We start from the raw sequence: 71830 nt of genomic DNA on the forward strand, positions 1-71830 counted from the left end.
GAGGTTTAGCACTGCCTTAGCTTGATTTTGCAGACAGTGTTTGATCGCTTGCAGTGTTGCGTAAAGTACGTCTAAAAACTACTCGGAAATACAAAGCAAATGAGAGGTTATGTACTTCAAGTAAAGCAGTAAGTACACAGGGTGCAATGTACTTGAAGTAAAGTACAATAAAAACAATGTACTTCTAAAGTAAAGTAGAACTACTTTTTAACACACTATTTAAAAATACCTTTTCATTCCCTATACAGCTTTTTTTTAACTTGTCGGTTTCGGTATGCATTGCTTCAGAAGAAATCGGAGATGCATCAGTTTCTTTCAAAAAGGGCGGCAAAATCGGAGGTGCATCAGTTTTCTTTTTTTGTAATGGCGGCAACTAGTACGCCTTAGAGTTATTGGTTTATTCTCGCAGACGAACCATCTAACACAATAAACTTATAAGGCACTTACTTGTATCGGTCTTATAGCGGTCCTGATTCTGAAGGTTTCCAGCTGAACGTAGAACGTATTTTCACCTCGTTGAGTCGCAAGGACTTTGTCATCTCATTGCAACCAACATCTGCCGGGCAAGGCTGCTCGCCCGCAGCATCAGAAAGAAGTTACTTTTTGACGAGGTACGGTATTTCTTCGGCTTCATTGAACCATCACAGGACCATGCCCAACGAGTTTAGAAGATGCTGAAATCGGAGGCATGGCGCCAAGTTCGCATTGTCACTGATTTTCTCAGGGTGAAATCTTTCAGCCCCAAGGCTTTTTCAGACCACATGACAGTGACAAGATACACCACGGAGTACCTTTGGAAAATGTTTCCTCCCAAAATGGAAACAACATCTAGCACGAAGAGTTACGACGGCATCCAAGAGCTCGCCGCTCCAGATCATCGGTGACGTGTCTCTTTCGGGACCAGCCCGACGCGTGCTCTAACAAGGACCGAAGTTCTGCCTCCCACCAAAGCAAGACGCCATCGATAAGGTCCTAATGGTACGGGAAATCGCGTCCAAAGCACCTCAAGAAGCATCATCCCAAATCACCAATGGGGGACTTGAATGACTGGACAGCTTACGCAACCCGGACACTCCAAAGATGACATTTGCCTCAACGGTGCAAGAACTACGTCGCAAAGACCTAAGGCTATGCCTCTCCATCAAAGAGGGAGGACTCGTAATCCTGGATGCGGGGATGTGTGCAGAAAAACCCCAACAAGCCATAACGAAGAACTTTAAACAAGTGGATCTAAAACAAACTCTATCAGCAAAAAAAAAAAAAAAAAATTCCTAAAATTACTTGAAAAGGAACAATGCAGAAGCCTCAACACCAAAATCAGAGGATCGCAACAAGGTGAATTGTGTCTTTTTTTCGGCAAAAACACAGAAAAACAATGTTCCTTTTCGCGCCATCGTATTAGAGAGACACACTTGGCAAAGTACTGTGTTACAGGTTTTGGCGAAGATTCTATCACAAGTTAAAGTAAACGGCCCCTTCAGGATACCAAACTTGGACCGAGGGATTTTCTTTCTTCAGGAAAAAAGATGTGAAATTGTATCGGGTTTCTCCCCAGATATCACGGACATGTATTATTCGATTCCGTATGCCGCTCTCCTGATGATCCTCCCAACAACCCTCGAGGAGTAAGGCCTTGAATGCTTCCAAAATGCAGCTGGGATGAGCCTCGATAGCTTCTTGGAGCTTCTAGAAAGCTACCTCACAGCGACTGTGGTATCACACCTGGATCAACACTATGTACAGAAAAGTGGAGTCTGCATAGGATCCCGAGTAGCCCCATACTTGTGCGATTTGTACCTTGCAGCATGCGGTAAGAATATCCAAGAGAATCTAAAAGATCAAAGCATCGAGACCTGTTTCCTGTATGGGGATAACTTTCTCATACTGTGTAATTCCGATGCCGACGAGCCGAGCAACGGGTGTTTGGACGGTGTCATACGCACCTTTAAACACAGCTGTCCAATACTATCTTTCACCCAGGAACTTCCAGTAAACCAGTCCATACGGTTTCTGAATCTCTCCTTGGAGTTCAGAAATACCCACGTGTGCTGGATGTATGAACCCCGCTCATGTAAAGGATTCCTTCCAAGCAACTCGTAACACTCAAAAAATGTAAAACGAGGGTTGGCAACCAAAGCTCTCGTCTCGGCAATACAAAAATCTGGCCCCCATAGAGTCGGCCGCAGCTTTCAAAACAGCTCTGTAGGCTTCAGGACTCTTGTTACGTAAGCACACTCCTAATACCGGTATGCGAGAACCTCTGCAAGAAAGTGAGGCAAAAACAGGAAAACAATGCACAGCCAACGAAAAAGAAGCCCCGCAAACCACTTGTGGTGATGCCATACATCCACGGGATAACGCATCGCCTAAAAACGATCGCCGGTCGACAAAGCGTACAGGCCTTATGCTCAGCCCCCAACAAGGCATATACCATGTGCCGTAAGGTGAATTGTAGGAATAACCAAAATCAGAGGTCCACCTGTGGCATCACGCACCAAACACCGTACGCCCCGTGCGAGAAAGGAGTTGTGTACAGCATTCCGTTGTCATGTGGAAAATGTTACATTGGACAAACTCGGCGGTGTATTAACGACCGCACCAGGAAGCATGCAGCTTCCGTTGCCGCACTAATGTCAGCTGGCCATCTTCCGGCGAATTGTCGAGTATGCCAATGTGCTCCTGATTTCGAAAACATTACCATCGTCGGAAAACAAAAAAAATCAACTTGCAAGGGAAATCCTAGAATCTCTGGCTATTGAGGCGCGCGATGATAACTGCGTGAGTGCCGCCTCCATTACGCTATTTCCGAAAGAAAAACTGTATCTTCTGGGAGCGCCCCAAGTGAGAAACCAAGTCAGGAACATGTGAACGCTAGCCACCAAATATCATACCGAAGAAGAAGTTACCCCTGGGAACTCAGCAGTATAATTCATGAGGGTAGATGAAAAAGAAGAAAAATTCTAGTAAATAGTTTAATTCATGAGGGTAGGTGAAAAGGAAAAGGAAGAACTTCAGTAAATGGTTCATAGCTCAGCAGTATGTGTCTCTTTTTCTCCACTCTTTGGTTTTTTTTTTTTCCTTCTACGTTCAGCTGGATACTTTCAGAATCATGTCATACCAACCAGGCTTATCCCCGGGCAGTCACGAATTATAGCGGTCATTTCTTCACTCAGAGAAATGACCAGATGACGTCTCGAAAGACAGCACAAGCTATACAGTAGCACAAGATTAATTCAAAACGGGTGCTGCACTTTGTTACCTTCTTTGAGTGAGGATGTATAGTGTGTATATCTTCTGTAGTGGGCAAGAATCCCTACATTGGGGAGAAGCGGAGACAAGCCCTTTCTTCAAATGCGTTAAGTCTCCTTGAGCTTCGGGATACAAAGAAACGCCAGTCTTCAGCGCTGATCCCACAGTTATTCCGCCTCTGTTGCGTCGTGTCTCTTCGCACCCCGCGCCTCATAGCAAAGTGGTTGCAGTGGGGGGCTGGTTAACATTTTGGGAGATTTCGGACTATCCAAATCACTTTCTTCCTTCCCCCCCCCCCCTTTTTCTACGCCACACGCTTCCCCCTCTTAAAATATCAGTTGATCTTCCAACATCTTATCTCTGTTGAGTGGCAAAACAACCATTAAAATTCGAAAGTAATTTGCCATTTGAGTAGAAGTCACTCGGAAAAGTAGTTAAAGTAAACTACTAATTACCCAAATAGAAATGGAATTGAAAGTCAAAGTCAAATTTGGGGTTTTTACGTGCCAAACCAACGACTTGCATCTGTCACGCCCCAGCGGACAACTGAGGAGTAATTTCGACCACCTGGGGATCTTTTGACGTGCAACCGAAAGCTCGGTCACACGGCGCCTTCTCCGCAATAAGCCTCCGTCATATTGCGGGCACCTCGGTCGGGATTTGAACCCGCCACCTGGGGATCCGTAGGCCGGCGCTCTCGCCTCGGAGCCACCAAGGTGGCTAATTGAAAGTTACTAAACTACCCAGAAGAGTAGTTAAACTACAGTAACTTGAATAAAGTAGTTGAATTACGTACAAGTCTGTCTGGCAGGCGCTCTGCGTAAGGGTTTTCACCTATCTGCCTAGCCCCGCACACCACCACATGGGCCCCTTCCAGTATGAGCAAATAAAATTATTTTTATTATTATTACGAAAATTTCTGTTTTCGGCTCACAAGTAGTTTGTACCAAAACAGAATAATATTGATTTCTAGTTCGCGTTATTTCGCGATTTTCATGTATCTGCATAAAATTAACACAGAAGCATCGGGCTCGACGTTGCACATCCGACATTCCTGACTCTCCCCATCTTCCTAAACATCCGTGTGTGTCCTAACGCCTGAAACCGGAATTTTAAAGGTTAAAAACGGCACGTTTCGTATATGAAACGCACATTTTCATGCAAACCTGACGTCAAGTGACTGAAATCGAAAAACATGCATATTTACAATATCGTTATCTCTTCTGGTGAAGGCTCAGCAACCGTTGCATCCGTTTACGCTTATTTCTCATGATTGCTTATTTAAGTTTCTCACTGATATCGGCCTTATACACCTACTGGGATTTTATTTTTCACCCCTAACTCATGACCATACCTTTTACACTTATACAAATGCATGTCCATATTTTTATCACATCACCTGCTACTATAGCTCTTTCGTCTTTTTAACCCTCTACTGCAATAGTTCAGACACTTGGCGCATTATGGCCTTAGATGCTGATGTGCCATAAACCCCCAACCAACCAACCAAACATTTCATTTGTTTTCGTGCACGCAACGGTGACTCCCAGAGAAAGTAAGAACGCAGTGACTGCCTTTATTTTAGCAATGTGAACACACTTGCAGGTGTGCCCTGATGAGGCCTCAAAATCAAAACTCTCGTAGCGTGATTCGGGACTGAGCCGGCTACTACCCAACCTCGTTGTCACGCCACTTTCTGCAAGCAAATACACAAAAGCGACATCGATACAATTATCTTGCAGAATATCACATTATTTAGTCATAACTGTGTCAATAGGCTCTTTGTGTTGTATTTATGTCAAGAAAATATAGATAAACCTTTTTCGTCAGACAAAAATTAAATATCAATATTAAGTCTGGTAACAGTGTATTTTTACCGAATCATTGCCAAATCTTTAGAAACGTTCGGCAAAAATCGAGCAGAATTTTTGATTCTGCAAAAGTTCGGCCCATCACGAGTCAAAATATTCGACCCAGGGGGGGAGGGGTCTGGTTTGCCCCCCCCCCCCCCCCCCCACACACACACACAGTCAAAAGCAAGTTGGTACGCAACTGACCTCTGGTACGTGATGTCAAACGATGTCGCCATGTTGACTTTCGCCTCGGGAGGACAGCAGGTTGGTTCGGACAGGTGCAACGAGCGCGTTACCTACGACTGCGTCCGTTGCAACCGCAGCGACCGGAACGACCGCTCTGCGCCGCGTGTACACACACCTGCAACCACTGCAACAAGCGCAGCGGCGCGTCGTCAGCAAGGCGACCGCTTCTACGCCGCTGTCAGTTGTTTCAGCTGCGCCTCTAAAAAGGGGACGCGCTGCCACTCAATGCCATAACAGAATATAGACACACAGTTCTCTACAGACTAAAGCTTTATTTTTTTTTTCATAATAGGCTTGCAGGGTACAGTAGATGTAAATAAAGAAAAGAAAAAGATGCACTACGCCGTCTTGGACGATCAAGACTGTAATTCACGACTTCGCCAATAGTACAAATATCGCCACACCCCCTTTCTACAATTATAAAAGACGATGTAGTCTTAGCAGCGACGTAGTAACGTAGAAATATGATTTCGTGATCAGATAGACGTTGCGAGCGTTCAGGATTGCTAACACTAATCGCTTTTCTTCGGTGATGAAAACGCGTGAAAATTCGCATCCTTTATAAGGTACGCACCAGTAATACATTGAACTTGACCACACGCATATGTAATGCGCCAAGTAAGAAATACGGGCGATGTTCGAGGAAACAAATGCTTAGGAAGCACCACTGTAGTCTAAGTAGACACACACGACGGCACGGGCGTTTCTGCTGTCTTGAGAGTGCCGCCACGACGTCGCCGCACGAGCAGGTGGATCATCCCTTCTAGTACGTGCTGGGTTATCATAGCGACACACGACGAATGGAATAAACCAAGGGGTTCGTTCTGCTGGGAACTACGTTGCTGTCTGTTCCTTCCTCGCACCGCAAAGCACACGACAGTTTGAACGATGGCTCACCCAATGGCGCTGCGTGTCCGCGAGGCAGCGGCTCCACCGTTCCACGCCCAAGGCCAGCGCGTTGTACGCCGCAGATTAAATAAGGGAGCGAAGAGCGGCGTGCGTGCTTTCGCATTCAGAACTCATAAGAAGTGCTTAGGTGTACCTCGATCCTTTTAAACCTCAACTAAAAAAAAGTGAGAAATCATGTGTCCATGACGTGCTTGAGCACCGGAGGCGATGACCCCAAACTTTCGCCGTGCTTTTTAAGCACACCATGAAACCTGTCATTTTCAAGTAATGATAACTGTGCCGTCACAGCACTCGTTGGCCATGAACGCGAATTCAAATATTTGTCGAAGGGTCGATGGTTGACGAGCGCATGCACCCGAAGTACGGCGTGCTCGTGAACAATGCGTGAGCTGGGCTCGGCTGACGTGGTTCAGCACCCCGGATGCATTACAGTGAAAAGACGGAGGGCATTTTAAGGAAAAAAGAGCTACGATGTAGTCGGCTATATTTTCAAATGATTGTACCAAAAAGGCGGTTTATGATTTTTCCGCTTTTGGTGTAGTGTTAATTTTCCGCACTAAACAATATGCGATTTGTCACGTCCTAAATTATCCCAGTCAAAAATTCATTTCTTGCCCCCTTAAAGGGGCCATTCAGCGATTTTCACTTGTTAATATTTTTTTTCTTCTTTTTACACGAGTGCCTGTCTGTACCTTCAAGGCACAGACAGGCACGCAGGTATTCTTCGAAGTAACGCCACTGATCTAGAAACTCCTTTGTTGCGGAGCAAATTCCAGGGAAAGAGCGAGCGTTTTCTTTCAGTCTCTCCTTCGCAAAACTTGATGACGTAGCAGTGGGGTCGCCATATCCTCCAGTGACGGTATTTCAGTGCGACCTATAAATTTTTTTTTCTCAGTGGCACCGCCATCTTGAATTGTTGTCACTTCCAGTATGAAAACATTATAATAATAATGATAAATCTTTATTTTGTTTCATCACTGAAACGGGGGCCAAGACAAAAAGGTGCTGCAGCAGCTTGGCGGAGGTCCTGGTCCCCTTTACTGCAGGCGATTCCCAAGCAATTTCAAAAACGAACAAAACAGCTGCATTGAGAGAAAGAACACTATTTTAAATTTACAGACCACAGATCAAACAAAAACAAGAGATAAAAGGAAATTAATGCATTTAATCTAGTATACAACGGTACAGTGATCAGTATGCCTTAGCCGTACCTAAGAAAACAACCCTAAAATAAAGCTCGTACCTCTGCCAGCGTCATTGCATAAATATCAACACCTTTTAGAAATAATACATTTAGTAAAGTACTTAATTGGTAATTTAGCGAGTGGTCATAGTATAATGTAAGCGATGGTGAAACAAACCATTTTTCTTTAGGGCGGAGTTGATATTAGGAAGTCGAAAAGACTAGGTCATATTATTCCTCAAAAAGTTTATTTTTAAACTGCGTAGACTTCTTGTACGCCACACGAAGTCGACACCTGTAAATATTTGAAATAGGTTTTAGATTAAACAATGAGAACAAGTGTTCAGTATGATCATAGTATGAAACATTGGCAGTAGCACGCACAGGTTTCTTTTGTAAAATATGTAGATTATTTATATGTGTTTTGTTGTATTTACCCAAAATACATGACAATAATTAAGTTGGGAATATACCCAAGCATTGTAAAGTTGAAATTGAACACAACGAGGTAACAATGATTGAAACTTGGTAAGCAACCCACTGTTTTCGACAGTTTGGACAAAAGATAATAAACATGTTTATTCCAAGACATATTATTTGTAAACCAAACGCCCAAAGTCTCAATAGTGTCGACAAATTCAATTTGTTCATTGTTCAAAATCAGTGGGTTTGTAATAATAACTGTAGCATGTTGACTTTTAAATAAAATGGCTTTGATGTTTTGCGAATTTAACTTAAGGTGATTATCTTTTGTCCATTTTTCAACACGTTGAAGAACGATATTACATTTAGTTACTAGAGTACGGATATCTTCATTGGAAAAGAAGATGCTAGTGTCAGCAGCATATATAATGAACACAACTTTAAGATCACGGTTTACATACACAATGTCGTTAATATGAAGAATAAAAAGTAAGAGGCCTAAAATGCTGGTTTGGGGCACACCAATTGTTATTTTGAAATATCAGATTTAAAGTTTAATATAGACATGAACTGAATACAATTCTGTAAGTAAGATTGTAACATGATTAATGTTTTGCCACAAATGTCATAGCAATATTTTGCCGTCGCCACGCCAATAGAATACATTTAGAGTATAAGCGTAACCTTTGCCCATTTTCGTTTTGCCTCCCCTCTCTTTTTTTTTTTTACTATTTTCAGGTTGAAATGTTTTATTTTTTTTTCGTCTGCCGTACCGGATATGCCTATCAGGTGGCTGGGGACGGGAGTACACGAAAAAAGGTCTCACTCGATTTGGGCTAGTGATAATCAATAGCTCGACAAGCATTCGGGTAGCGGCCCGCGTCTAATCGCTGAAATGACGACAAAATCCGAACAATAACAATATCTGAAACTCAGCGAGTTCCCTGTCCCATGCCTACCCCACCGCGTGGCTATGATCCACAATGTCGGCATAAAATCGGCTGCACATCACGTGACTGCTTAGTCTGGTTGCCAGTTGAGGAGTTGAACGCTGCTCGTGTTTGTTTAAGGTGCAACCCCACCCTTGGTTAGTGTGATTCTGAACCAATAGATGGCGGTGGGATCGCCTTCCAGGCCTGTACATCAATGCGAGAAATTGTGCGTGGTGGCGCTTCGATACAGTGGGGTATATTTCTATGTCCTGAATTTGACATCCCTGGTCCCTGGCTTGTTCTTCTCTGCACGAGCTTTCTTTGAAGCGCGCACGGCTGCGCCAGTTCTCGTGCAAGGGGGCCAATTACCTACGCTCCGAGCTCATGTCTCCAGCAAATGTGGGCAGAAAAAAACGCGAAAATCGTCCTGAGCCAAATGACGAGACACATGCATAACAAAACCATCGACGCGTTGAAAAATATAAAATTGCCCGTGCGCCGCTATTGGATATTTCAGAGGCCAATTACACATATTTCAATGTGATCAGATTTATATTGTCACGAATGAAGGTGTCGAGAGGACGAACAGTGAAGTGAAAAATAAAGGTTTTATCGGCGAACTTGTGCCAAATAAAAAAAGTAAAGAAAGAGCGTCGAGGCCGGCAGCAGAAACATGGCGGCGATTCTGCTGCGTAACTGAGAGCGAGAGCTAGACTGACTCGACAATGTCGCGGGCAGCTGCTTATCTACAGTGCGTCACTATCTCGAAAGTTCGGCAAAGAAAGTTCGAGCGTCACGTGCTCGGGGCGAGGATGACTGGCACTTTCAAGAACAAGAAATCAGGGCGAAAGTTAAGTCTGGTGCAAGAATGAACCCGAATCTTCTAGAAGTCCGTGACCGAGCGTTGCTTTCTCCGCTCTGCGGGCAGCAACGAGACGGGACGGTCCTTTTGTCGTGCATGTGTTTGGCTCTTTGTGGATTTCCAGGAAAACGTGATGACGTGATAGACATGGGTTTCCAAAATTCTAGCTTGAGAAACTAACTACCTAAAATATCAAAACAAATTAACTATTCTTTGGGCGGTCAGGTGTCTCCTTTAGGTAGCTGGGTGTTTAGTTTGACCAAAACCACGAGGCTGGAAAGCACAAAAAATGACACTCAGGTCTAGATGTTGAGTTTGGTAAACTCAAAGCAGGACTGGTGCGGGAGTCATAATAAAAAAAAAAGCCGAGGTTAATAATTCACTCACAGCAATAAATTATAATAATTAATTTTAATACGAATCCAGTGATAAATGCATGACTGGCCAGGCAAAGATTCTGGGTCTGTGGATAGCTTTTGCAGACAGTTTAAGCAATGTACCGTCTGTCACAAAAAAAATAAAGGATTTTTTTTTTTATTGCAAGACTAGACTAGGCATCGCCAAACGCTCATTCTCCGGGCAAAGGTAGCGCTAGAGGTCACAGCCAGATGTCGAAGTTTTAGCCCGATCCGATACCTTATTCAAAAGTTATAAGTGATTTTCTGAAAAGTTCAATGGGAAAATAACGGCCGACGTAGTTTTCGAATGCATGGGGCTCTATGGCACCAGAAACCGAAAACGGGCAAAAACGGGCTCCATTTTCCCTACTGAAAAAAATCGTATGTACGAGAAGTTCATATGTGTTTATCGGACACGAGAAGAAACGAGATTCTTATTTGATACGAGTACTTATAAGAATCCTCGTTTCATATGAGAAGCTATATAAATTCTCGTTTGATATGTGGACTCGTATGATTTCTCATTTGATACGTGGATTCGTATGAGCTCTCATTTGATATGAGAACTCGTAAAAGTTCCCATTTAATACGTGGGGTTGTACGAATTTTAATATCGGAACCTGTACATATTCTCGTTCAAAAATGAGGGCTCATTAAATGAGCAGGTCATAAAATTCATTTTAGGCATTTCATGTGGTATCCACATATGCTGGCTGGACAAATGAATCTCTCAGAAAGTCATAAGTTACCTTTATTTTAGGCAAAGCCCGCTCTGCAACAGGGAAGTAGCATGATTAGGTACGCGATGCTGCCACCACTAGCTCGCTTGTGGGTGCCTGCGCTGCCGCCATCGCTGCTGCTGCCCTCTTCTTGAGCTCCTTCTTCACCCTGCTTCTCTTATCTTGCAGGTACGTTGCAACGTAAGAATTCATTTTGGCCATTCTTTTTTTTACAACTTCTTCTGGCCCTTCACCAATGAAGAAGCCAAAGGCCACTGAAAAACGAAAGAATAGAAGGCACAGCTATTACAGTCGTACACTATAATTAACTCACATAATGGGAATTATGTCCTATATCAAACCAAAACTTATCGATCAATATGCATGAAAACTATATCTCGAATAACGAACCCTACATCGGATATGTCGAAATCTCGAGTGGCGGGCCGCACTCTCCTAATGCATGCAGCAGGCTTCCCCGCTGCACACCCGTGGAAAGCGGTGCGCTGTGCGCGCTCCTGATATCATGCAGTAGGCTTCCCCGCAGACAGTAGTGACGCGCTGGCGCCTGCGACGCCCGCGCTCAAGCACATGGTACCGAAAGCACCATGTAAAACGCAGCGGAGTAGTCATACTCGTTCATTGAATAGACCTACAACTTTTGGGTCACAGAAATGCTTAGAGCATTCCTTCGACAAGGTCGAAGCAACGATTGCCAATTTGAAACCAGATCTCTGCGAGCTCAAGAAAGCGTGGAGTAGGCTGGCCTTTCTGTAGGTGCCAACCAGTATCCATGGGTGAGCTGACGGACATCCAAATTACCGCCGAGTTTGTCCGCAAGCGGTTTGTGCACAAGACCGTAAAACTTGGTTGTGTAGGCATTAGAAACATTGCACTGCACCACTCCCAACCTGGAGCAAATCAGCTTCTCATGGCGTCTCTACCGTGAAATTGCGCACGAAGAACTAAATAGGGTAGAGACGGTTAAGAGTGCCGTTGCAAGGTATGCTATAAGCTTAATAAACAAGCTATGCTGAACGAGTCCTCGAGACCCCAGTAAATGAAATGGTTTCAAATAAGAGTTATTATGAAAGAACAGCCACGCAATAGAAGCTCATTACTGTGCCATCTGCACCGCATTTACACAATTTTCGAGCTGTTTGTTATAAACAAATTCCACCGTAGAACGTGGTTTTAAAAAATTGCACAAGAAACCTTTTCCAACATCAAATTAAGCAATGAATGACACATGAGCAAGATGGTTGCTGGATGCAGTCTCCAGCAGCACATATAGCTTTGCATCAATGCTTCCTTTTTATGTTGCAAAGAGTTTCACATTCACAAGGGCAACGAGGCATTGTCAAAGCAAAGAAATTCAAAAGTCAATCAAAAGTTGGTTGCAGTTACAAGTATGAATAAAGCTGATAGTAAATTTGGATGCAAGTGCAAAGTCATGCAACAGCCAACTCAGAAATCAGTTCATGCTCCAGAAAAGTTGTCTCTTCAAAACACTTTCAACAGACAGCATGGTTATTTCGTACCAAGTAAACATCCCCCCTCTCTATCATCTGCTTCGACAAGGGAAACCGCGATTACTCAGATTATTTTGTTAGTGAAAAGCAAGCTTGTACCTACCTCGAACTGCCTCCAGCTTCTTCGGGGTCATAGGTAGCTTGGCGTCCTCCTCCGGACCCTGGTTCAGGAAACGCCGGGAGCGGTTCCCTGTCACGCTCCGAGCAAGGAGCTCTTCTTCTGTCCACATTGCCAGGCAAGCATTTCTCACAAATTTTGAATCGGTGTCAGATTTATCAGCGCAGTGATTAAACTGCGCTGCCGTCATTGAAACACCACTGCCCAGATCGACCTGCAGAAAAATTGAGAATTACAATGGTTGGGATTAGCAGTATAAAAAGCTATTACTGAGAAGAACTAGACTAATACGTTTTCCAGGATGTTACGTCACAGAATCCCCGTTTCATTCAAGTGTCAAAAAGGTAGGTGTAGTCATTTTAAGCCATGTACTTTCAAGAAGCTCATGCGGACATCCATTTCACAGCATCCCTATTCGTTCTAGCTAGAATATACACTCACCGAATCCAGAATCGTGAGCGGTTCTTGAATTGGGTGAAGAAAACGCAGAACTCAATAAATATTTCAAGGCCCCTGTAGGTTTGTGGACTGTTTAAATTAGGTGAGAACCTAATAATGGCTGCCATTAAAATTTCAATTATAAAAAGTTAATGAATAAATTGTGGTTAATTAGTCAAAATATTGCCATGGTTATATATCCACCCATCTAATGTCTACCAGTCACACCAACAGTCTGTGGAAATGGCATCCAGATTGCAGTGAGCCCTTATCTAAAAATAAAATTTGGATTAAAAAATGTACACCAGTATACTGTACAATACCAAGGGTGTGCCCATATCAGAAGGGCCTAACCCCTACTTTCAAAATGTTCCCAAAATAAGCAAAGGACATAAAATTGTTTTTTTTCCCCCGTGCCGGCGCGGGAAAAAATCGGTTTCTTCCTCGACTCGCCGATCATCCTCTGCTCGACCGCCACCAAGTTTTCCGAGGGAGAACACAAATCCAGTAAGTGACATCCGATTTTTGGTATTTCAAAAAGAGGGGCCGTAGTGCGTGTGCAATTGCGTTAAAAAACATGTCTTACGATTGCCATTATTAAATGTTGTAGAAATGTCACCTAAAAAGCTTCTAAATTTCCTGATTTTTGATGTCACCGATCAAAAGAAGCAAGGAGGTAAGCGGCGGGAAATATATATGCCAAAAATAAAAAGGTAAGTGCGTGCGCGGGAAATTTTTTTGTTTGCCGATGTGGTTTTTTTTTTTGCGTGTCTATGACTACAACCTGCATCGTGTCTATGACTACAACTTGCAATGCAATGACTACAACTTGCAGCGTCACTTGTTCCCTTGTGAAAAGAACAAGTGAAGCTCTGGCACGGGTGCTAGCGAAGGAGGGCATTCAGATTGTTCACAAGCCTATTTAAAAAAAAAATGACCACCGCACTGGCTTTCTTCACACGCGCGCATCCTGGACATCGAAACTAAGCCCCGCCGGGCGTTAGTTTTGATGAATCCACTCAGGTCTCCGAACCAAATGCAAAAGGACTGCAGCATTTTGAATGGTCACATGAATGCTTAAAATTTACAATAAATTTTGCACATAGCTAGACTATCTCCAGCAGTACTTTAAATATGTTTATCTTGAAAGAAATTGCCAAGATAAGTCGGATACGGTTACAAAACCAGAAATGGTCAGCCTACTTGATCAGGGTTCCCAGCGGCAACCGGCACAGGAGGGGGCGGTGGCAACATCAGCTGGGCGCTGGCTGGGGGTTGTACCTTCTCGATAGCCTGGCTTGGTGTCAGAATCTCATCGGGTTCTCTTAACAGCACGACCGCGGAGACCTTGGCAGCAGGAGGTTCCAGGCACTGCTCTTCTGGGCTGCTCACATCATAGTCCAAGACTGAGGTTCCATGAAGGAGAGGGGACATTCCCTTGCCGCTCCTTGAGGCTCCTTAGGGACTGGTTGCTCTAGCGGCAGAGGGAGCCTTCCACTGAAGCAGGCAGGAGCTGCTGGAGCAGACACCGCAGAAGACGACTCCGCTCCTGTTGTTGTTTGCGAAGGCCACAAAAATTGTATCCTCCATGAGCTGTACATCACAGGAGATTCTAAACTGCCACTCTACCCGCTTTAACAGCTATTTCAGACATTTCCGTCATGTCACAACTGGTGAGACTGTTGCTTATGATGGGGTATACAAGATGGTGTCTGATACACTGACCCACTGGCCAGCATTAGCAAAGCATTTACTGCTTCAAAATGCAAGGAGGCATCTAGCCACAATCATAGCAGATATTGTACAAGGGGATATGTTTAGAGGCCAGAGCTACTTTGAATAGATCCCAGCAGGTTGTGGGGTTCAAGCTATTCTGATGTCAGAGATGATCGGTTGTTGCAATGTATTTCTTAGGTTTGCACACAGTAAAAGCATCTTGATTTCCATGCCTTAAATAAAAGACACTATTTACCTTTTTACAGTTATCAACAATGAAAACTACATCTATAATCAATTTACTTTACCATTCAGATGAATAATGTGAAACCAGATTTAGTTTTATTCTGGGAATTTGTTTTGATAGCAATCCGAACTATCATGGCTGTAAGCAGTTAGTTGCAGCAGGTTGTAATTCAGCAAAAATATGTGGACCAGCCTTGTAGGGTTATGCTAATAAAAGGAAAAAATACTTAAAGCCTGAGTAGGACATGCATGTCAAAAGATGCATTTCGCATAAAAAGCAAATGTAATCGGAAGAATGTTTACGGCTTGAGACTCATTTTGCTGTGCAGCTAATTCCTTTGCTTCCGGGGGAGTGATGCAGCCAAATCGGCCAGGTCTGTACTTTTACATTGGCTAGAAAGTTGCTTGATTCATGAAAGTTGTGGGGATTCCTCTGGTCTCCCTTCCTCGATGGCTGTGATAACGGCCGCGGGTCGGAACACTTGGTTTTTTCGCCGTCAGCTCCGACCTGTTCGTGAGGCGGAGGGCCGACTGGTTTGGGGGGCCCTCCTCTCACTCTCTCCCGGGGGGACCTCTTTCCGTCCCCCCGCTCGGATGTGGATCACTGCTGACAGGCGAGGAGGTTTCGCCTCTTGTTTTCCCGCTTTCGGGAAAGGGACTCGTCCGAGTGACGGCGAAAGAGAGAGGACGTGCGTCGGCGACTTCTCCGACGCTTCCCCGGTCTTGGCTCTCCGGAACCCCGCGTCTGGCCAGGTAAGGACCTTTTCTTACCTTGCCGGCGCGGGGGTCATTTTGGATGGGGACATTGTAGTTCATATAGAAGAGTATGTAATAAATGCTCTTGGACCCTGTCCTTACTTTGGTACGTGTGTCTTCTCTTCCGCTATATTCGAGAGAGTGAGACAAGGTAGACGATCATTGGCACCAACGGAGGTAATTAATCGAACCGACCCGCGGTAATGTAGCCCTAAACGTCGTCTACATTGCCGCGGAGATGTGGGGACCGCGGGCTACTAGGTTTGACGTCTCGTTTGAGATATCGCCGCTGTTGAGACAACCCTTTGGTTACTCTATCGATACCTGTGTTAGTTGGTAGCTAGCAAAATCCCACAAAATGGCGTACAACCTCAGCAATGGGCGGGACTGGCTGGGTTCACCGTACATTAAAAAAGTGGAGGAATTGGCAACTCGCATTTTAAATATTACTCCAACTGAAATCTTGTTTCATGAAAAATGTATTTTTTAACATGTGTGTCTTGTCCAGGCTGTTCTCTCAAGTGCCAGAAAGCAACTGAACCAGGGTTACTTCCTTGCTGCTTTTATGACAGCATGCAGTTTCCAAGGTGCGTTGTTGCCCACAATTGTGCATTTGGTCCTTACGATGTTCTGAAGCTATCCAAAACCATTCAAATCGTTCGAGGTATTCTGGCCCTGTCCAAAACTTCTCTCAGGAGGCAGTGTCACTTAACCACTAATTGCTGCAACACAATCCCTTTTCTCCATTTATGAAGTTTGGTACCTTGTTAAAAAAAAAAGGATATGTAATCAGACTACCAATACTAGGGACTCAGAACTCTGCTACCTGCTCTTCCCGCTACTACTGATACAATGTAGTATTAGGACAAAAACAGAAATGATGTGGTGCCACTTAATCTTTTTGTAATGAACTATCGCAGACAAAAGACCCGAGGAGGCGCAAGCGGCAAGTGAAGCGCACTGCTGCGCCGTCAGCCAGCAGTTCGCCTGGTTTCGAGACAACAGAAGAGCGCATGCGTGCCCTACTGTGCATGCAGCAGGCACGTAACCAGGATTTGGTTCCGGGGGGGGGGGGGGGGGGGGGGGCAGGTTCTATGCCCCCCCTAGCTATGTGGCTGGCTTGCAGGCATGCAAGTTTTTCCGCTTCTCTGCATTGCGGTGATTCTGGCGGAATCTGGCGTGAGATGTCGCAACTGATGATAGCGCTTTTAGCTTTGCAGTGCTTCATGCGAGACGAGTGAACTCTGACATTGGAACTAAATTATCTTATTCCTTAGTTCACCTGCTGTGACTTGTCGCTTTATAGGTGCTTTATCAGGAAGGTTGTCCTAATAATTGCGGCATCAAGAAAAACATAGAATCGCCATATTCAGAAACCCAACTTGCTAATGGCCAGCGATACGAGCTGCAAGCGCCATCTCTAGCTGCTGCATCCGCTGTAGACGTTCATCACCAGCGGCCACCGAAGCGGAGCCTTGCACCATACACTGTGGCAAGTATGGTCCCGCAGAAGAGCGAATAAGCACATATGTCCGCAAGCACAGTAGGACTCACATGCGCTCTCCTGTGGTTTAAAAATCAGGCGAGCCACCGGCAGATGGCACAGCTATGCACTTCAATCACCTCTCGCGCGTCCTGAGAACTTTTGTCTGCGATAGTACAACCATCCAATACATAATTCCAAGCTTACCATGCGAAGAAAGAATTAACACATATTGTCACAAAGACCAGGCGCAGAGTCCGAGATGATGACTGGGTAACTCAAACTTGTGCCAAACAAAAGAAGAAAGAAATCACCGCGTACAGCAGTGAGAAGCAAGACTGACTCGACAAGGTCATGCGCGGCTCCTTATCTAGCGCGACATCGATGCTTCAAACATTCGGCACAGGTTCCAGCGTCGGGCATTTGTGGTGAGAATGAGCAGGAAGTTTCCAGAACAAGTATGTAGGATGAAACGATATAAGTTACGGCGCGAGCGAGAATAAACACAAAGTTACCGGGCATTGATGTTCGGCACCGCGGACAGCAATATGGCATAAAATATTGTCATGCTGAATTAACTTACGTAGTCTTGACAGGAATATGGTCTGTATGCTTCTGGAGAGGCTCCTTTCCTCATCAAGCTCCAGCCGGAGACGCTTCACCTCTTGCTTAAGCGCCTTGGCTTTAGCTCGCTGAGCCTCATACAACGCTATAGGAACAGTGCCCTGCGATCCTGAGTAAAGAAGACATTACAACTAAATTGTCAGGGCTGTTGCTACAGAGTAGTAATTGAAGTTTGAGTAAACAATTTAACAGTCACAATCAATAGTTTTAAATAGTGAAATAGGTTGCACATGATTTTATCTATTGAATTTCTGGGATGCTTAGGGCACATAAATTGAGTTACGGCCATGAATAGGCCATCTCAGAAAGCTCCGGAGTGCCCCTTCAAATGCAACATGACAATAGTGGTGCACATCACTTGCCGTCTAAATGCTGCTCTTCAATACGGCGTTTTTTGGAAGTAGTCTTCTCTCCGTGATCTGTCTGCGCAGTGTGTGAAGAGGTTGACTGACCATCCTGGAGACATTGCAGATACAAAACAAAATGTTTAGAAAAAGGAGTTGAAATAAATTGCCATTACTGCTCTAGCATGGAGCTTAGGTCCATTATTTTATAACACAGTTCAATCATTTTCTTTCTACACCACTGTTGCTATGGAAAGCATGGAAGAAAAAGATTAATTAATGTAAAAGCAAAGATATAGAAGGCAGGCTGAAAAAAAAAATAACAGCACATATGTAAACTTTCACAACAGGCGTCAACGTAGGCAACAGAGATGTGCCTAGAGTCGTATTCGGCGCTGCTTTTGCGAGCTGCCACAAAATGCTTCCACTGGGAAACAGAATGGTGGTGGCAGCCGATCAGACTGAACTTATCTATCTAATGCTCTAAAAAATTATCAATTCACAGTAAAGATACCGCAGGACGAGAAGAAAAATGGGATTGTGTGAGCCTGCCGAGGATGCATCACTCGCATTTACTGCCTTGAATGGCCTGTGGCATTGCCTCTCAATAGGAGGATGAAACGTTAATCTAGCCAGGCCTAGTACTCAGTAATGGCAGTTGGCGTTGAAATCTGACAAGGTAATGCGCAGCACTAAAATAAACCCTTGATGAAAATTAGGGCATGTCATGTCCGGTGCCATTTTAACCGGCATGTTTCTCAGCTAACTGTTTCAAGTTGGGCGCCTGGGGTAACATTCTCATGCCCATAATGCAGTCTATCGTAATCCTGGCACGTGGGAGTCATCTGGCTGACCGACCGCCACTGCTGAACCGTTATCACGACCGAGAATGATAGCTTCTGCTCACAGGTGGCACGTGCGGCCCCCTGCCTACAGCAGTCAGTGTCTTTTGACAAGCCAAGTGCCCTTTATGACTGAACTAATATGTCATTACAAAGCTGTGCTAGTCATGATAGCAAAGCTTTGTAATAACAAGGTATGATAGAATGCCCTGAGGCATTACAAGGACTAATTTCCTCATACTGCTCTGAAAGGTACAAGTTTGACTTCTTTCTCTATTTGTTTATATAGAACACTGTCCAGAGGTATGCCAGACAAATGGGTGAGCCCCAATGATATCTAATAAAAATCGTGCAAGCCATTAAATCAATAATTCAGCCCAAAGTTTAGACTCAACAAAGTTGAACACGTGCCAAACTTTGGAGAAAATATTAGTCAAGGACTCAGTCAACGTCTGTGCGGGTGGATGGGTGGCACACAGCACACATGGTATCTAGTAAAGTCATGCAGAAAGTAAATAGCTCTATGCGAGCGGGCATTTTTTTCTGAGGAGCGCATGACTGGTGGCTAACGTTCGATCTAACGCTAGCACCGGGACTCATCCATGCGGACCAGACAGGGCGAAGCTCAACAACGCAAACTGCCGTTATCATCTGAGCCTCAGTCACCACAGTCTGATCGAAAGCGAGTGAGGATTCTAGAAACAACGAAATGAACCATTTTCTTGACCGAGGTCTTTTTTTGTTTTTTTTTTTCTTCTTTACTTATTCGTAATTTTTTTTTTTTTCCCCACGAACTTGCCGTTTATAATTTTGTAAAGCTGTGTGTGAGGCTTTAAGGCTGCATTACACAGTTGTGTTTTGGCTGTTTTTCACTGCCGTGGGAAGGGATACGTGTGTAATAAGACGATTACGATAATCTTATTGCAATGGTAGCTGGCGTCATCGCCAGCGGCTGCGATGGGCCGCAACTCAAGGAAACACACATGTATCGCGAAAAATAAACACTTTCAAAAAAAGAAATTGAGTGTAATACAATCAGTTCCAAACCGCTGAAAGAAAGGGCTCATAGTTATTTTAATTGACTTTTTATTCTCGCGCTCAAACAAGTGGTCGCTGAGCTTGCAGTTTCGAGAATCCTCTTCCCCTTTCAATTAAAACCGCAGTGACACAGGCGCAGATGATAACGGCAGTCAACGTTGATGAGCTCCCTCTATCCGCTCAACATGGGCGAGTCCTGATGCGAGCGCTAATTCCAATGTAAGCCACTAGTCAAGCTCTTCCCAGAGAAAGACTCCCGCTCGGGTGGAGCTATTGAGCATCTGCATGACTGTACATAGTACCATGGCCAATCGGCATAACAAAGTATGCCAACTTGCTGGACGGCAATACGTGGTAGCACGTGTTGGCCAGAAAATCCATTATTATAAGAGTACAGCTATATGCACTTTGTTATGCACCTCAACCGGAAATGGCTATATGCACGACGAGGAGAGCTCACGCCATTTGGGTCACCCTTTTCGGATGGCGCATGCATCACTGGGGAAAGGGTTAAGCCAGACCCCCGCCTGCGTTCACACCTTGCGGCGACAGTGTGCAGCTGCTAATTACGAAACTATTAAAGGGATGGTGAACCGTAATTTAGATTTCAAAAAAACAATGCTGGAGATGTAGACGGGGCGCTACAATCCCTACAACACTACTAGTAAGGCAATATCTCAAATGGACGGCCGTATTTTTGGAAAAAGAAGTCTAGATCGAACCAGGCCGACGAGGCGTGTGACGTCAAGATGCCTAGTTACCTCCTCTCTTCGCTCCCTCAAGGCAACGAGGCGGAAAAGACGCGAGGCCGTTCCCTCTCCTTCTCGGAGAAACATGACGTCAACATTCATGCCAAATGCGCCTCGTTTTTCGAAAAAATACGGTCATCCGTTTGAGATATCGCTGTATGAGTGATGTTTTGGTGTTTGTAGCATCCTGTTGCATGCTTTTGGCGCATGTTTTGGGGGAATCCAGATTTTGGTTCAGCATCCCTTTAACCCGCTTGGCCCTCCCCCCATACACGCCGCCTGGCGGCATGCAGCCAGCAACCCAAGCCCCGCTGTAACTGCAAACTGAGTCCCATTCCATTTAGCTCAGCAAAGTTTCATCAACCTTTTTTTTTTTCTTCTTTTTTCTAGTGTTAATTGTAAAAAAGAAATTTCGTAAGTATCGCCAAATGCTCAGCAAAAAAAAAAAGTATGCCTACACTGGCAATTAAACCGGGCTCCACTGCACATGAAGCAGACACCTTACCACTAAGCTATGCCACCCCTTTGGAAACTGAATGTAACCAATCCTTTGATAGGAGTTTCGCGTTGCACATATAGTCACGTCCGGTCAAGATGCAGGGCGTAGTGCATATAGCTTTACTCTATTTATAAACCACTGTCCAAGAGCAAATAAAAACACAAAATAACAGGAACCTTTTTTTTTTTTTTTTTTTTTTTTTTTAGAAACACAGTCAAAAGCGATCGGGAAAAATGCTACGAACTCAGAATTACCTCCATTGGTTGTCCTTCCCGGTTATCGTGGATGATGCGAGGAATTGCAATCCTCTGCTTGATCATTGACCGCAGCAAGAGGTCTTCGGTTTCTGAATAGAAGTACAGTTCTTTTAGACAAGGTCAATAACACAACCACATGCAATGCACATGACGGCAGTCACGTGCAAGGCATGTGACAGCCGTCCTATTAACGCAGCGTACGGTACGTTGTCACGAGCCTCCGTAAGCGTTCCACATCGTGACATTAACGCTGTTAAAGATTGGCTGCGCGTGCCAAGGAAGCCCTTTTGCAGTGCCCTGTTACGATAGTGCAAGGCATCTTTACGAAGTTCGCTGCTGATTCCTTCAACCTGCGGACTACACGTTATCAATAAAGACTCATGCAGCTGACGGGCCGACCCCGGAGGATAACGCATGTGTAGAGGTGTCAGCCACTCGAGTCTGCAATCACATTAACCTACAGGGTCGGCTCGCGAGTGGAGCCTTGCCCAAGTCATCTGTGTCCGAAATGGCTGCCGATGGGCGCCGCCATGTTGTACACACTAGCGGCATCACATTCGCAGATTTTGTGATCGGTGCCCGCCTCGATGAATTATGTGCCAGCATTAACTTACCTCCAAGCATGACGACTTTTGCTTTGTAGTATCCGGCCTGACTACCATTCTCGTCTACCCAGAAGACCATCTTGGACTTCTCGTGGTCGAAGTCATCCACGTCTCCCGGCGTGAAGCGCTTGATCAAAGTCGTGGGTAGCACGGCCTTGTGCTTGTCCTCATAACGTACGTACGCGAACATGCTCGCTGGTGACGAAAGAACGCTACAACGAACCAGCCAGAAGCGATCGTTGAGCAGGCGCGGAACAAGAAAGAAAGCACTACAAACACGGTATGATAACACTGAAACAAAGAACAAATGAAGCCAACAAAGCGACGAAGCGACAAAAAAAAAAAAAAAAAACACTATCAATGTGGCCAAGTCGTAGTTGCCGTAGTCGCGAATTTAATTATCGGCTAAAGGTGGGAAGTGCTGAAAATTTATACTACCACGAAAATTGCTGAACTCAGAAGTATTAAATAAAAATTTAAGGAACTATTTAAGTCGTTATTATTAAACAGATTGTTCTAGAACATTCGACCCACGGATCCAACCTAATCCAGGCTCAAGCCGGTCCCTGGTTGTTAGGTTTTCCGGTTTCCGGTTCTGCTGCGGTGTTTCTTCCCTTGTGTCGGTCGCCCGCCTTCGTATTGTTTTGCGAGGCTTCAGTTCCATGTTTACAGCGCATCCGAAAGACTGAACCACGACATGACTCTCTGGTAACAGTTGAAATGGAGAACCTAACCGGCCGACCGACAAGAAGGAAAAAGTACCTCGAAAAGGGTGCGGAGTACGTCGTTCCGAAATCTACGCGGCATTACCACCACCAAAAGAAAGCACGCCTAGCCGAATCTGCTTTGGGTTCCGCAGCTGCATTAAGCGTCCCATCTGTTGACCCACCGGGGCACTCAGCGCCAGGCGTTAGCTTGCAGCAACCGGCAACACCAACCGACGAACAGCAGCGGTTAGTGCCGGAGAGTATCGCTGTCGACAACTCGCAACAGCGCCCCGGCGATGATGGCGTTGGATCGACCGGGTCTTTGGCCGAAGACGAACACCACTGGGAAGATCAAAACGGTGGGGGTGCTGACCCACAATCAGACTGGGACGATCTGTCAGACTTCGGAGATTCTGACGTCTTGGGCCGTCGTGCGAAGCCTCCACTGAAGAGCTCATACCGGAAGATGACGATAGCTCCAGGGCTCCTCGAGACTTTGTTTCTGACGACCGTGAAGATCTAATGGGAAGGTGCTTCGCCCAATTCGGCACGTCAACTCTGCCCCACTCCAGCACGACTAAAGCGAGTGCCGTGGCCATGCTCATGTCAATAGTTAACGCACACAATTTCACATGGGGTGCGCTGGACGACATTCTGAAGCTAATAAACAAGATGTTTGGCCAAAATCAGAACGTCTTGCCAGGTAGCAAGTACCTATTCCGAAAGCTGTGGAGCCAAAAAACATCCACAGTTTCAAAGAAGTACTACTACTGTGAGCGTGCAAACTGCTCTGGGCTTCTTCAAGAAGACGGCGCTGGAAAGTCGACGTGCACTGTGTGCAGCACTCCAGCTGACGAGGAATCAGGACGCAGCTACTTCACGATTCTGGATATCAGTCAGCAAGTGAAGCACGTAATCGCAAAAACTAGAGAGGTTCTCAGTCAGAATCTTGACGCCATTGAGACGTCGCTTTCGAGCTCATCGGTCACGGACATCTCCAGTGGTTGTGTGTACCGAAACCTCAAGGAGGCCGCTGCAGTGAAGCCTGGAGACTTGACATTAACCGTAAATACCGACGGGAGCCCTGTGTTCAAGTCGTCCCGCTCTTCCATATGGCCGATCCAGTTCACAGTCAGTGAACTTCCACCAGAGGAACGGTTCCGCAACACAACTCTTGCCGGACTGTGGTTCGGGAAAAAACACCCCAACATGAAGCTCTTCATGAGCAAGTTTGCTGATGCCGTGATGGACATGGACCCGATCCAGTGGACGTATGGGACAGCAGACTACAAGTCACAAGTTCACCTGATCTGCTGCTGTGCAGACGCTCCTGCACGTGCAGCGGTGCAGAACCATGTCCTGTATTCTGGATATTTTGGATGCCCATGGTGTCTGATCAAAGGGGAGCATGTGGCAGGTAGGCTGGCACTCTGTACATCTCCTTTATCTGACATAATTGTGTAGTGCTGGGGGTTACTGCTTCTTATTGCTTGCCTCAAAGTACCACTTCTATGGTGTAAAACAGTCAAGCGTTGAAGTTTAGCAACCAGCATGGCAGACCAAATTACATCAGTTCAAGCTATGTATATTTTTTATGTATGAGGTGCTAGCACAGTGGGCATCAAAATGAGCTGGCTCGTCAGGACGCTGGCCGGAGTGGCAAAACTCCCACATGAGGCATGCCCGTCGCGATACTCCATTGAGAGCGAGGCTAGAAGGACTCTTGTGATTTCGTGAACAGGGGGGGACTGTAATAATGATAAGTGGCACATCTAGGGCGAGCCTGGTGCCACTGTTTGTACATCAGCCTGTTCGTTTTAATGCTTCATCTGAGAGAGCCGCACGCCAGCCATTGTTTTTGTCTTTTTTTGTTTAAGGTCACTTGACACATTATGACATGGAATTTGCGAAGATGGCTCATAGTTTTGAAGTTTGCTGGAAAAAAGAATGAAAAGAAAGAGAGCAAGTCACAGAACTCACAAAAAATTAAAACAATTTTTTCCCCCTTATTCTCAACACGAAAACGAGACAATGAATGGCACACAACTCTCTTAGATGGTGCATCAAACCCTACAGCCAGACATGTAAAGAAGGTTGTTAAGTTCACCCTACATTTGTGGTTTTTCTTTTTTACCATTCTCCCCCGCATATGAAATTGCGGCAGTCTTCCAGTCCCAGATTCAACGACTTATCGAGACAAGGGCGCCCGATGCGGGATTTTTGCCGATCCGACCAGCATTCCAAAAAGCCAGCTTATTTTGACTGCCTTTAAAACTGCAACTACAACATGGCTCATAAAGCACTTAAAAATTTGACGGATTTTGGTTCTGTGACGGTTATCGTCTTATCTAATATCTGCCGAGCCTTGCAAACACAAAGTGAAAACTGCGTTCACTTAACTCTAGCGCTCTTTTTTAAGAAATTTTGATCGAAAGAAAAAGGAATGCTCTGCATAAGCAAGTTTCGGAAAGTCTAGAAGGAATGGAATATTGTATGTGTACTCGTGAAATTATGTAGCGAAAGTGAGACTGGCGGCTCAGTAGTATTATGTGTGAGTATACTTGTATCACGCTTGTGCCAGTATTGTTGTGCAAAGTGTGTAAAATGAAAACCCACAACGTTGCATTGCCTATTATATGTCTATTCATGGGAGTTTTGGTGTCTCAGATAAAAGGTTTGCTTTTGAGATACCTGTGTTAGCTGTGGAACTGTCAGTAACAATGATGAGATTCATATGCTATAATTGCACCTTCTTATTTTTGCAGGATGCATACGCTACCTGCAAGAAGAGGATGAGCCGGCTGAGAGAACAGCGGAGTCCATATCAAGGGACGCAAAACTTGCAGAGCGATTCCGGGAGCCTGTAGAAGGCATCAAAGGACCATCTGCGCTTGCCAGTGCGCCCAACTTCGACCCCGTCTGGGGGTACCCTGTTGATTACATGCACTGTGCGCTACTCGGTGTCACAAAGCAGTTGACAGAGCTCCATCTAGGATCGTCAAATTCCGAGCAGAGATTCTACATTGGTAAGCCTTTTCGTAAAGATAACTACTAGCAAATTTTTTTTTTCTTGGGTTTTTCCAGAGAGTTCTTTCTCTTGTAACGGCTCGTTTGAATTAGTGAATACTGAAAATACTGCTGGAAAGTAGCTACAATTAATCATGAGTACATGAGAGCAAACTAAAAATTGGGGGGCGACGACTCAAAGCATGCTGTGATTGGCAGCAGCAGCTGTTGCTTTGTTGGAACATGCGCTTTAGAAGGAAGCATCTTCGGCCCATCTTTGCTGCCTTCTTTGTGCCTTTTTCTTGTACACGTGGGGACACCCTTGGCACATACAAATTGCCTCTCATGCATAATTGGCATGGTCCTGTGTTTTGCTTTTCTCTTCTGTGGTTCTCCGTCTATACTGCTCAGTGTGGCGCGGTTGCCGTTCCCACTCCTCAGACGGGAAGCAAACCTTCCATTGTCTGGCCATGTCTGGTGGGGGGGGGGGGGGGGGGGGAGGGGGGGGGGGGGGCAGGGCAGGGCAGGGCAGGGCAGGAGAGAACTGAGTGAGCACGCCCGGGCTCTTTGTGGACGTGCCGCAGAACCTTCCAGCTGCCAGTGCAAAATGTGTCAAACGCACGAATGGCGGCTGAAGTGCATCATTGCATCACCTGCCGACATGGTTCAGAGGCCACAGAAAGGTGATGCAAGTGCTTGCAAGCATGTGTGTTCATCTACTCCTGTGCGACACGGGGCTTGCCCCAGAATCTATAGTAAGGTGCTGCTTTGCCAGCCGCCGTGTTAAGTGTCTGCTACAGATACCACTACTGGAGATAGTGCTTGCAGCTTTGCAGTGTATAATGCTGAGTAGGCGCACTCGGCTCCAGATCGAACTGAGGTTTGCTTCAGACTGTGTGTTTCTTTCCTCTTCTTTTCTTTTTCTTGCTGCATGTACCTTTTGCAAGCTTGGCTATTTGTTTGAAACTGAGATATAGTGAGTATCACTCTTTCTGAATGGCATCTATAAAGCAACAAGTCATGGCAAGTTTTTGAGCAATAAGCCAAGCTCATTGTAAAGCTGGGCGCACCTGCTTGGCGGTATGCACCACAAAACTGCAAGCGCTATCTCTATTGGTGGCATCCATACCAGATGCTCATCACACTGGCCACTGAGTAGCATGTTGTGCCAGACTCTGGGGCAAGCACAGTCGGATGGGCATGTGCTTTTCTGTGGTCTCGAAACCAAGTGAGCCGCCAGCAGATAGCGTAGCGATGCACTTCAGTTGCTGCTTGCATGTTCTGGGGACTTCGTAAGGAGTTGGGGTCCTCATTTGTGGGTCAATGATAGAGCTTGTCTTCAAGATTTAGTTTGGTCTACATTGTTCCATTGGGCGCACGCAAGTGAACAATGTGTCGCCCAGAAAATAGCTAAATCGGAGGCAACATACGCAGACAGTATGACCTTGTGTTGCTTACATGAGCTCGACAGAAAATATTGTTATCACGACACACATACCGCACCGGTCTAGTAAAAACAAGGGATCTTGAAACAATTTATTGCATAATCTGCAGCTTTAGATAGCCTGCACAACATCAACTGTTAAACATGTATACTCAAAAAATACAGTAGTAATATCGATAAGTGATAATCTCACATTTGCTTTTTGAATGGATGACTCTTTTTTCATTGGAAATTTGTGTGTACAATATTTTGTTTAACTAGCCATTGCTAAAAAGCATGTTGGTTTTATTTTTTGTAATTCTCAATGCAGGTCGCCCAGCGGTTCTCAGCACACTAAATGAACGGCTGCTCACCATCAAGCCTCCTCATTGTTTCACCCGCCTCCCGAGATCCCTTGCTGACAGGGCATTCTGGAAAGCTAGTGAGTGGAGGCTGTGGCTGCTGTACTACTGCCTACCCTGCACCCTTGATGTCCTGCCCTCCCGGTACTGGAGGCACTTTGCTCGGCTTTCTCAGGCCGTCCACATCCTGCTTCGGACAGAGATCACTCCATCACTGATCAACTGTGCTGGTAAGAGCCAATCTTTTTAAAGAAAATTGAAAGCTTGCTTTTCTTTCTAAACAGCCCCTCAATGATTTTTTTACTGGTTTGAAACTTGTGATCAGGTTAACCTCAGATAACGAGTAACATAAAGAAACAATTTTTTTGACAAATTTTGCATTATATCGGAAGTTATAAGCAAATTAAAATTAAAATCAAGCAAGAAAAAGGACTCCAAGATGTATAACCCCCTCCAATGGTATGTGCGAAGCGCTGCAGCGTCTCTGAAGGCATCCGTACCGTCGTTTTATAGTGACTTTACATTCAACCAGTCTCTGCCGCCTTGAAGAGGAGGATGGCGAGCTGACAACCGAACCCATGTTGAAAGTCATAGCAGATGATGCCAGTGGGGATCGTGGCGCTGCTCCTCGGAGGGGCCGTGCCAACTAGGCATTGTTTTTTTTGTTGTTTCCACACTTTGCAAACTCTATTTCTTTGTTTTGTAATGCTCAAAACTCAATAACAACTACTTTTACAAAAACAGAAATGTTAAGAAAATGCATAAAATCTTACTTTTTATTTTATGTCCAGAAAAAACGTCCCACGCCTCTAACCAGTCACGAAGGCATGCAGAGTAATGTTGGCTTTTCTCGGAAACGCTTGATGTGGTAAAATGCATGCAAGAAAGCGAGCGCCGCAAGACATTGTTTAATGGCTGGAGCATATACCTTCCACCACCAGTAAAACCTTTTTGTACTAGGTTTGAGAAAATGATCTTGTGGCTGCCACGTGACAATGTTTCACAGAAGTGCTTTACGCACGCAGCGATCACAGAAGACTGGAAAAGTAAACGGACAGCATTGAAAAATGTTTATTATTATGAGACAGTAGCAGCACGACCTTCGGACTTGTTTTTTAAACAATCCCAGCTAAGCTAAACGTCACGCTACTCAAGGTCACTACACGCTACACACAGTCCAAGTGCAACCTTTTCACAGGAGCAATGCAAACTCAAAACACAGAATCCCTTTATGTGCCGGCGAAACTGTTGGAAGTACCAACGTCATTTCTTTCCCCTTTTGGGCTTAGCCATTCTACTAGCAAGTGAAGAACATTTCGATAAATAAAGGAGCAGAAAGTACTTCTTGTTTCAATATTTCCAATCACTGTTACTGATGAACGTCGTCCCATGGTAATCCTAGGTCTGTCGAACGGACAGACACTTTGTAGAAGCATGTTTCAGCGACGACCTGACAGCGCAGACGGATGGGGAAAACAAAGATGGCACACTGTTCGCTTGTGTCGCTACGAAATGGAGTGGTGAGAGAGGCTGTTTCCTCTGGCTGTCATAGAACAAGTCGGTGGAGATGGTTTTCAGGCAACAAAAACATATTTCTGGAGGGTCGCCGTTGCCACAAGGGTACACTAACACGGCATATAGCAACTTTAGGTGGTAACTACTCGTCATTACCATTATTTAGAACTGCAAATTTCTCATTTTCACTGTCATCAGATCCTGTATCCCAGTACAGATTCAGCACTGTGAGGTTCGATAGCGTAGGCTCGCCATTCTGAAACAACGGAGTTGCAGGCAGACCCAAGTACAGAGAAAGTAATGTGAACAAAGGTTTGCACAAGCCCTCAACAAGTGACGCTGCAAAACATGAAAGATGCTTTTTCCAGATGGCCCATGAATGATACTGCATGTAGAAGATTCAGAACCTGCTTTAGCCAAAAATGGCAGGAAGTTGCATCAGAGTGCAACTTCAGGTGCAAGTTTGTGTCTCTGAAATGGCTCTGAAATTGTTAGTAGACTGATGACGTTCAAACATTTGCAGTCTTCCTTATAAACTAGTGCAAACTGGGCTTGCACGAGCTAAGTTAATCAAATAGGCCTTCAATCTGAGAAAGCAAATTATGTTAGAAGACTGTTTTTATCGTAATATGGATTTCCTACTTTTGAGTTTGTTTTCACAAAGCACAGTTACCTCCATCTATGCTCAAAAATACACTGGACATTTTAAAGGTGGCCTGACAGTGTTTGAAACTCTCAAAATAAAAGGTGTAGTGTATTTAATTGCCATTCATTTTTAAGCCCATTTTGAACCGCAAGTCTGCTGACAGATGGTTGACAGATGAGCGCCCGCTGTCACGCCTCCGGCGCCTCTGCTGGGTTCCGTGCTTTGCATCCTGGTTAGATTCTTCTGCTCAAAAAGGGGCGTAGCATGAACTTCAATCACATTTTAGTAGCAAAATGGACGTCGCATGGACATAATTTTTGGAATTTCACGACGCTTACAGCCCGTAGAATGAGTTATCACAAAGAACAGACAATCTCAGAAACATCTTTAGTGCACTTTTAAAAAATCATGCCTCCACGTTGTGGGGAAAAGTTTTAATAATGAAGTGAAGAAATAAAGGCAGCAGGTTTTTCTTTTACAAGCAATACAACAATCTCACCAGCCGTTCGACGCTTGAGTGACGCTGCTATAAGTTCAGTTCACTAAAAGCAGGCTGCAGTGCACAAGGCCCCTCGTGGCACCTCACGCCCTGCTTGCGCACACCCCCAACGGGGCTGTTGGACGTGCAGAAAGAAAGTTTCTCCCATGCATTGCGGCTGCGGTGGCGTACCTAAACTGGCTGATGAGATTGGTCTAAGGGGAGCTAGGGGAGTTTATTTTCTATGTTGTCTCTCAGGCCAGTTGCGAGTGAGTGCTTGTCTGTCATACGTTTCTTTTTTGCCCACATTTTTTGTGCACTTTTATAATAAGGATGAATAACTACATACTAGCCCAACCTTCAATTCTTCTAGAGTATGGTAGTTACTTATGCAGCCACCCAACTGCAGCTATTTTGGCAACTTTTATCATGCTGCCTCTATGCAGCAAGTTGTGAAACTTAAAAATTATTTAGCTCTAGTTCATGCCATTTCCTGGGAACATGCTCCTGTAATATAAAAGAATGTTAGAAGATTCAGTTCGAAAGACGCTTAGATGTCCTCCCAGCTATTTAAGAAAGATTCATGTGCGAGTATATGAGCTCTATGAACAATTATTCTATTTTTAATGTTCTTATGCTTTGCTTTAAAAACGTCTACGTTGCTCTTTTCAGAACAGCTGCTCAAGAAGTTTGTGGCACGAGTCCCAAAGCTCTACGGGGAGACGGCCATGACTTTTAACATGCATCAGTTGCTGCACCTGGCCAACTCCGTCCGACACATGGGGCCGCTGTGGGCAAATTCGGCGTTCACTTTTGAGACAGGCAATGGCCGACTTTTGCGTCATATAACTGCGGCAAAGGGAGTTCCTCTGCAGGTTGTAGAGAGGGCAGTTATGTCGCAAGAGTTGGAGGCAGCACTAAGTCATGAACTGCTTCCAGCAGACACGAGGCTGTTCTGCAACAGGGTGCTTGGCCACAGCCATTTGAAAGAAGCGTTTTATGTTGACGGAGGCGTCATGCTTGGCAATGCTATGCCTTCGGGTGATCTTTCTAGAGAGGAGTCTGCTGCGCTCCAAGAAGGCTTGGGCTTCTGCCCATCGTCTGTGATGGAGCACGGGCGACTGGTGCTATCGGGACAGCTCTACCACACTGCACAGTACACACGTGCTACAAAAAGCAACTCGACAGTTGTGCAGTGTGGAGATGGCAGGGTTGTCATCATTTGGAGGGCACTTCATATAAGGGGTTGTGGTAGTGATGAGGGTGTGCTACTGTGCAAAGAACTCACCTTCAAAGATGGTGGCTCCATCTTCCCCCCTCACATCAGGGAAGTGGTCGCTGTGCCTCACGACACATTTGTTGTAGTGAAGCCACATGCTGTGTCTCAGGTGTGCCTTCAGATTAAGTTTTCACCTGAGAGGTCATATATCTGCTTCCTTCCTAACATTATTGAGCGCGACTAGGTTGCATGCCTTAAAGGGGCGGTGCAACGATATTCAATTGGAATGTTTTTCACTTTACGCAAGCTTACTGGCACTAGTGGGACTCAAGAATACTCGCACGCCACGCCACTGACCAAGGAACTCCTTTGTGGCGCTCTAATTTCGAGGACAAAATCGAGTGTTTTCATTCAATCTCTCCTTCGCAAAACCTGATGACGTAACCGGGCGGTAGCAGTACTGCTTAGTTACTATATTTGAATGCGGCTCATAGATTGAACCCGAGCATGGCGTGGACACTCAATTTGGGCTCGTGATAATCGATAGCTCAAGAAGCATTCGGGTAGTGGCCCGTGTCCAATCGCTGGAATGACGACAACAGCCGAGCCATAACAATGTCTGGAACTCAGCGCATGCCCTGTGCCTTGCCAATCCCAGTGCATGGCTATGATCAACATTGGCGACATATAATCGGCTCCAGATAACGTGGCCGCTTGTTCTGGCTGCGAGTTGAGAGGGTGAACTCTGTTCGGTTTTCTTTGTTTTTTCTGCGACTTCGATTGTGTGTGATGAAAAACGAACGGGTATTTCACAGGTCATTAACGTCAGGGATCCGTTCTAAGCGGTTTTTGTGCAAAATACAAAAATCGTTGCATCGCCCCTTTAAACATGTATTTCTAATCAGCTTTTCGCTTGCTGTCCAGACCAGAGCCTGGTCTGCTTTATCAGCATTTTTTGTCTGTCAATGAGGTGTCATAATTTTCATGTGTGATATTTCTTTTCATATTCCTGGTTTATTGCTGTGCCACGTTTGTTGAGAAGATGTTTGGGTGTTTAAGAAGCTGCGGCTTTTAATTATTGTCTTTTCCAAATGATTTAAAGGTGGTTGTGCCGACAGATATAATTTTTTTTTCCAGCATTTTGTTTTTTGGTGCTTTTCTTTCTAAATGCAAGTTTCATTTAAATTCACCTGTTGAATGCGATTGCATATGCTCTTGCCATCTATTCAATGTTATAGGGTATGTCGTTTTGAATGCAGTTATACTTTGTCTCACCCTACGATAGACTAAAGCCAAAGCTACGAGTCGCTAGGCCCAACTATGAGCCAGTTGGATCCATCTGGTGTGTTGCGCCTGTATACGCACATCGCAGCTCGTAGCCTTGGCTTTAGTCCATTGTAGGATGAGACAAGATATAGCAATGCTACATTTCCATAATCTTTGTCTAATTTGGCTTAGTAGTTTGCTTTTTATTTGCTGTGATAAGTTTGCCTAATAAAAAGCCCTGCTTTGCAATGAACCACAAATCTATGCTTTTTATTGAGTGGTAGTTAGCCACTCATGTGGCATGTTCAGAAAGATATGTAATAATGACTTCTCGCAAACATTCCTTTCTCACACCTATGTATGCCATTTTGAACCTGAAGCTCTGAAGCACATATCATATAGATGCTCTGCTCAGATGCCATATTAGGGTAGCCTGTGTCTTGCCAAGCGGTCAAGCCACAGAAACTAGCGATGACGAACCAGAACAATGCCTCTATTGATGATTAGAACCCCATAGTGCCTAGAAAGGCATTGACTTCCTGCATGACCCTAGTTGCAGAAGTGAATTGGCCACGAAAAGGAATTTTAAATTGAAGGTCAGTTGTCTCTGCATTTATACAAACTTGTTGCGAAGTGTTATAACAAAGTGTCCTCGTGGGCCATTTTTCAAGGTTGGATATCTAACAGAACCTCAACAGAGGTTATTATTTGAGTTGTTTTAAATATTCACTCTGAGTAAATATTTCGAGTTTCTTCTATAACGTAGGTTTGCTTCTTCGATTTAATGACACGAAACTTGAGGTGGTCCTGAAACATAACCAGATTTTTTATATGCATGTAGATGACATTTTCCCATAAAAATCGCAGGACCAAGGGGATTTTTTTTTTTCTAAATGCCAAACCTCCCATGGCAAAACAGATAAATGGGAATGTTTTAGCAGAAACACTTTCAGTGTTTTTTTCTTGCATATTATAACCACAGTTCCAGTTTAATATCATTTGAGATCAATACATTGACGGATAGGGGCCAAATTCCAGTCAAAATGACGGTGTCTAGATCTGGCTCTGTTAGAAAAAAAATTCATATGCCATATAGGAAACCCGAATATTCTCATTTGCTTTGGATGACAAACTTTTTTTTTTATGCCACTTATGAGGAGCAATTTTTCTCATATGATTTTATATAAGTTTCTTATTCCACATTTGACCCGTATAAGAACTTTCTTTTTCTTGTATGGCTCATATGGCATATGATAAAATTCTTATTTGAAAATACATGTTCTCATATCCATCTCATAAAACTATATAAGAAAAATATCTTTCCTCATATAGTTCTTATAAGAGACTGGCGCTCCTCATATGGGCATCATATGTTCTTATATCTTCTCATACTCCTCATATAACTTCTTATATAAAGTTATATAAGAACTATATGAGATTTTTCAGTAGGGTTCCTATTGAAATTTTCAGAAAATCACATAACTTTTGAATAAGGTGTCCGTTCGGGATAAAACTTTGACATCTGGTTGTGACCTAGTGCTGCCTTTGGGCGGAGAATGGGCGGTAGGCGATGCATAGCTAATTTTTGCGGTAAAAAAAAACTAATTTTTTTGTGACATCCTGTACCAGTCTTAATTTGGTAATTTATGCGCGCGAGTAGTGGTGTGCATAAATAAAAAAAGATGCAAACGGGTAGAGTTTGACGTTGCATAAAATGCAGTGTAAGCACGCACATGGTACGCTGATTAAGACTGAAACAGCGCAACATTTTACCCTAGCGTTGAGCTAAAGTTTGCACGCACATACTGCTCAGGCAGTAATGTTTGAATATTCATAGTACTTTATTACCCTAAGATTTGGTGTAAGCTGTCTCCTGTTTGCTTACAACAAAAAGAAGGAAACATTCAAACTCTGTGTTGATAGAAAAGCTCCACCCGCTGACAGCCACCAATCATCTCGGCGCCGATTATGAGTGTTCACTGCATGCTAACGGTCGTGTGCTTTGAACGAGTTTTTCCCACGTGACTTTATACAATCGTAATTGTTTTTGACAAACAGCAATGTTTACTCAGGCCAGCGGTCACATGTGAAGCTTATAAAATATTTTGTATTGATTGTGGTACCCGTGTCAAGTCGCATAGTTTTTTTTTACAATCCGCGAAATAGAATGCCCCTGGGTTACCTTGGTATCTAATGCATGTATCACACAAAAAAGCACGAAATGAATCGCAGTGGGAAACGAAATTAATAATGATAAACAAGCGTCCGTGTAATCACGCGAAAACTGAGGGCTTTGCACTTATGCAGAAGGTAGCTTTGTTTCACTAAATACATTACCAGTAGAGTATTTGATTTTATCGTGTGAGCGAAGCGGAACATAAAAAAGTGCGAGCATACTGCCCTGAACTACACTTCCGGTAAACAAGCGCACCATCCAATGCATCGAGCTTCCTTTTATAGCCTTTTTGGTGCACTAAAACCTTTGAAAAGACAATTATAATCAATTCTATTATTTCAAATATTTTATTAAGTGCGCCTATGTGTATGTTTTTGTTGTTGTCGTTGTTATTTTTTTTTGTCTCTTGCGTTCACGTGCCATTTTCTTAGTTATATAATATTTTCCAGTAGTCCGACAACTATAGTCTGTTCCATAAGTAAGAACCGCATAATCAAAAATGTAAAAAAAAGAACGCGAACACGCGAACACACATTAAAGTGCAATGTAACGGGGCATTCAGAATTAGTCGTTAGATTTTTAGAGAGCAGGAGTTTCGTAGGGCGACATTGTTACCCGTTGAAGATTATAATAAGAGCTGTACAACTGTCAGCTCGGTGTCTTTAACGTGCATTACGCAGTAGATGTGGTGCACGATCGCACGACGGTAGGGTGCAGATGGGCGACTGAACCCAGGGTCCCTGCCAAAGCCCCTTGGTAAAAGCGTTTTTTACAAGTACCGCCAACCATTGTTGTGGAAACGCGCAAGACACGTGCCACGAGTGGGTGCTCCACCGCCATTATCTTTCAAGGGCCAGTCATTTTAGTGCTGCGCCGCCATTTGCCTCCAAGGGCGGCTCGAGAGACGGGCCTCGTGCACTGGCACGTTTAAGGTTACATGAAAGACCAGCGCAAACGGCATCGAGGGGATTTAGTCCCTACAGGTTTTGCAGCGTGCCCTGAAAGGAGCTCGCGCTCGAGCATTTCTCCACGTGCTCTGGACTGCGGTGCCACAACACACTCGGTCAACGATCCCCCACCGTACTTGGTTTAGCTAAAGCCCCTCCATGTTTCAAAAGTAGCGCAAGCTTGGTCGATGCACGAAGCACGTGCAACGTGCAGCTCTTGGGAAGATCATGGCAGCACAGCGCAGCACTGAGCTACGCCATGAATTTCCCAGAAGTGGCGCGCGGCACGTGCCTCGAGCATTTCCACAACAATGAATGGTGCCACTTTTCCCAGGATGGAGGGTCTTTAGGTTTAGCCTGTGAGGTAAACCAAGGTAAACCAAATGAGCTACGCTTAGAGTATCGGCACTTGTCCTCCCGATATTGTTGTGGGCGCCGCCATCTTGTTGGTTAGTAACAAATCAAACGCAACGGCTGATCGTCATGATTCAAAAGTGCGACTTCCTCAGCATTCGGTGTCAGGTAGCTCACGTAATATTGCTTTGCTTTTTCTCGAACTGTTTAAACATTTGTGGAGGACGGAAAAGCGTTTCCTGTGATTTCAGATAAAGTTTCAGATAACTGACAACCACCATTTTAAGCACCAAGATGTGTATGAAGCGCAGCTTATTTAGTGGCTCTAGTTTATCCCGACCGTATAGGCACAGAAAGAGAACGAACAGCTTAACCTCGCGCCCTTGGCGATGCTTCAATGGCTTCATCAGCCCGCAGCGTTTGCTGCGCTCTGAACCAAGTATCTCGCAAGCCAAACCAACAAGAATTACTTAACACGTCCTAATAAAAAAAAATGCGGGTTTATTTTGATTAACTGGAGATCTTTTGACGTGCAACTGACATCTCAGATTGGCCTCCGTCGGATTGTGGGCACCTCGGCCGATATTTAAATCCGACAAATATAGATTGACCAGCGCGTTAGCTCAGAGACATCGAGACGATTTAATGTTTTGTGTTTTGTTTTAATATCATTGCTACTTAAGAGCCACCGAGGTGGTTTTTGAAACAAAATATAGTCGAACCATTCCGACAAGCATAGTTTGATTGCGAAAATGATTTTTGCAAGTGATAAAAACATTAAAATGTTTTCACATACGAGCCGGAATCTGAAATGGCAGAATGCATTTCATGGCGCCCATTTCATTTGGATCGCGACCGGCATGTGAACCGACGCACAGTAGAACGCGCGAAAAGGAGCTGTGGTGCACCCGCAGTCTCGCGCTTGTTGTTCTGACATCTCTGGCTCGCTCACTGAGAGTATCCAGGCATCTGACACCCTGACATCTGGCGCTTTTTCTGTCTTTCCAGTGGCGTTCCAAGCGACACACGTCGAAAAATGCACATCAAGCTCTTCTTGAACACGTGTCGCCCTCTGTATTTTATAATAAGAAACTACAATTTGCCGTAACTGAATGGGAAACGTTTTAGGTCTTATAACAGTATTAAAGTGTAATATATCAATATGGAAGTTCTGGAAATTGTAATATCGAAGGATGCTTCATAATTTAATGTCTCGTTATTTCGATTAGTTGACGTGATTCCGTTTTTACAGCGCCATAAAAGAATTCAATTTTAAACTTTATTGTATATTTTAAAATATACATTATCTGTACAGTTCGCTGCTTACTTTTTACTTTATTACGTCCAACCGAACGCTCACGTAAAATATCGTGGACAATGGGACGTTATAACTCGAGAAGTAAATTTTTCAATATTAGATACTGTGGTCTATTAAAAGCTAGATAATTAACTAACCACTAAAAATAATCGTAATATCCAGACATTAAAGTATTGTTGAAAAACAGCTCTTTAATTTGACATTAACTTTATAAATGTAAGATACATAGAAAGAAAGTCATAAGCCATCAAAAGAGCACGAAAAAGTCATGCACGGTGAGGTTGCACCTTAATGTTTTCTGCGACTTCGATTGGCGATGTACGCGATCGAAAGGGTCGCTGTGGTCGGTTTTCCACGATTGGTCGAATGTTGACTATGACGTCCGATAAGGCTTTCTTATCGATGAGTGCAAACAAGGCATCTGGCAGCCACCATGTTCTTGCTCGTGTGAGGACGCACGTGCAAGTGCAAGCTTGTCAAAGCTATCTTCACGCGCACACTGCAGTGGCTTGACGCATGGGGCACCAGTGGGGAACCCATAAATGCAAACGTCTGTAGACGGGAATAAGAGGAATGCGAGACTTCATTTTGACGGCGTTGGCAGTGTTTCTTTGAAAGCGCAATGATTTCAAGCTTCCACCATGCTCATTACAAAATTATTGAACTTGTTTGTCGCAAGGCGACGACGTCACGAGAGGGAATCATGGGACGGCGCCACCAAAACATCTCGCCGCCAATTGTGTGTGGCAAAAAAACGAACGCGTGTTTCATAGGTCATAAAATTCAGGAATTAATTCTATGCGATATTCGCGCAAATTATAAAAATCATTACATCGCCCTTATAAGATATGCATCATAAGCAGGGTTCCGTGTTTTCAAATAAATCCGAAAAAATCCAATAAACACGAGCCGGTTCTTTCTTTTTTTAACGGTTGAATGTAGTTGAAATTTTTCAATTTTGAGGTCACAACGAAAAATTAGAAGCAAATAAGCCGAAATCTTACAAATAAACTTCACAAGAGCACAGGGTCAGTGGGCTAGAGATGATATTTTAGCTTCCTTTAAAATCTCGAACCACTGAATAAAGGGGTTTGCCTTTCAGCTCGTCAAGGTTTCTTCAGAAAACGAATCATGGTACCTACACTTTTTTTTTAGAAATAGAAAACACAATAAAATAAATCCAGAATATCAGAAGTCCGAATCTAACAAAAATAAACTCCGATTTACCCCAAATTTTAGTGAAAAATAAACTGTGCAAAACACCCTTCGAGAACTTGAGATTGGGCGAGTTGGTTGTTCATGTTTGTCGACGTTTAGCGTACTCAAAAAACTGTGTGAAAGGAGTGTTATTTGGGTGTGTGAATGCTTGAATGACAGTTTTTTGAGTGCGCTAAACGTCGACAAACACCCTTCGAGTTTCGTGAAAAATTAACTCCGAAACACACTTTTTGAATCTCGTAAAAAATTGGCTCCGAAAGCACTGAATCCTAATCGTAAGTAAATGCACCCCCGAACTATGCAAAGGATGCTCAGATTTTTTCCTTTTGTTTTATCTTTGATGGTCAGGCGCTTAAGTAATTTCCGAGAGCATTAAACATTTTTTTTTCAGTTTATGTAAATAGCTGTGTTCCTGAGATATATATAACTTTTAAAACATATAAAAGTCTGTTACTACCTCTTGTATGTGATAAACAGCAATTTAATTTATGTGTCTTTCAGCTGGATAAAAGTAAATATTACACAGGGGCGCGTGGCGGAACTATGATGATTACGCACTCAGACTGTGAGAAAGTGATATAGTAACTAGCTGCCATGACGAGTAGAGCATAAGATACTTTGTTACATTGAACAAAAAGTTGTCAGTTAGCAAGGGTGATTCTTTTTTTCACAATTTAATTGACCGTCCTCTTGTCAAGAACAAACCTAAACAGCCAGGCTATGCCAGCGCATCCTGTATAAGAAAATGTTCACGTGGGTACGCTATATTTAAAGCCAGATTTCATCTGAGTACTAAGGTGCGTATGGATTAAAATTAACAATTTGCATCACTCCTGACGGATTCCTCGCATCCATCACTGTGCTGAGTGTAAACAATGTTGGCTAGGAAAACAAGCGTTATGATTGCAGCTCAGTGTTTCTATAAAAAGTAGACTGAAGGGCATGCACTCAAACTTTCGTAATATTTTAAGATGTTATCGTTTTTAGCCCTGTTGCGTCTTCCTCATATATAATGCGAAACATATTTTGGAAACTATGATTCCCTTTATACATCTGGCGACGAGGTGCCGTTCTATGATTTTATGCACTAATTCATTCCTTATGTCACGAGCACAAAAACGATTCAACCTTTTATACCAGGAGGCAAAGTTGTACCTGTCAAAAGTATTTAAGGCGGTCTACCGCGCATAGTGATAGCCTTTAGTTTCAGGTAATAGACGTGACTGGTGTGAACAAATGGATATGAGTCCTATTAACACGACGTTTTGTATGTTAATCTAGATTTTTTTTACTGTTTCCTGAAAATTAAATAACGTATTTTCTTTTATTTCTGATACCTGAAAATAAAAGTGGATTTTCCAACCGATTAAAAAAATTTACAGTACAGTTGCTCCTTTCAAGGCAGAATTTGTACCTACTGCTAAAATAACGCGGAAAAACATTATAAGTTAGGGGTTTAAACTGGATTGCACCTTGTTTGAACCGTTATTTTAGCTCCCTGGAACTGAACCGGAACTGAACCGAAAACCACGAGCCCGAACCCGAACAGAAGCGATAAAAATTTCGTTTCGACATTCTCGCGGCGACTAATGATCGATGTTATCGTCGTCGCACATGTCTGAATCAATATGACACCCTCGCACAAAAACAATATTTTAGGTGATGATGATGATTGGGGTTTAATGTCGCAAGAGCGACTATGGCCATATTGCACCAAGAAAGTTAATTTAAAGAGAGTAGCAGTTACGTCTAAACTTACTTATCTATCTATATCAGGTGCAAAAAGCCAATTGCATGCAGGAAACTTGAAACGCGAGCTAATGGTATCAAAGGTCTATCGCCAAGGAAAAAATAAGGATGAAATAGGAGGTTGTTTCTGAAAAGTTCAGGAAAATATCTTTGACGTTAATGATCAAAAAATCTGCAATTGCAAAGGATGTGAAGGACAGTTAACATTTTCCCACATTTTCCACAGAGTTTTACATCTTCACCGCAGAGCAAGTGCAGGAGAGGTCAACCGAGAATGACCAATTCTCAAGCGGCACAAAAGGGCTTCCGGACGACGGCTCTTATGGAAGGAACTCTCCCATACTTCTAAATTGGCCTTAATAATGTGAAGTTTGTTATCAATCTGCGTCTCCCAATCCAGCTGCCCTAACTTAATAATTGACTTGTTTAAGGCTGGCTTGAGGTCTTGGGGTGGCAGGCCAAAAGACGTTTCCGTGTAGTTTTTTACAGAAAGTGCAAGGTGGTCTGCATTCTCGTTTCCAGGAATGCCCACATGACTGGGCACGCAGCAGAATTTGATAAGTTGTCCTAGATGGAAAGCTTTGTTTATCTGAAAACGAACCTGTTGCACAAGAGCGTTCTTGTTGTCTGCTACAGCTGAAATAGCTAAGAGAACACTTTGTGAATAAACAAACAGAACTACTTTGTTAATGTTATTTTCTAGAATATATTCAACAGCCATCAGGATACCATACAATTTAGCAGTAAAAATAGTTGCTAAAGGGTTTAGTTGCCTAACTTCGCTGAAAGCGAGAGAACAAACTGCACGTCCTACGCAAGTCGATATTTTCGAGCCATCAGTGTAAAAGTGGAGACAGTCACTATATTTCTGCTTTAGCTCTACGAACTCCCGGAAGAGAACAATAAGAGGAACAACCTTTTGCTGTACCTTGAAAGTGACCAATCACAAGATATTGGCACCAAGTCCCAAGGAGGAACCCTAAAGGCCTGTCTCAACAAAGGAGGCTTATCAAAAGAAAGGTACAGCGACCTTGCCATGCTCTCAGCCCGAAGGCTCAAGGGTCGAACAATACTGGGCTTATTCTTAAAAAGGCGCAATGATGCAGAGGTCTGCAGAGTGGAGAATGAAGGGTGGTGCGGATCACTATAAACTTTGTAGGCATAACAGAGACTAAGATATTGTCTGCGGCGCTCAAGGGACATCTGATGCGTTTCAGCGTACAGACTCAGCACGGGCGACGTGCGAAAAGCCCCTATGGCTAGACGCAGCCCCAGGTGATGGATTGGGTCTAACATCTTCAAAGCAGATGGTCGTGCTGACGCATATACCGGTGCACCGTAATCCAACCGGGACCGTGAAAGAGAGTTACAAATTCGCTGCAGGCATCGTCTGCCAGACCCCCAAGTCTCGTGTGACAGCACCTTAAGAATATTGGAAGATCGTATGCATTTTTTTGTTTTAGTTCTTTCAAGTGGGGTACGAATGTGAGCTTTTTGTCAAATATCACGCCAAGAAACATATGCGCCTCCTTTACAGTGTTAAGGTTATTCAAATGCAAGGTAAAATCCGGCGACAACCCTCGACGCAGCGAAAACGGAACGCATACGTTTTTGTCGGGGGAGAAAAAAAAACATTTTCGGCTGCCCGCTTGCGTATCCTGTTGATTGTCAGTTGCAGTTGACGTTCACAATTATGCGTATTGCAAGAAGAATCTGAAATTTGCACATCATCCAAATAAAACAAATAAGGTACTGTCTAGCCAGGCTCCTGATTTTAACTGCAAAAAGTGTGACACAAAGCACCCCTCCCTAAAGAACACCGCTTTCTTGAGAAAACACATCCGACAAGGTGGAGCCCAGACGGACTTGGAAAGTACGTCTCATTAAATTGATGCTGAACGGATATTTGAAATCTCATAATCATTGCCCAAGCGAACTTCACGGGATGGTACTGTACCTAAAAACGATATTCAATCAGACGGATGGGGCGCGAATTATTGTATTTCTTTGAATGAAGAGCGAATCCTCGGCCGGAAGCCGCCGGCGCGAGCGAGTCCTTCTGAGAGCAGGCGTAGCGGAACTGACATGCGCATTCTCGGCGCCCCCAGCGCCCCTGGTGCCTCCGCGCATTCTCCTCGTTCGTTGGTGCTCGCCCTGATTCTTCGCTCGGCGGCTGTTTTCAAAGCGGCTGGTACTAGCAATAACAAACGCCACCCGGCTTAGCGCCTGGCTTGGCTTGGCTCCGTCTGTCTTTTGAGGCGAATGAGAATGCGCACATCACAAAGTGAGCTTTCCACGACGCTAACCAGGGGTCGCGTAAAATTGTATCTTTCGTGTTTATTCAATTTTATACGCCTTCTCGCTTAAAACAACGTCATTTAGAAGTAAAGGACATGCTATGTATGCCATTGCGACCAAGAATTTCCACCCAAAATTTCGGTTCAGCATCCCTTTAAGAAGCTTTGTATACATCGCAACATTCGACCCCGAACACCGTAAGCATACAGATTCAGTAGGATCCCATAGCGCCACGTCGTATCGTGCGCCTTTTGCAGATCAAAGAACACAGAGAGACAAACCTGGCGGTGTACGAATGCCTCACGAATAGAGGTTTCAAGGCAGACTAAGTGGTCCAGGGTGGAACGACCAGCTCGAAAACCGCGCTGATTAATAGCAAACACATTCTCAGTCTCCAAGAAATGAACGAGACGTCGGTTAATCATTCTTTCGTAGGTTTTTCCCAAGCTGCTTGTGAGCGCAATGGGTCGGTAGCTAGTTGGTTGAGATGAATTTTTGCCAGGCTTCAAAAGAGCGATTACATGAGCTCTTTTCCAAATCTCAGGGAATGCAGAGCAGTGCTACGATGAGTTATAAAAGGTCAACAAACTGCCTAGAGAATCAGATGACAGGTGCCATAGCATAACATAAGAAATATTGTCTGATCCAGAAGCAGACTGTTTTTTTTTTACACTGAGAGCCACTTAGAGCTCAGAGAGTGTAAAAGGCGTGTTGTACGGAGCGTCACGAGCACCAGACAGAATGATCGGCTGTTTCGCTGCTGTCGGAATGAACTTTTTAAAGGTTTCACTGCAGTTGTGTTAACTAGAAACGTCCTGAAAATGCTTCCCAAAAACATTCGCTTGGTCTTTCAGAGACGTTGAAGATGATGCAGGGAAGAAGCGAGTGCTGAAGGGTAGGTAGTCATCTCTAACCTTTCTAAGCCGATACCACGCTTTTTTTTGTAGATACAAAACTACTCACTGACGTCAAATACTTTCTCCAGGATCTTCCCTTCGCCTGGCGTCTTGTCCAGCGAGCTTTGTTTTTTTCTTGAACTCAAGTAAGTTGCTAGAAGTTGGATATCTAGGAAAGATGTACCAAGCTTTGTTCTGAGACTTTCGTGCTGTTTTGCAGTCATCATTCCACCATGGCTTGCGTCTCTTAGGAAGACGACCAGGCTTTTGAGGAATACTCCTTGTGGCAGCACTTATTATAACTTCTGTGACATACAGTGTTGCTTCATCTGGGTTCATGATTGAGATTATAGATGAATCAATCAGCGCCTCTAATTGAAGAATGGACCAATTTGCCTTGTCTAGTTTCCATCGCTGCATTCGTGTTGAAAGAGTCGGAAGAGAGACAGCACTCTCTAAAGCAATAGGGAAGTGATCGCTCCCAAAAGGATTATTAAAAGCCTGCCATGAAAAGCATGGAAGTAATGAAGGTGAAGAAATAGAAAGATCAATTGATGTAAATGAGTTGTGAGCAGAACTAAAAAAAGTAGATTCTCTCCCGTTAAAAACACACAAGTTAGATGATGATAAAAGCCGCTCAATTACACGGCCTCGACAATCGAGGCGAGTACTGCCCCACATGGGGTGATGGGCATTAAAATCTCCTAAATTTAAGAATGGTTGAGGAAGTTGCCCTACAACCCATTGGAGTTCGTCAAGTTGCAATGGTTGCCACGTTTGCTGGCAAATAAATGGACACTATTGTTATGAGGCGGTCTAGAAGAAGGCGTACAGCTACAGCTTCGAGCGGTGTGCAGAGAGGGACCTCCGAGCAGGCAACCCCATTCTGCACGGCCACTGCTACTCCACCAGAATTGGAGTTCAGACGATCTTTGTAGAACACTTGATAACGTCGCAAAATTTGTGTATGATGTGTTTGAAGATGAGTTTCTTGTAAAGAGAGTGCAATAGGCCGAAGCGCACTCATAAAATAATTAACATAATCGATGTTGGGTAAAAGACCTCGACAGTTCCATTGCATAAAATGCAAGTTTCTCATTTAGGTAAGCGAGTACACGAATAAATTAATAAAAAGAAAGAGATAAAAAAAGAATTAATACTCGCGATTAAAGAGGTAAATTGAACTATCGTAATCTATTTGGGAGCAGTCACAGGTTTCTTCCCTTTAGATTTACGGTGTGTGGTTTGCCACTTCATGCCTTCATGGTCAGACGCAGGAGTAGGCGGATCAGTAGCCTCGTCCATCGCCTCTACTTCCTCGCATGAGACTTTTCCTGGAGGTTTGGGTAGGTCCGCAGCACGGGGTGGATAATCCCGTCCACAACCGCCCTCCGCTGAGGAGGCAGGAGAAATACTGGGCATGATATTGCCCAAGCCCCTCTGGTCCTGCCCTGAGATCCTGAAGGGGCAGCCAGATCCTTTGGATGAGGAGGACCTCTCCAGCGAGTTTTGGCGAGAGTGCCGCTCCTCACCAGAGGAAGTCCTCAAACCACGGACAGGCATTGCCTGCCTGTTCTGACACTCGGAGTCAGCTGGTGTGCTCTTCCCTGAGGCTGAAGGCTTCTTGGGCTAGGAAGTAATCCTCTGAGAGAACAAGCGAAAAGCTCGCTCTCTCTCTTCCGAAGACGACCTGTGATGTGTTGGCAATGCAGTCACCTCCATTGCCTCGGCGGCACCCGAGTCTTTGGAACAACTGGGTGCCTCGGCTGCCTTTGCAGCCAAAAGGGAATGCCCAGGGAGAGAAAGCTTCAACCCGGGCGTAGAGGACTGAAGTGGTTTCCTAGGGTTCCCAAGAGACACCTGCGTTGCCACCGATACCTTGGACGGTGCAGGTCCCCTACTGGACACCGCCTCGGCAAAAGAGCCCCTCTAGAAAGCGGAGAGGCAACGCTTTGCATCTTGGTTGGTTATGTTCTTTTTAACCTTGAGTGCAAGAATATATATATAGTTTTCTTTTTGAAGTGCTCACATGATCTAGAGTAGGCAGGATGGTTTCCACTGCAATTGGCACATTTGCTTTCAGCTTTGCAGCCATAAGCGGTATGGTCCCTGCCACAACACCGGGCGCATGTCTCACGACCGCGGCCAGTGCGCGATCCGTGACCGTACCGCTGGCACTGAAAGCAGCGGAGTGGATTTGAAACGTAAGGTCGCACCTTGCAATTAATGTATCCTGCCTTAATAGACGGGGGTAAAATGTGCTTTTCGAAGGTCAAAATGACATGTTTCGTGGGTTGTTTTTCACCATCTCATAGGATTGTGATGCGCTTTGCAGCAACAACTCCACGGGACTGCAGACCTTCTATGATTTCTTCCTCGGTACTGTCAATCAAATCTTCGTGCGAGTCTTCGATATTCAGTGTTCGATGAGCTGACACTCCCACTTTGAGATCTTGGATCGTTTGGAAATTCATTAAAGCCGTACCTTGGTACTTAGATCTCGTAAACCTCCACAAGAAGGTCGCCTGAGAAGAGCTTTTTGGCGTTATACTTCGCTCCTAGCGTGCCTTGAAGCACTTTGGCGACAAGGAACGGAGACATTTTTGAAAGTGGTTTGGATGCATCGTCAGAGTGGAGAACAAAAAATCTTATAAATGGTAACTTACATTGTCCGTGGAGAGAAATTTATTTATTTATTTATTTATTTATACATACTGCAGCCCCACTGGGGCTATGGCAGGAGTGGGAGGTAAATACAGACGGTCCGGACATCACTGTGGACCACTGTCAACGGCACACAGAAATTCATCTGGTTGTAGTGATCGGATGTTTCCTGGTAATAAATTCCAGCGTTCAATGGTGTGAGGAAAAAAACTGTATTTAAACATATCAGTACGAGGATGAAAAGGTAAAATGTTTCATTCATGGTGGCTCCTAGTTGCAGTTGGCTCGAGAAACTTTATATAGTTATGTAACGAGTCAAAACGTGATGAGTTAACCATGAAATACAGAGACTTTAGGCGCTCGATACCACGACGCTCAGAAAGAAGTCTTAGGCCTAACACGGAAAGATTAGAAGAAGGAGAAACGTTTCTGTCATACCGACGACAAATAAAACGTACCGATTTCTTCTGTACTGATTCGACCTTTTTTATATCGGACTCTTTGTAGGGAAACCAAATAATAGAACCATATTCGAGGATTGGGCGAATCAAAGTTTTAAAAGTTAAAAGCTTAGTATCTTGTGGTGCCACACGTAAGGTACGCCGCAGGTATCCAAGTCTTTTAAGAGATTTGTTACATGTCGTATCAATGTGCTTAGACCAAGATAAATCAGGCGTGAAAAGGAGGCCAAGATATTTATATTCAAAAACTTTTTCTAGGCATAACCCGTCAAATGAATAATTAAACACAGAAGGTGATGAACGCCTAGAAAAGGTCATAAAAACCGTTTTACTAAAGTTCAGGTTCATTTGCCAGGTTTTACACCACGTACAAAAATTCACGAAAGAATTGTTAAGAATTATATGGTCATCTGAGGAGTTTATTACATGATATAGTACGCAGTCGTCAGCGTAAAGTCGGACCTTAGTGGAAATACAGCGTGGCAAATCATTGATGTATAACAAGAAAAGTAGCGGTCCAAGAACTGACCCTTGTGGAACACCTGATGATACGTCAACTGTACTAGACTTGGATGAGTTAAAGTAGACAAACTGAGACCGTTGGGAAAGAAAACTGGATATCCAGTTCACAAGGTGATGATTATTTAGAATTAGGTTAAGCTTGTGTAGGAGTTTAGAATGAGGAACGGTGTCGAAAGCCTTTGACAAATCTATAAATATCGCATCAACTTGGTTACCGATGTCAAGAGACAGACCGATATCATGAACAACCACTGTTAGTTGTGTCATAGTACTATAACCGCGTCGAAAACCATGTTGGAAATCGCATAAAATATTGTTAGTATCGAGAAACTCTATTACATGCCTGTAGACTATATGTTCCAATAATTTGCATGAATGTGACGTTATAGAAATTGGTCTATAGTTTGACAGTGATTGTGAGTTGCCAGATTTGTATACGGGAATAATTTTTGCGAGTTTCCATGATGAAGGAACTGTGGCCGTTGACACTGATTTCTGAAAAATAACCGTGAGATACCTACTGCACCATTGGGAGTACCTGACAATAAATGAATTAGGAATGTCATCAGGACCAGGACTTTTTATAGTGTCTAACTTCAAAATCAGGTTTAGTACGCCCCGAAGGTTCACATCTATGTCGTCAACCGCAGACTGCGAAACATGAGTAAAAGGAGGAACTTCGAAATTATCAACTGTAAATACTGACTGAAAGTACGTATTAAACGCTGTAGCGATTGTCAGCGCGTCCATAGTAGTTACGTCGTTAATTATAAACGAGTTTGAAGTTGTGCTGCCTGGTAAAATAGATTTCCAGAATTTTCGAGGGTTGCATTTTATTAAGTTTTGTAAGGTAACACGGAAATAGAAGTCCTTCGCGGAATTAGTTTTTAGTCGGAGTTCCTTCTTAGCTTGAATAAACTGAGCAGACTTTACTGGGTCAGCGCAACGTTTTCCACTCCGCAGTCTGCCGACCCGTCGCGATAAATGTAATAATTCTCTTGTTATCCAAGGTTTGACAATGTTACTTTTTTTAGTTTTGAGTGGCACAAATCTCTGGATACACGATTTAACCAAGTCTTCAAAAAATGTAATGAGTACATTCACGTCACTGGAGATACTAAGTTGTTCAAACACTTCAAAGGAATAGCTTAATGAGTCAATTATGGACACATCATCGGCACAGTTAAAATCAGGAAAAGTGTGGTAAACAAAACGTGTTTTAGGGACAGGATAAGCAACAGAAACAAAGACTGCCCTGTGATCTGATATACCGTCAACGACTTCACATTCAAAATGGTTTTCTAGAAGAGGTATACTAAGAAATACCAAATCTAAAACTGACGACTCTCTCGTGCTCTCCTGAACAATCTGTTTTAAACCAAATGACAAAGAAAAGTTCACTAACTCTCTAGATATTTGAACGTCAGGACCAGATAGCGACAAAGACGACCACTGGATGCCAGGTAAATTGAAATCACCCATTAATATTAAATTGGAAGAAGACAGGTTATGCTCGTACATAAAGTCACATAAAGCATGTAACTGATCAATGGGAGAGCCGGGAGGGCGGTAGACAACGCCAACAACTAAAGATATATTATCCACATTAAGTTTGCACCACACTGATTCAATCTGGGGAGGACCCTGTATAACTGAAAATTCAATATTGGACTTTAAAAAGAGTGCGACGCCACCGCCACGCCCGTACTTTCTATCACCTCTAACCACGCAGAAACCAGAGGGTGTAATTTCGGTGTCGTATATGCCATCATGTAACCATGTTTCAGTGACTCCAATAACGTGAGCAGAGTGGGAAGAAATTAGTGACAGAAAATTGGGGAACTTGTTTACTAAACTTCTGGCGTTAACATTCAAGACACAAAGATTTTCACTTAAACCGCCTTTTAAGCCGCGGCCGAGTCAACGACCACCAGTAGATGGGGCGGTGGTAGTAGACTGGGCGGAGTAGTCGGAACACTTAACCAGAGTTTTAGTTTTAACATCCCAATTATATCGCTCATTATTGATGAACACATGATCATATCGAAGGCGGACGGAGGAGCCACTGTCACGAAAAGAGGCCGTCGCATCCCATATTTTCTTTCGAACAGAACGGACATGAACAGAGAAGTCTTCCGATATACGAATATCTGAACCCTTGAGCTGGAAAGAATTTTTCAATACTTCCATTTTTTCGCGGAAATCAAGGAGTTTCATAATGACAGGACGTGAACGATCGTCGTGTTTTCGACCTATTCTATGGCACCTTTCAATACGTGGGCAGTCAATAACCAGTTTATCCGAGAATATTTGTGATACGTTAGAGAGTAATGACTCACTAGTTTCGTCTGCGCTTTCGGTGAGGCCATATAAGATTAGATTATTTCTGCGCGAGCGGTTTTCCATGTCGTCATTCCTCGCGACGAGTCTGTCTACCACACCAGACAATGACTTAAGCTCTATAAGCAGATTGTCACAAGATGTAGAAGGGACACTTGGCGTGGCAGAAGGCGACTCGAGGGCAGCCACTCGTGCTTCAAGAGCGTCAAATCGGGAGTTAACTGACTGTTGGAATAATTTGACTTCAGCTATGTCCTGAGCCATCTTTTTCTGGCCAGCCAGCAATTCAGCAAACATATCCGAAACTGTGGGTTGTCACTCGATATCTCTTCCGTCATTATCGCTCTCACCCGAATTAGCAGCCCTCGAGTCCTCTGTAACCGAAACTACGTTACCTTGTTTTGTTTTTTTGCTGTCTTTTTTTGGTGGTCCTGGATTCGTTTCAACGTCTCCACTAAGGAGAAGGCTATTGATGCAATACACCAGCTGAGAGCACAGGTCAACAAAACAACAAATACCGTGATCGTACCCATCTGGGCGAGGAAATAGCAGTAAAAAGCGATTATCGGACCGTACATAATGAGCGTTCTGAAGGTAACATACCTGCGAAAGAAGCAGACAGCGGTTGAGAATACTGTCCTCGCTGCTATCGCCTCGCCCACTGAAGAGGAAAGATGTAGGTGAAGCTTTTCTATCCTCGTTAACCGACGTCACAGAACTGGGCTTTTCAATGATTGGACGATCCAGGAGGGCATCACCGACGGGAGTGACTAGCAGATTCACGGTTTGTAGGCCGTTAAGGAAACCGTGAACACCCTCAATTCCGCTGGCAAGGAAGTCCGTGGACGAACAAGACGGGTCGACCACGCAGCAAGGAACAGTTGACGAAGCAGGAAGCGCCGGCAGTAGCTGGTATCCGTGCGCCGCGGTAGCATTGTACACAGGATCAGCGTGGGACACGAAGAACTGCGAAAGAAGCAGACAGCGGTTGACCATACTGTCCTCGCTGCTATCGCCTCGCCCACATTGTTGGTAGTCCCTGTTGGAAAATTTCGATGATGGAAAAGGCTCATACAAGCGTAACCGTAATATGGGACATCCTATACAAGCGAAAAAGGCAGCTCCAGTACAGTGGATTAAGCCGGAACTATACAGGTAGGCGGAATCATACAAGCGTGTCGTATTATGGGACTTCCTATACCGGCGTAGTGGATTATGGTGGAACCATGCAGGCGGACGGAACCATACATGCGCAACGTAATATGGGACATCCTATACCAGCGAAAAGGTGATACCAGCATGGTGGAGCCGTATGGCTCCAACATGGTGGTTTCGCCTTTTCACTGTACAGGGCGATTTAGCTTTAAGCTTTACATATATGTTTAGAATGGTCGTGAAAGCTAAATTAATGTGATTTGTGCAGGCGAGTTATGCAGCCAGGCGTACATAGTATAGGGAACTAGTCGTAACGATCAGTCAGATAATTAAATACAATTTTTAATTAACTTTTTAATTAGTGAAAATGAAAATATGATTTCTATTAGAAACTTGCTGAGTCACTGAAAACCACAAAATCAACTATTTTTAGGAGGATATAATGCAGGGGTAGCATTTTGTGGGTTCTGTAAAAATGCTTTATTTGGACGAGTTTCTAGGTTTCAGTTTCTTATCAGAGCTCATCTCTGCGCCTACGGTCCTGTTCCCCAGGGGCTTAGACGCGCAACACACGTGCGCCTTCTTCCCTCCATCCTACGAGGCAGGTGAGGGGGCGGCTTCGCACTGCGGCCACCGGGCAGCAGGACCGTAGGTGCAAAGATGCGCTCTGGTAAGAAACCGAAGTCTGGAAACGCGTCCAAATTGACCATTTTTTAGAACACCATAAAATGCTGCTCTTGTCTTATATCTTCACAAAGAAAGTTGATTCAGTGTGTTTTGGTGATGATTAGCAAGTTTCTAATTGGAACCATGGGTCTATTTTCACTGATTAAAATTTCAGGAACATACTATACTTAGAGAGAGGCTCAAGCGGTTTTGTATTTGAAAAACACTTTTAAATCTTCTTCATTAGACCTCCAGAATCTCAAATATCAAAATTATTTGCTAATTTGATGAATCGAGGCTGCATAGAGTCATATTTAAAGCGCTGTGAAAGCACTTCCCTAGAGAGCGACGTCACAAGAGCAGCTTTCAAAATCATTCTTCACGCATCTTCAGCGCCCATCAAAGCTATGCACACACATGCTATTTTTTAAAAGGGCAGAAAAATGTGTCACGACTGGTGCCAATGCGGAAGAATATACCTAGAAAACTTGCGACTGAACGCGCAGCCCTTAAGCGACACATGCTTAGCGGCCGAAAGGTCTTCTTACGATGTCACTATTGGTCGGATGTTTTTTTTTGTTTTCTCACGTTTAGTTATATCTTTGTGGAAAACAAACGGGATATTCAGATTCGCGGGATAAAACTACGCTAGAATGAACCTCCATCTAGTTTTCTGAAAGAAGTCTGGCACATCTCTGTAATAAGCCGACTGATCATTACAAATTAGCCTTTTATACTATGCCGCCCTGGCAATATAACACACGTGCACCGACTGCGTAAATGTAGCTTTTACGGCTTTTTTAAAAAAAATCTGTAAAACATACAAAAAAGCACTCTGTAGAATGTCCCCCAATACGATACGATTGTATGGTTCCTTTCCCGCTTGCATTGTTCAAGAAAGACTTGTGGATATCCAGCGTTTCATTGGAATGCTGGATGTCAGCGAGTCTACATCAGTGAGTGGTTTCAAACAAGCATGGTGTTTGCACACCAGTATGCTCTTATCCGAGGCTCACCAGGAGCACTAAGAGCAGAGGCAAAATGTCGTGACCTGGTAAAATTGGTTGCAGGTATTTATTTTTAGAAGAACTGCATGCAGCAAAGCTTAACTGTGCTCAGAAGAAGATAATTAAAAATTCAATACTGAACAATGGTGTCCCTTGAGCTGTCAGACCAAACTCCCACTCTTGCCACTCAGGAGTTCCTAACTTGTGCGTAGAGGATCACCACAACCCAGATTTGTGCTGCAAGCGCACCTGCAATATAAAAGTTGAAATAACATGAGATGAAATATGAGACGTTTACAATTCTCTGTAATGTGAAATTAGAGTACAGATCTTGAAGACGAGGATGGGAGGGTATGCCCCTCCTTCCCCTTCCCTCCTCCTCTTCTGCTCCCTCCCATTTAGGGGGAAATTTCCCTGAATTTAGCGGGAACATTTCCCCACTAAATTTAGCGGGTTAAGTTTCCCACTAAATTTAGGGCGGAAATTGATGTCACGTGACCTCAACACAAATGCAGTTTTCCCGCTAAAAGTAGCGGGGAAAATGACGTCGCATGACCGTGTCACGTCATCCATAAAAAAATTCAGTTTCTCAGCTAAACTTAGCGGAAATATTAACGTCACATGACCGCAACATTAATTCAATTTCTTGCCAAGTTTAGTTGGGCGGTTACGCCAAAAGCGACGCCGCGAAACGCGGAAACGGGTGATAAGAGCTGCGCTAAAAACTAAATGCATCAGGTGAAATAAAGTGAACATGAGAGATACTGTAAGAAAAAGAAGAGAATCTAAGATACCTTTCTCAGATCCTTCCTTTTGTCCGTTCTCAAATGTTTTGATTTCAAGAAATGTTTATCTCTTTATTCACACCCAGAGAACCCCTCCCAGTTTCAGCATGAATGCAATAAATCAATGCAGACTAGACCTTGTAAACTATAATGCACATGAAAATTAATATTTGCCACATAGTCATGTATAAGTCAGTGGCTCAGATCTCTAAATACATTTGTATTAAGGAACATTCTTGGATAAAACTTCTGGGCTTCGAATTCAACAGTTTGTACTTCCATAAGGAACACTGTATGGCATGATTTTTTTTTGTGACACATCAGAAACAGCACAGCACTGTCATCCAGGCATACCTAACAAGAATTTGCATTTTTTTTAGCATGGCATGTGCTATTCTAACGCCCATACAGCCTCCTTTAACAAAATTTCCTTTGTAGAGCTTTTTATTCGTTCTTATTTAGCTCGCACGACAGATTCGGTACCTTGAATTCTCACTCGGCATCAACAGTTTTATATATTAATGTAACAGCGAAAGACAAGATGTATGGACTTGAGCACGGCTCAACAAGCACAGATGTTGAGAAAAGTACTAAAAAAAACTCAAATGTCAAAATAAAAATAAGCTGGAATGTGGATACAATTATGGACATGGTCATGAATACAGTTAGCAGATTCAATATGAAGAATATGTGTTAGACGCACGCTCAAAGAAACCTGTTGCATCTATATTCATTCAAATTACTTTGCAGAACCCAGCGCTGCAGTCTCAGGTGGGAGTTCGCTGAATGAGTCTACTGAAAATGAGTGTAGACGGAAAAAGCAGTTTGATCTGCGATAATGAGCATTACATAAGTGACATGTCATTATTACTGTTACAGTGCCGAATGTTCCAAACTGTCAGTCGCATCATTCTGTGAGTTCCCTCCGTACATTACAGGGTTTGGCTCTCTCGAATGCTTTGCGAGAAAAATGATGAACTGGAAATATCTAGTGTAGTTCTAGAAAAACTATTTCCAGAATCTTATCTCAGCATTGTAAAGAATATGAAAAGTTTCCAAAGACAGGGTTAGTGCAGGAGTTGAATCAACTAAGTACTTCGTATTTCGACATCATCTTGCCGTAGTAAACGTATGAAGTTCCCGTAGGTAGAGCTAGTCATTACGGATGATTGTGCCCATTGCATACCATAGAACTTTAATTTGCGACCTACAATATTTACAAACTCAATTAACTCTGAATAAGTGGACCACTTGGCATTAAAGATTGGCCTCACCATGACTGTCTGCCAACATCTACATAATAATTTCCATGAACGTATGTATTTCAAGAAAATATTTGGTGCGAGCTGCTTAAAACACAATAGCACTTTTTAACACGTGCTGATTGTTGGGCAAGTTGGTACGGTACGTTAGAAAACATGATTGCGCTTTGAAGATGGGGACATAGGAAGGACAGACACCACAGAGTGCTAACTTTCAAGTGATTTAATTCAAGAACCTCAGCGTAGAAACACACTGCGTCACCGCACCACATCTCAACCAATCCGTGCCCCTGCCACGGACCGCAAGTACGCCAAGTCAATTGACGCCACACTGACACAACACGTGCCGGAACTATCTATAGCGTCAGCCTCCATAATCTCTCTAACAGTCATATCTTTGTGCCTAGCAAGAACAGTAGACGAAGCAAATGGTTTGCACTCGCAGTCATGATCTGTCGTGTCACTGTCATGACTGCGGGTGCAAACCATTATGCTTCGTCTACTGTTCTTGAGAGGCACAAAGATAGGACTGTTAACAATATTAAGGAGGCTGACACTATAAATAGTTCCGGCACAAGTTGTGTCAGTGTGGCGTCAATTGACTTGGCGGATAAGGAGTTGGCGTACTTGCGGTCCGTGGCAGGGCCACAGATTGGTTGAGATGTGGTGCGGTGAAGCAGTGTGTTTCTACTCTGAGGTTCTTGAATTAAATCAGTTGAAAGTTAGCGCTTTGTTGTGTCTGTCCTTCCTATGTCCCCGTCTTCCAAGCGCAATCATGTTTTCTAACACACTTTTTAACGCTAATAGAAAGCCTGTAGTGGGCCACAACTTAAGCAGTTTTCACTTCATTATGAAGAGCAATTACACATATGTGAACCATGAATATAGGCCTGCACTGAATTTTTTTTCTTAAGCTGAATGTGCTACGCTGTTTACTATATAAATCTTTGCAAAGCTGACAATGTGCAAGTTCCTCTTTTTTTATATTTCACATGTCCCGACTGCTGGGTGTGGTAGGTACATAAGATTGATGACACCAGCGAAACACGATTATTTTAAGAATTTGTTAGGGTATAGCACGAGCAAAGCGATCTGCGGGAAGTCATTTCTGTAACACCATCGAACCTACATCCGCGGGATTTAAGTTCACATGTTAATCATGTCTGCAGACTCCTTTTTGTAATTGGAACTCCATCCAACCCAAGATTTGAATATGTTTGTTTTTGCATTTTAGGCTTAGTAGTGCTTTTGCTGTTCTATTATTAGGTAAGAAGAATGCTTATTTCAAGTGGCATACCTAACACCTGGTGGCACGAGGACTCCCCTGTCATGACGCTGATCGAAAGTCACAGGCAGGGAGATACTGCGATGCTCTTGCTGCTGGGATTACCTCCCCCTTGGTCCTGTCCAGACCACAGAAAAAGATTGAGTCCAAGCTTGTGGCCACTAGGATCTCCAGATCTTGAGGCACCCAAGTAGCTGAAAATAAAAACAAATCACAATCAAGTACTTGGCAGAGCTACATTAGAATGGCTAGCATATTCTTTCGTGATCAGCACATAGATCCTCTTATTTTAGTCATAGTCACCCCCCAGGCCAGGCCACGTAGGCGTTAATATGATGGGTACCGAATTAAGGCGAATGATCAAATGCATTCATTTAACCCTCTTTCGCCCCAACCTGAGAGACTTCTGTCAAATATTCACATTCAACTGTAAAGACTATAAATAAATCTACTACTGCAATGCAGAGCCGTATTAGTGGGAGAGTTTAGCCAGTGGGTGTGGCAACGAAGGCGCCGGAGAGGAGGAAAGGGAGGAGAACGCAGAAGGAGGGATAGACAAGGCAGCAAAGAGGCAAAGAGGAGATGACCGCCATTTTGACGCAAAGCTTTCGGCACGGAGCACTGTTGAGGCTATGCGTCGTCTGCTACGGGCTATTTTTTTTTTGCCTGAATAAAAGTGTGTTCAAACATGGAGGAGCTTCTTTCTTTAGGTTTTTAAGCCACCGAGGAATAACACTATATCATTTTATTGCCAGAGCCTGCCAAATAAAAGGAAAGAACCAAAATTTAAATATCGACCCATGCCGGGCAAATGAATGAAAATGGCGGCCCTCCCCGCTCAGCGGGAAACAGCCTAGAGTTCACGCTGAACATGAGGGTAGAGTGTACCAGCAGAGGACAGGTGTCTGGATAGAAAGAGTTTAGCCGGCACACCAAGAGGCTAACGAATAAGAATGGGTACTACTCTGAGCAAAATGCCAAAAAAGCGTGGATCTTGGCTTGACACTAACAGCGGCACACAATATCTATTTTACTGACAAAGGGGTACTAAATCATTATTTTCAGCTACCTAACTAAACTAGATATTCTTCCCGGCTTGCTTTTTAAGAAAATCTCTAAATTTACAAAAACTATTAAGACAACTGCTAAAAAAAAAGCAATGGCAAAACCAGCAATCGAATTCGCCTGCTCTCCAGTAGCATGACATCTATGGCAGGCAGACCTGCAGAATGAGCAGGCAGTTTAAAAAACAGAGTATGTCCTATGTAAATTTTTTTTATGCTGCAAAGCAAGCGCTGGAAGGAGGTTTCACGACATTAACGAAATTTCTTGCAATCAGTTGAGAACAAATTAGAGCAGTGAACTTGTCCTTGCTTCTGGCATAACGTTTTAGTGTTGCCCATGGAAACTCACATAAATTTGTAAATAAAAACAAAAAAGACGAACCTTCAAAAAAAAAATCTGTAAGTTTGGCAAAGAAAAGTTACCTTGAACAGAATATATACAATAGAGTTGTACAGCGTCCATTTGTGTGCTTAACCAATTTTGAGGCAAATCGGCAACAATGAAAAGAAGACGTTTGAGTACAATTAAGGGAAAGACAGAAAGGATGCATACCTATAACAAAAAAAAATTAGAACGACCACGGGCAGGAAACTCTGGTGAGGCTCTTGGAGCGACTCCCTGCAATGGGCCTGGGCAGACCACAGAACAAGATCGGTCAGAGCTTGCAGCCATAAGGTGCTTCATTCCATGAAGTTACAGAAACGGGTGCAATTGGAAGCAAAGTGCATTTCATTTCTCTGAAAAACGAAGAGTTTAATAGCTAGTATGCATTCATAAGGTGATACAGTCATGAATGCACAGACTTTTCAATGCAGTGCTATATCACCAACTTGTTAACCATGCCGGGCAACACTAAAAACTGAAAGCATTATTTTAAACTATCTCAGCTTAAAGTTAACCACGACAGAAGCTTCAAGCCATCCTTGCAAATTCAGTGCACAAACCAAGCCATGTGACCTTCTAGTTGGACGCCATGGTACCTCCAATTATAATCATGTGTCATGCTGTTTTAGCTGCTATGGCTTGTGGTGTCAAAAGTGGTCCAGCTTAAAGAGACGCAAAGTATAGACCAGGGTATGAGATAGACAGGTGGGGAAACGACCCATAGAAGCCTACCGCAGCGCCGTGGCCGGATTGTCTACTCGTCTGCTTGCGGGTACCCCCGATTTGCGACAGATGGCGCTGCGGCGAGAGGAAAAAATTTGGAATCGGAATTTCATGAAAATTTATGGAAGAGTGCACAAAAAAAACCGAGAGCATGACAGCTCTCCATTAAAATTCCATGAGAAACAATCTCCGTCAGTTTAGCCGGTCGCTACCGGTCGCCCACCCGGAGTGAGAGTTCGCGGTGCTCCACATAGATGGCGCCACAGAAAAAGAAAACCGAGGGGGACACAATCCGGTCGCTCACTTGGCTCTCGTTTCCCCACCTGTCTATCTTACACCCTGGTATAGATGTTTATGAGTGGGGCCTTCACCTAGTCTGCAGCTACATTGCGAAATAGGACGTTCCAACCGGGATGTTTGCTGCCTGTAACAGCGCGACCAGCTTGTGCCCAGCGATTGTTCGCGCTGAATACATGTCCTCGACAGTGCCATTATTTGACAAGCATTTCTATGAATGTTAAATATGACTGACTTACAGAGAGACTCTACCTCAACGACTAATGACTTGGGATAGCTAACTGAATACTGATATATCAACTAAATGCAAAACAATTACCTGGCAAGCATTAAATTTTTCAAGAGGCTGGGTCGACTCCGCATTAAGTTGAAGGAGTCGATGCGTAATAGGACAATACAAAAAAAATATGCCTTAGAATTCCTTTTGCACCCCCAGAATGATGTGTTTTTGAAGGTAAGGTACACAATGTTCTTGATTTAGAAAGTGCCTCAGCTGTACAAATGCATATGCAATAAGGGCACTTGCCAAGCCTATTCTACTCAGCTCTGTGCAGGTTAAGCTAAGTTAGAGTATAGAAGTACACGCTCACTGACACCATCAGAAAGGAAGGGAGAAGTCTCCGTTGTTCCACCTCCAGCCCGTCTGCTACCTCGATGAAGTTTCAGCGCCTGATGAGCCTGGAGCGAGCACATCTGTCCAAAGCGGGGTGAAAAGCACAAGCACATGCTGGAGGACGCCCAGCCATTCTCTTTTTGCCATCGGCTATACTACATATTTTAGTAAGACATATTTTTAAGTGAGGAAAAGTATTGCAAATATGCAGTCCATTTTTAAGATAACAACAGTTGCCATTCACCATTTTCCAAATAAGTGCTCCCACCTATCGGAACATCTACACATGTGGTGCGTGAGTGGGTTCAGGACTGAGAGGCTAGAGAACGAAGCGCTCACAAGGCTTGTCTCGCCCTTCCAACCATGCGGGTACATTCGTCGCAAGTTCCCGATTTGTAGACAAAATGATTTAGAATGAGCAACTCTTGTCTACGCCCGAGGAAGAACACTGAATTGCGATTCCCCCATATTGTGCGAACCGTCCTTCAAACTGTGGTACCACCTGCAAATGAACTATGTTGTGCTGCGGCACGCGTCCATGCTGCCTGCTTCAGAGGAAAACCTCTGCTCGTGTTGAAGACGACATCCCACAGTGTACAGGCAACAATGTTTAACGAACCAAAACAAAATTGATATCATTCAATAGACACAGATAGGCTCGCAAAGTGTCGACACCATGATTGTTGTTGTTGGTTTTACTCTTGCATACAAACAAAAGTGACTTCCTCTCTCCGATGTACAGTAAAACCCCCTTAGCTTGGTGGCCCTTATCTCTTCTCGAATCGGTCACAGAGGACATAATCGCAGCCACTGAATTCCGCAAAATTAAAGGCCGCGAAAATTAAAGGTTCACCAACATTAAGGGGTTTACTGTTCTTCTGAGTGTCACATGATGTTAACATTTCAAGGAGGCTGAAGGTATTGGTTTAAGAAAAAATTGACCTATGAAAAAAATGCCCTTCTCCAGGTTAGACACGCGAGGTTCTTTTGCACTACCTATAACGTGGCAAGTTTGTTTCGGCAGAGCTTTTGGTAAAACGGAGTCACAAAAGTAGCTATACTTGGAGTCAACTATTTTGTGCTGCATTATAAAGCTAGAGTAGATTCCACAGTGCTTCAGCACAGCACTGTTTGTTGCGAGAGCATATGTGGTTTAGTGTTGCATTCCTTTTGCATGATCTAGAGAAACTAGCGCTGACAGAGTTGGAGCACTCCAAATAATAACAGCCGACTGTAGAAGCATTGAGAGATGCACACATGCGAACTGTGCATTTCTTAAAGGTGTATTCGAGCAAAGGTAAAAACAATAGCTATACTTACGGCGGCCATACTTGCCTTTCTCAAGCACGACCACTTTTCCCTCGGTAGCACCGTCCAGTAAGAAGCACCAGCAACATGCCCATGAGACGCCGCCGACTCCTGGATTGAATGACGACCCGCCTGAGGTCTTGGAAAGAGATCCGGAACACTGCTTTAGGTCAGATGTTGTATCTGGTGGGGCAGGGACTAAAAGTAAAAATTAACAAATTTATCTGAAGCGCTACATTCTTATAGGATGGCAGTAATTTTTTTAGGCCAGTGATGCGCTTTAATTAAACACAAATGGTTGGTTTATATGATGAACCAGCTGCCCCTATCTTGCTTAAGTGTAACGCAGTGTCTAACGTTACGTTTGACGGAACCCGAAATAAAAATTAAAGTTACGCCCAACATAACTGTCAAGCATTCGAGTTACGTCCGACGTAACCCAAAATAAAAATTAAAGTTACCGTATTTGCTCGAAAATAGGTCGAACCCTATTTGTTGGACCCACCGAGAATAAAAAAAAAGAATTCAAATATAGGTCGACCTTTGTTTTTTTATTATTACGAACAGTTGAAATTTTGGGCAAAAGAAACAAACCTTTATTTACATCACTCTCAGCTAAAGCACGGGGCGATGCCAAAAACTTTATTACCGTCGGAACTTCTGGAGATGTCATCATGTCATTGTCGTTCGTTCGAAGCTTCGTCAGCTTGGTAGACATCCTCGCAAATTCGCAACAATACTTTACCGACACCGTTGTAAAATGACAAGAAGAAACGAAAGAACGTGCAAAGCGACGAAAGACGAACTACAAAGACGCAAGCAAAGCCGCCGTGTCGCCATGAGCAACACGCGAGCCGAGCGTTGGCCGAGCCGCTTCAAGCAACCAAAAAAAATTAACCTCCGTTTTTTTTTTTGTGCGCGTTTGCGAGGATGGAGGGAGAAATGCATGGCGCACCGCGTTCCTCTCCTTCCCCGTTGCCCAGCAAGGGGAACGCTAGTGGCTAGAGGCGTGATGGCGAAACCCGACGCCCGAGATGCGCGAGATAGCGGCACCGGCCACCGCGCGCGCGGGCCATTTCAATTGTTTTCGTGCACCAAAAGCTTTTTGAAACAAGAAGCGGCGCGGCTCAACGGCAACGCCGGCTCGGCGACTCGATAGCTCCATGCCTCCCGTAGGGTCGCAAAATTTAGTCGCGAAAGTAGGTTGAAATTCTTTAATCACAATATCCAAAAAAAAAAAAAAGCTCGACTTATATTTGAATAAACACGGTAGTCAGCCGCGCCACGAGACACACATTATAAAAGCGATTGGTGCGAGCGACCAAGGCGATGAGCGACGTTTTCTAGAAGCCCAAGAACCGAGCGGCGCAAGCAGCGAGAGTGAGAAATCTTCGTCGCTCGGCGCCGGCACTGGTAGCTTCTCGCCGTCGCCCGTCTCGCTGATCGCTATACTGCTTACACGCCGTTCAGAAAGGCGCTCTAAGTGCTTACCATTGCATTGGGACCAGTCTCACATCAAACCGTAACCAGTCTTGACTTTTTTTTTTTTTTTTAGCCGCCGAGGTCGAAGTTAACGTCGTAAATACATCGTTTTCAAGCATGGCTCCTCGTTAATTGCTCAATTTACATTTTCGGTAAATGACGAACCGCAATGAAGCACAATTATTCCAGTTCAAAATTGTCACGAACACTTGGCACGCATGCTTAGACTGTAGCGCACCAAACGTAATTTAAAAGTAGAACGAAAACGGGACGAGATTCGCTTACCGTTTCACGGGGACAGACGCCTTCGGATCCCAGGCCTAAAGAACTCGGAAGTCGCCGGCGGTCCGGCGATCGGACGAGGCGAGCCGACCGCGCTGACCCATGCCGACCACACCTGGTTGAACTATGAGAGGCGCCGTCGAGTTTAGAACCAGAGACGCAGTAGAAACGGACCGCAAAACATCTGTCCCGTAACCGTAAACGAGCCAACGAACCACACCGCTCTACCTTCGCCATTGTTCGCCATCTCCGCGACGACCGGAAGTCGAAGCCGCAAAGTTAGAAAAGCCGCGGCAGCGGAAGCCACTGGGCGAAAGCTTTACGTTTCGGTTTCGCTTTTCTCCAATGCCGGCTACGGTCGCTACGGTTTCGGGCTGGTGGCTTTGCGGCTGGTTGCGACGACGCGAGGGGCCCGAAAAGACGCCGAGTTGTCCGAGTACAAGTCACGGCCCACGATACGAGCAACGGGCCGTTTGCCGCTGTCGACCGGCGATGCGGTATCCGCGGCTTGGTGTCACGATCGGTTTGTTGCCGTGCACGTTGACTCAAAGATCGAAGTTATGCAGTTGCGTCAGTTCCGTTCCGGCACCAGCCGCACCACGTTTTGACGTGCATCGCACGTGGAGGCCTTTCGACGCATTCAGTGAACCTAAAGATCGTGCCCGCTGTCTTCGGTGCTGTGGAAGAAGTTGGGAGACGGAAGAAGCATCAAAACCAAGGCGTTTAGGACTCCAGGCCGGGCCGCCAGCTCACTCTGAACGAGAGGCGACGTGTGTGTGCACGCTTTGAGGAAGCCTCCGTGTTTCGCCGCGCCAGACCTCGCCGATCGCGACCGGACCAACCGGACGCCGAGTCCGAGAGGTTCTTGCGCAGCCAGGAACGGCACCGAGGTTGGAGCTGCTCGTTCTGCGCTACCATGCAGTGCTCTACAGTGCTCGGAGCTCTCGGTGTCATTCGTGCTTGCACTGAAGCCTTTTTGACCCCTTCGGACGCGCAAGTCGTACTTCGCAAAGGCTTGGACGGGGCCGCCCTCACCGAGCAGCTCCGCTATATTCCGCTTTCTTATAATCGCAATAAAAGCTTGTGTTTTGTTCTCGGGAAAAAATTTGCGGGACCGCTCTCCGCGCCGCCGAGGAGGTTGGCCGCCGCCATGTTCTCAGCTGTTCACACGCTCCCGCCGCGAGCGCCTTGCGATAATCCTCCCCATTCCAAAATGCTATGCGCATTATGCCGTTTACATGACCGCATATTGAATGCGGCAACTGGATTAAACCCGACCAAGTCGCATTCATATAACGCGGCTTATGTTCTTTTTCGACATGTATGGTGTATGTAACGATACCGGCGGTGAACGATGGACGTTTTAGTTGGAAGACGGCGGACGTCTTTCTGCATGTATGATTTGGTTAAACCGTTGGCCCTATGGTATAAGCGTTTGGTGGAAAGATGGTGGTCGCCTACGTCATCGGACGCAAAATCATACCAGCCACACCGAATCATATCGGTAAGCAAACTGGCTGCCAGTATAGACAGACCCGGAGCCATAGCGGTGCCGCCATCTCCAGTTATGCAGAACGCCAAACCAAACTAGCTTAATGCGTAATATCAAGAAATTATGGTGGTGTCATACCAGAACTGTACAAGCAGCAGGTTTGTTTCTCGTACGTTTTTCCAATAGGGGTGCTTCGGTGCGGGTCCTTTTCAGGACCCGATCAGGTAGTTTAGTTATGGAAACCATACAGGCGAAAAGAAACTTTAGTGGCCGGGTGCACCGCCCACCACAGAGCCCAACAAGAAGGTAAATAATGTACCATAGCAAGAAAGGCTTGGCTGACACAATTACTTTACCAGTGCTGCCCAAGCGCTGGTTGCTTGGGCAGCAGTGGAAACAGGACCTGCCCAAGCAGGGACAGGTCCTGTTTCCACTCAAGGTTGGCCCTTGCCGCCTAAGAGAAAAAGGAAGGAAGAGAGTGTAGAAGAAAAGAGAAAGAGCTAGGTGGAAAAATGAAAGAAGGAAGGAGGAGGGTAAAAGAGGCGACTGACTTAATCATCCTGGTTGGGCCAAGCCAGGACACCCGTCTACGAGACGCAGGGGTCGAAGCGGTGTATTGCCTTACCCGGAGGGGCCCGAAGGGTCCAAACATACCCCGGGCTCAGATCAACCACCAGAGTCCAATGTATCCCGGACACAGGTTAAGTCACGCACAGCCAGGCGTGCGTGGGCGAACCCACATGGCTCGGGGTTCGTAGTGACGCCACTCACCAACCACCTGCTATAAAGTAGGTGCCCCCTGCGTGCGGGTATGGTGGTCCCCGTGCCTGGGAATCCGTGGTGACGCTACTCACCAAGCGCCTAATTTGCAGGCGCCTCCCGCGAGGCTTGGGGTAATATTTTAGGTGTATGCGAAATTTCTACGTGTAAATTAGCACTTTAGTTATGTTATACAGAAAAAAGAAGTTTTTTTTTGGTGTGTGCTTTATGTGCCTATATATATCAGCAGGTGTCCACATATACAAGACAGGTAGCGGTACGAGAAGTTTTGCATTAAACTGCCTATGTGCTTGACAAATTGTACTAACGCTAACCTACTTCTATTGCTTACACCTTAATCGTATGCACTGTTTACTGGAATAAAAAATATGTTTATTTTGGTGGTTGTTCACGGATTTAGTCTACGTACATCATTTACATCATAAGCGCATCGAAATTAAATTCTCCTCCCCGTAAGGTACGGCTCAAAAAAAAAAAAAAACCAAAGAAGAAACTTATACAAATATCACACGCGTTTTAGATCTGATAATACAGTACTCTACACACGTGGTGCCGTGCCTCATCAGTCCCCGCAGCCATGCCCGCCTCCGTCAATATCTTCCGACCACGTCCATCGAAGCCATATTTCTGTTTCAAATCAGCAGCTTCCCTCATTTAGACCTGTGGTCTGCATTCTTTTTTTAAATAATTCCGAACTGAAAGTCTGATTGTGTCCTGAAATTAAAAAAAGTTACTACCAACAGACATACGAACCAATTAGACAAAACAGTGATTTACAAGCTCAAACAGGAATATGTCGAAACTGACCAGATAGATCTAATGAACGTAGTATAGGTACATGTGGACCTTCAAGGGCAATGCTTTTTCTATATGCACGAAGAACACACTGTCCACATTGTCAATATGAGCCCATCTGGGGCAGCAAAGCACTAGCGTCCTTTTAGGTCGCTCCAATTTCAAAACGCGCCAAATCAGCCGGACAAAGATAGCCTTTGTTTCCTTGCCTCCTCAGCGCGGCGATGTCGCACGATTCCGCCGCAAAACAGCGACAAATTAGACGACTGGCGACGGCAACAATATGTTAGTATGCTGTGCCGTGATGGCGGTTTAACAAGGACAGTGGAGAGCAGACTCAAAAATCGCGTGAAATCTTGCGGAGGTTGGGCCGGTGCAGAAGTCGCGGTATCGGATTCCACGAACCTCGTGGAGAACGGCACGGTATGCCCGTAGCAGGTCCGCTGCAATCCTTAGTACCTTCACACGTCTCCCGTCTGATCTCTTTCCCAGCAAAGATAAAACCTCCCCCATTAATTTTTAATCTACAGATCTTGGTTATTCCAAACTGCGCATGGTCTTTTAGAAATACTTCATGAAATACCAAAGATATCAATATAAGAAGTCTTAGCTTAAAACGCAGAACACCCTGCTTGGAGATCGTCTTTGGACGGACATCGCCATACGTCTTAATGCGGAGAGCAAGTCGTCTGCTTCTTGCGCTGGGGTTGCAGTGGCGTCAGAACGATGCCGAGTTTGCCTTGATTGGAAGAATAGGGGGTAGAGCTCAATGCTAGATGCCTCAAAGTTGCCCTGCAATCATATTTAAGCGTCTATTGTTTTTGCAGTTTCCACATTTCTTGGGATTCGGGCAAGCCAGCGGGTACGGAGAGAGTAGCTAAATATCAGTGCGTCATATTTTAACAGGACGACGCGGAAACCTCCTCTACCTACGGGAGCGACCCGCGGTGCTGAAAGGGCGCGAAATGTGAGGTCTTTGGTCCTGGGCACTGATCTCTGTTTTAGTAGGCTGGATCGCGGATCGGGAGCCCGTCGGTGTCGCCACCGGCGGCCATTGCTTGACACTAGGCAATACACGCAAGTCTATGGGAGAAACGCACAAAAGTAAGCATATTGAAGCATGTACGCTGTGCTCGGAGGCGAGTATTTTATTGTGCACTGCGATCCTAATGTCGGGTGTTTGGAGATCGAATCGGTATTTGTCAAACTTCCGGTCGCCAAACAAAAATATCAAACGTACCGGAGCACCTACGGCTGAGCAGGCAAGCTTGCTCTCGTAGTAGAGTAAACAAAGGAACTTGCCGTCAATAAGACCGTCCTCAGGGAAGCCCAGAAGTTGATGAATGACAAAGAAGTTCCATCTCGACAGAGGCTTTCCGGGAGTGAGCGAATTCCGCGTTGCAAAGCCTTGGAGCTTGTCGTCTGCTAAACCCAACTCAACGAAACCGCCACCGACTCCGCGGTAACTCTAGGTAACTCACATCATTGAGTTGCACTACTGGGGCGTCACTCTCGACCACAAAATATTTATTGATAAGAATTGAGAGGGCTGTCAGTTTTAATGTTTGTAAGCAAGCTATTTGACGGGCTTATCGAAAAGCATCCAAAACGTTTCAGTGCCAAGAACAGCTTAGAAACAGGGGAAAACGGCCCTTTTTCTCGTTCTTCCCATGGAGTCCTATGCATTGGCTGGTGTCAATCAATGGCCGCCGGTGGCGACACTCGGCCCCAGCTGCCGAGGCCGCGATTCGCGATCCAGCCTACTACAATAGAGATCAGTGGTCCTGGGCTTACTAGTGGTCAGAGCAGCTAAAAGCTTCTTTTTAGTCGAAATACAAAATATAAGTGGCGCGAACCGTTTCAGTTATTTATGTAAGTAGTTTTTTTCTTTTTTTGTGTGTTTTAGATCAGAACAGAAAGAGATGCAGTTTATAAAGTATGGACACAAGAAATGATTTGCCGACATACCCGCCACCAAACGGTGGAAAAGGCGGCGCATACTAGAAAGGCGTAGTGGAATCAGGCACCCACGAGCGGCGAGCGTAGAAAGGTCCCGAATGTACGCCGCGACGCTACGGTTATATGCGGGCTCGAGGATCCGAACGGTTCCGAGCGTTCCGAAGGCCTTCGGTGAGGTTTGGCTTGAGGTTTGGCTGCTTGGCGGTATGGCAGCGCGAAGTGGCTCCCGTCCTGAACTGATCTTTACCCCGTGTTTGCTGTCGTTTGTGACCAATGAAGTGTCATGCGGATCAGTGTTTAATCGCGCAGCAAATGCAATGCGAGCCGCCCTGGCTGCCCGCTTCATACAGCCTATCCATAACATGCTTTAGTGGCGTCCTCTCGAGCCGTTGACACGGAGTGCGGCGGCCGTGACTGCTCGCTGAGCTCACTACACCTTTTTTAGTTCACGGCCCCTCAAGCAACCAAGGAAGTCACGAAGGAAGTTATTTTTTGCTTGTGTCTTGTAATTTTAGTTTGCCCATAACTTTTAAAAAATAAAGCGCATTTTGAGAAAAGAAAAGGTTCATTAAGGTACTACGTTAATTGAGCTCAGGTTTGGTGCAAATTAAAAACCAGTAAAAAAAAGTCCTTGCAGGGCCCCTTTAAGGCCTACCCACCATTTTTTTTTTCAATGAGCCAATAAGAGCTCGGCGTTTTGATATCATCGAGACTTCTGTCCAAGCAGCAGACGAACTTGCGCATCGCATTGTCCGCGTGCTTACGCTGCTTGCGTTCACCAACATATCTCAATCGAACACCGAACACCAAGGCCGTCTTCCAAAATTTACTCAATCTTACTCCAGTGTAAAAGTTTTGTACCTTGGCGTTCCAAAAACTACTCGCGCCCAGCGTTCTTCAATCTGTGTTGTCACGTGACACTACCCGCCGGAGTAGCTCGGGTCCATTTGGGTAAGATTTGGAACAGAGCCCAAAATGTCTCCTTTCGGTGCTTGCTCGACTGGCTACGACGATATTAAGAATCCGAATTTTCGAGAATATTAGGAACTTTAATGTATTCGAGAGGGTCCTAGAGAGGACTGTCTTTCATCTCCTTCTTTCTCAAAACGTTTGACTGTATGCCCACACGCGCAAACAACTTAAAAACTAACTATAAAGTCCACGACATTCTATTCGAGTTGTCACCTGAGCGGTTTGTTACTTTTATTTTACTATTTCTACTAAGTACGCCCAGCTCGTTTTTGTGCGGCCCTGCCCTCCGAATGAAGACAGCATTGATGACGCGCTGTAAGCCAAAAAAAAAAAAGAAACAAAAGGACTCCGCCCTCGGCTCGACCACGGGCGTCGGCGTTCGCCAGCGCAGTCGCACAGTCACTCTCATTACGCTCGCCTCTGCTCTTCGATGCTCTTTCTATCCTCTTCTTTTTTCTGTTTTAGATTGCACTGTTATTTTCCTTTGTTTTCTTTCATCATTCAAAATCTTCTCAATTTTGGTCTTATAGCGCTCGCCGAAAAAAGATCGGGCCGTTCACATTTGTTGCCACCTGCGGAGTGCGCGGCGCGAGCGTCTCGCAGTTTCCCGAACAGACGAGAGGTGACGACAGCTGACGAGAGCTCCCAAACCTCCTCCTTGCCGGCGCACGCGTCTCGTCACCAGCTCGTCAGCGGCGATCTGACGTCAGCAAGCCCCTATTGGAAAAACGTACAAGAAACAAACCTGCTGCTTGTACAGTTCTGGTATGACACCACCTTAATTTCTTTGTGTTACGGATGCAGCTAGTTTGGTTTGGCGTTCTGCATAACTGGAGATACCGGCACCGCTATGGCTCCGGGTCTGTCTGTACTGGCAGCCACTTTGCTTGCCGATATGATTCGGTGTTGTTGTTGTTGTTTGCGGGTTTTATGGCGCAAGAGCAACGATGGCCATACTGCGCCAAACTAGGTAAATTAAATTCAACTAGAAACGGTGTACCGAAAAGGTATTTCCACTATAGTTTGTGTAAAATTGCTATATGTTCTAGAAAAGCTAAGAGACGGTCAATTGATATTAGAGGTTGCTCCCCTAGGAAAAGGGTAGGATGGAAAGGGATACTGTACGTGAAAAGCTCAGGAAAGAAGAACTTGTGTTGTTGTAGAAGACCAGGGCAAAGAAAAATATGTAGAACGGACAAAGTGTCTCCACAGTGGTCGCACTCCGGTGGTTCCTCACCAACAAGTAGGTATCGATGGGTGAGGAAGGTGTGCCCGATCCTCAACCGGCACAGAAGAACCTCATGGAAACGGCTCCGGTTATAGGAGCTTTCCCAGGTACCGATGCTTGGCTTGATGACATGAAGTTTGTTGTTATCAGCCAAATCCCACTCAGACTGCCACAGTTTTAGAAGTGCAAGCCGTATGGACCTTGTTAGGTCTTGGTATGGAATGCATGCGTGTGATGGTAAGAGGTTACGCGAGGAGGCGGCCAGTCTATCTGCAGCCTCGTTGCCTGCAATGCCCACATGGCTCGGGATCCAACAAAACCTAATATCCTTCCCATCTCCGAGGCCCAGTTGAATTTTAGCACGTACCAGTTGAGTTAGCTTGTTGTTGGTTGGATTGAGTGAACATGCTGCAGTAACAACGCTCCGGGAGTCTACAAAAAGAACTGCTTTCATCACTTTGCTCCGGATAATATAGTCAAGTGCTGAGAGCACGCCATATAGCTCGGCAGTAAAAATGCTAGGGATATTATTTAGCCGTGTCACATGTGTAAACGAGTTTGAATGAACAGATGAGCCTACATACGTTGAGGACTTGGCTCCATCAGTGTAAAATTGGTGATAAGTCTTGTACTTTTCTTGCAGTGCAAGAAATTCTTGTTGAAAAGCAAGTGGCGAGACATTATGTTTATTAAATTTTGTGAAGTACCAATCACAAGCTATAGGCTTGATATCCCATGGGGCAGTGTGACTTGCACTTTCTATGAGGTAGACATTTTCACGAGGCAGGCCAAGGGATAGACGCAGGTTCTCAAAACGAAGACTCAAGGGTCGAACAACAGTTGGCTTATGGTCAAAGGTGCGACAAAATCTGGACTCTCGGATATAAGTGTGAGCTGGATGACTAGAATCCGACAAAACTTTGTAAACATAGACTAGACTAAGGAGTTGCCGCCTTTTCTCGAGTGACATTTCATTAGAGTCAACATACAAGCTTGGGATAGGGGATGTTCGAAAAGCACCACTTTCTAGACGCAACCCAAGATGGTGCACTGGATCCAGCATCTTCAATGCAGATGGTCGAGCAGATGTGTACACAACAGCAACATAATCAAGACGTGATCTTACGAGAGAGGAATAGAGACGAAGAAGACACCTTTTATCGGAGCCCCAAGACTTGTGAGAGAGAACTTTTAGGATATTCATAGCCTGCATACACTTTTGCTTCAGCCACTTGAGGTGAGAAACAAAGCTAAGTTTACGGTCGAAAATCAGTCCCAGGAACTTATGCTCTGGTCTTACTGCAATGCTATTTCCATTTAAACTGAGAATCGGATCTAACCAAAGCCCACGCCGCAGAGAAAAGGGTACACAGATTGTTTTTTCTGAAGAGAACTTAAAACCATTTTCGTTTGCCCATTTAGTCATTTTATTTATGGTTAGCTGCAACTGTCTTTCGCAGCTAGACATATTACAAGATGCCACAGAAATTTGAATATCATCCACATATAGGGAGTACGACACGGAAGAAGGTATGACCTGACAGAGAGAATTAATTTTTATAGCAAAAAGAGTAACACTCAGGACTCCACCCTGAGGAACCCCGTTCTCCTGAACAAACAAGTCGGAAAGTGTTGTCCCTAGCCGTACACGAAAAGAGCGATCACATAAAAAGTTTTTAATGCAGTAAAGCAATCTGCCGCGTACTCCATACATAAAAAGGTCACGCAGGATGCCATGTCGCCAAGTGATATCATAAGCTTTCTCCAAGTCGAAAAATACCGATACGCAATGCTGCCTGTTGACAAATGCCTCCCGCACAAAAGTCTCCAGCCGAACCAAGTGGTCGGTCGTGGAGCGTCCAGGTCGGCAGCCGCACTGATTTGCATCCAAAATATCATTTTGTTCAAGGAAGTAAACAAGACGCTTGTTGATTAACCTTTCATATGTTTTTCCCAGGCAGCTCGTCAATGCTATCGGCCTGTAACTTGACGGGAGGGAAGGGTCTTTTCCAGGCTTCAATAACGGGATCACTTCTGCCTGTTTCCATTCAGTGGGGAAGTATGAATCTTTCCATAAACCATTAAAATAAATTAGGAGAGCTGAGAGTGATTCCTTCGATAAATGTCGAATCATGTCGTAATGTATACGATCAGGACCTGGGGAAGAGTGCTTCCGGACATTCAGAGCCATTTGGAGTTCCACCATTGTGAACGGTTGATTGTAGGGTGCGGAGGTTCCTCCTGCCAAGCTGATTTTTGTTCTCTCTACATCAGACTTAAACTTCAAAAACGCCGAAGAGTAGTGCGAGGAGTTTGAAACGGCTGCAAAATGTGCACCTAACAGATTGGCCTGGTCGTGCAATGAGGATGCCGATGGAAAGAGAGGAACTGTGAAACAGCGGTATCTGCCTTCGACCTTGTGAAGTCGGTCCCACACTTCCTTTGCTGGGACATAGCTACTAATAGAGGACAAATATCCTCTCCAAGACTTCCGCTTGGCCTGCTTCCTTGTCCAACGAGCTTGAGCCCTATTTCGCTGAAACTCTATTAAGTTCACAAATGTTGGATACCTGCGAAATATGCTCCAAGCCTTATCCTGTTTCTTCTTGGTGGTGGAACAATCGTCATTCCACCATGGTTTACATTTTTTGGCTATTTTACAGGAAGTCTGAGGGATGGAATGAAAAGCGGCATTAATTATCTG

General features: G+C 44.6%; 3 protein-coding genes across 3 annotated transcripts; 1 reads left to right on the forward strand and 2 right to left on the reverse strand.

The window, feature by feature from the left end:
• Positions 1-10849: 10849 nt before the first annotated feature.
• LOC121048625 lies at positions 10850-14296 on the reverse strand. The gene is made up of 3 exons (XM_040505162.1): positions 14066-14296; positions 12410-12638; positions 10850-11049 (listed from the first exon to the last, which is right to left on the reverse strand). Exons 1-3 carry the CDS (start codon positions 14294-14296, stop codon positions 10850-10852), a joined length of 660 nt encoding a protein of 219 aa, XP_040361096.1.
• Positions 14297-18041: 3745 nt separating this feature from the next.
• Positions 18042-22296, reverse strand: LOC121048624. Its single transcript, XM_040505161.2, has 3 exons — positions 22031-22296; positions 21414-21505; positions 18042-18143 (listed from the first exon to the last, which is right to left on the reverse strand). The coding sequence occupies exons 1-3, from the start codon at positions 22209-22211 to the stop codon at positions 18042-18044; spliced, it is 375 nt and encodes a 124-aa protein (XP_040361095.1). The 5' UTR covers positions 22212-22296.
• Positions 22297-22741: 445 nt separating this feature from the next.
• On the forward strand, positions 22742-31621 carry LOC115312185. The gene is made up of 5 exons (XM_040222103.1): positions 22742-23087; positions 23195-24145; positions 25494-25754; positions 27489-27749; positions 30831-31621. The coding sequence occupies exons 1-5, from the start codon at positions 22742-22744 to the stop codon at positions 31619-31621; spliced, it is 2610 nt and encodes an 869-aa protein (XP_040078037.1).
• Positions 31622-71830: the final 40209 nt, after the last annotated feature.

The sequence above is a fragment of the Ixodes scapularis genome, unplaced genomic scaffold (genome assembly GCF_016920785.2).
Source record: "Ixodes scapularis isolate PalLabHiFi unplaced genomic scaffold, ASM1692078v2 PGA_scaffold13__105_contigs__length_92229423, whole genome shotgun sequence".
NCBI lineage: Eukaryota > Metazoa > Arthropoda > Arachnida > Ixodida > Ixodidae > Ixodes > Ixodes scapularis.

Bases quoted from the DNA above. Each gene is read 5' to 3' on its own strand.
- LOC121048625 (XM_040505162.1), bottom strand. From the start codon at position 14,296: ATGTCCCCTCTCCTTCATGGAACCTCAGTCTTGGACTATGATGTGAGC. The intron at 12,639-14,065 runs GTAGGCTGACCA...ATTTTTCTGCAG, and splicing joins CCGCTGGGAACCCTGATCAA to GTCGATCTGGGCAGTGGTGT. The intron at 11,050-12,409 runs GTAGGTACAAGC...TTCGTTTTTCAG, and splicing joins GAAGCTGGAGGCAGTTCGAG to TGGCCTTTGGCTTCTTCATT.
- LOC121048624 (XM_040505161.2), bottom strand. From the start codon at position 22,211: ATGTTCGCGTACGTACGTTATGAGGACAAGCACAAGGCCGTGCTACCC. The intron at 21,506-22,030 runs GTAAGTTAATGC...ACTTCTATTCAG, and splicing joins AAAAGTCGTCATGCTTGGAG to AAACCGAAGACCTCTTGCTG. The intron at 18,144-21,413 runs GTAATTCTGAGT...CAATGTCTCCAG, and splicing joins GGGAAGGACAACCAATGGAG to GATGGTCAGTCAACCTCTTC.
- LOC115312185 (XM_040222103.1), top strand. From the start codon at position 22,742: ATGGAGAACCTAACCGGCCGACCGACAAGAAGGAAAAAGTACCTCGAA. The intron at 23,088-23,194 runs GTGGGGGTGCTG...TCATACCGGAAG, and splicing joins CCACTGGGAAGATCAAAACG to ATGACGATAGCTCCAGGGCT. The intron at 27,750-30,830 runs GTAAGAGCCAAT...TGCTCTTTTCAG, and splicing joins ATCACTGATCAACTGTGCTG to AACAGCTGCTCAAGAAGTTT.